The 72,089-nt window shown below is 41.0% G+C and overlaps 2 protein-coding genes across 8 annotated transcripts; both read right to left on the bottom strand.

Moving 5' to 3' along the window:
• Window positions 1–39,025: 39,025 nt before the first annotated feature.
• LOC147884343 (molybdate transporter 2-like) lies at window positions 39,026–42,209 on the bottom strand. Its single transcript, XM_087398653.1, has one exon. The coding sequence runs from the start codon at window positions 42,085–42,087 to the stop codon at window positions 40,639–40,641; it is 1,449 nt and encodes a 482-aa protein (XP_087254779.1). The 5' UTR covers window positions 42,088–42,209; the 3' UTR covers window positions 39,026–40,638.
• An 18,481-nt stretch (window positions 42,210–60,690) lies between these two features.
• On the bottom strand, window positions 60,691–61,786 carry LOC147884342 (thioredoxin H-type-like). Of its 7 annotated transcripts, none has more exons than XM_087398960.1 (4): window positions 61,678–61,783; window positions 61,457–61,560; window positions 61,251–61,373; window positions 60,691–61,141 (listed from the first exon to the last, which is right to left on the bottom strand). In XM_087398960.1, the coding sequence occupies exons 2-4, from the start codon at window positions 61,553–61,555 to the stop codon at window positions 61,004–61,006; spliced, it is 360 nt and encodes a 119-aa protein (XP_087255086.1). In that variant the 5' UTR covers window positions 61,556–61,560; window positions 61,678–61,783; the 3' UTR covers window positions 60,691–61,003. The 7 variants fall into 7 exon arrangements, with proteins under 7 accessions (XP_087255086.1, XP_087255089.1, XP_087255088.1 ...); XM_087398963.1 differs by having other exon boundaries at window positions 61,682–61,775; XM_087398962.1 differs by having other exon boundaries at window positions 60,692–61,141; window positions 61,457–61,557; window positions 61,682–61,786.
• Between the last annotated feature and the right edge of the window lie 10,303 nt (window positions 61,787–72,089).

Here is a 72,089-nt window from a genome sequence, read left to right as displayed (position 1 = left end):
GTTGAGGCTGAGGGGAAGGCTGAGCGGAAGGCTCATGCTCTTGGGGCTTGGGAGTGGGCTCACAAAACTGGGGAGTGGGCTCATGGGACTTGGGAGGAGGAGAAGGCTCACGAGATTGGGGAGTGGGCTCACGAGATTGGGGAGTGGGCTCATGGGACTTGGGGGAGGGCTAATGATAGTTGGAGGAGGGCTCACAAGAGTCTTGGGAGACCTCACGAGAGTTGGGGGAGGTGCCACCAAACCTGGATAGGCTCGTGTGCATATATGCCATGGAGGTGGTGGAGCTAGAGGAGGAAGGGCACAGGCGGCATCCCTTGGGTCAGTAGTGTTCTTCACTCTTGCCATTGAATAATGAGAGTTAGGGTTTTTTTTAATGTTTTATATAGGCCCATCATGTTTTGACACCCCTTTTAATTATGTTTAGGGTTTCATCGTGCCCTTGCCCCTGCCCTAACTGCTCCAACCCCCCCACCCTCGTTGCCCTCCCTCCCATTGCCCTCCCCCTACTTGCCCCACCCACACCCGTTGCCCTCCCCCATACCCCCCATCCCCCCCTCCCCCCACCCTTGCTACCACTCCACCCCTCCCCTTGACCTGTCCCATGCCCCTCCCTTCTCTCCCCCCTCCTTCACCATGTCCCCACTTTCCCCAATGTCGTGTGAGTACAAAAATTGTGGCCAAAATAAGCAAGATATTAAAGAGTGAGTACACAAATTGTGGTCAAAATAAGCAATATATTTATTTCATAATTGTATATAATTACACCATAGCTTCTATTAGTGGTTGGACCCATTTGCTCCCTTCTCTCACTCTAGCTTGCAACCAATGTGTGACTCCTTGACTCCCTATGGATGCTTTCCAAGCACTATGCCTTCTATTCTTTGATATAATTTGAACTACTTTTGCAAGTTTTGATGCCTTTGCCTTTTTAAACTTCAAAGTCCTTCCTAGTAAACGTCTTAAAAACCAGTCGAACATCTCATGCAATGCATTGTTGCGAGTGACACCACCACCATGCCTTGAGTTCTTGAAGTAGGCTGCCTTGGTTCTATAGTGCAACTTCTCCATGCCTTGTGTATTCCAAATGGACAAAGGGCCCCAATTTTGTACAAACCATTTCATGTGCATAGAGAATATGCTGCAAACATGATGAGAATCATTTCAGCAACAAAAACTGTTTATAAAGCAAGTGCTAAATATTATGATGGTGCCAAGATTACCATGTAATGCGTAATGTGCAACTCCCCCCATGCTTTCACCATTAATTGCATAAACTCTTTCACAGCCATCTTGAACCTTTCATAATATATCTCATCGAATTGAACCTAGCAAAGCAATTTTATCAATGCATCTATCTTTGTCCATACTTTAGCTCTCAAAGTCACTACTTGAGGATGAGAAGCCTTATTAGTCGTGCATTCACACAATGCTTTCTAGTATTCCCAACCCAAACTGCTTTGAGACAATGTATGTTTGTCTTTGTCGAGATTGTGGTCTGATAGGAATCTCCTTGCCTTCCCTCCACCCATGGACACTTTTGTAGGAAGATTCTGTGTTGCCCCAGACATTTTCTTATCCTCCTTAAGTTTGACATGTCCTCCATGGAATCCCATCTCTGACAGCAACTTCTTAGCTTTTGCAATGCACTGTGCGGATACTTCTTGCAGAATTAAATTCCAAGCATAAACAAGATGCAAATACAACTTCTTATCAAGTACGCATAGTTTTGTGTGTAAAGTACATATGTGTACTCTCTCAAGTGGGATGGGCAATATGGGATCCCACTTTGGATCCTTCTTGTTGCGATTGGGAGCTTGCATTTGGTTGCAAGATAGAATGCCATTCTCCCATTGTAAGCTAGCCTTTTGCTTTCGTTGCGAACACATGCAATAAAGGCATGTGTTCATTGCATTTGCCCCTGTATCACAACCATGTAAGCACTTGAGGGTTTTCAAATCACCAGCAAGAGGCCATTCAACTTGAAATGTTCCATGGCCATTGATTGTCAATGTTTGCCCTTCCTCTTGTCTTTGGATCGTTGATGGGATTCCTATTCTTTCTAGAACCCACTTCAATGTCTCATGGCACTCTTTCAGAGTCTCAAATGCTGCAAGCCACCATATATCTTTCTCTAATTGCATTGAGAAATCTTGCTCTACTTCTTCGTTCCCTTGAACAAAGGCTAAGGCTTTATTCATAATGCAGATGCTCACTCTCTCTAACTTGTGTTCTTTCACCAATTGAGCTTCATCCATTTTGATGACAAATATGAGCTTTCCATTGCAATCTGTACAACAAAAGAGAGACATTGTTAGGATAAACATGATATAGGAAATGAACTAAGTAAAGTGCAATGCTATAATGGATTTCCTCTTACGATCTTCTCTCATGCCATAGAATTTGATCATTGCTTGTTGTAGTTTCTCAACATCTAAGTAGACATTGTTGAAGGCATTCATCTCAAAGGTTTGCAAGCCAAATTTCTTTTTACTCTTCCAAGTCATTGTGCCCCTTATGCAATGGTACCCTCCAAGCATTTCTCTTGCACATTGGTTTGTTTCTCGCCATGCACGTCTCACAGACCAAGGTGTGGGTAGGGACACTGTAGACTGCTTATACTTTCCCAAAATAGCAGACTTGAAAATTTTGAAAATAGATGTGTAAGATTCATGACTTAAACCGGCAATATCACAAGCTGCAAGCATCTCCTTTGCATCCACAATATCCTTGAAGTCCTTCATCACCTCTCAGTAACTTGCACATGTAGGCGCTTGTGTCTTGGGTCCCTTAGTATCCCAATGACATCGCTTGACTTCAATAAACTAGCTAGAGCATATGAACAGTCAATATCTTCCCCGTCTATTCTTCCCATCACATCTTCCATGAAGTTCCCAAAGAAAAACACAAGAAAAACTTAGTCACAAACAGTGTAGCACAAAAGAGTGTAATTTCATTGGAACATTTGATAACCAACCTCATAGCTCGGACTCTCCTCTTTCTAGCACCACCAGTGGGTGCCAATGCATCCATGTTATGTAAGTACCTTCTTTTCCTCTCCTTCAATCCCAAAGGTGTTTCTTTCATCTTTTGCACTCGTTCTTTTGCCTTATCTCGCTCCTTCTCTATGGCTCGTCGAACTTGATTGTATATAGATCTTTCCAAGACTTTTTTGGACTCCGCTAGCTTACAAAGTGACTCTTTTAATTTATGTCGCTCCAAGTGCAATGCATTTTGCTCCAAGTCCAATGCTTTGGCTTTATCATGAAGATCCTAGTTCTTCCTTTGAAGATCTTGCATAGAGTTATGCATTGTAACAATGGTGCTATTTCCTAAATGTGCTAGCATCTCTGCTTGGGCTCTACACATCTCGCTTGCTTGCATAGCCATTGACTGAGCATTGTTTAACCGATTGCAATAACCAAGCAACCCCGCATGTCCATTTCCAACAAACTGAACTAGCTCATGCATTGTATGAAAAGGAGGGTTCTTTTGGTTGGTAGGATCCTTCTACCCACAGGTCAAGATGCTTCTTTCCTTGCAAACAAAGACTGTGGACTTTGGAAGCTCCCCTCAATCCCAGACTATGTGTGCTTGCATATTCAGCCTCCAACTCTAAGTGAACCTGGTACTTGTTGGAGACGTCCTCAAATGGTGCCATGAGTAAAGGAGTGTAGAGAAGGAGGTGTGGAGATGCAGGCTTGAAGGAGCAACACACAGGAAGAGGGAGGGCGAGGAGGAGGAGGGATGGGGGAGGGAGGACCAGTAGTTGAAGAGGAGGAAAGGGGGCCATGTTAAATTAAACGGTGCAGTGGAACAAAAACTGAACAAAGAATAGAGAGTACATAGCAAACTAGAGAGGAACAAAATTTTCCTTCAATACTAATGTAGTACAGATGATGGCTCCATCCACCCGTGCACTCCCATAGTGGAGCTTAGATGGCAATCTAGATAGATACTAGATGAAGAGCTACTAGCTGGAAGGTCTGATCTGATCTGATCTGATACAATGGACTGGGAAGGTCACCTCTTTATAGCTATGAGGGTGGTAGTCGGATCAACGTAGTCAGTGGAGCCGACCAGTCAACCTAGTCGGTGGAGCTGACCAGTCAACATAGTCGATGGAACCCACTAGTCATCCATGGAATATTCAAGGAATATTCCCTAGACCCCAGCGAGAGTAAGGGGCTCCCACACAATCAAGACAATGTGCCTCGTTGTGCTACCAGCTTACCTACCTTGCCTAGCCCATAGGCTAGACTCACATAGATCACCTTTCTACCATCAACGGTCTCATTGATAGACCTCATCTAACATGCAACTCAGGATCCATCCAGTGTCCCGAGCTCACACATGGCTTCTCCTCATATGGGCACCTTACAACTTGAGCACCTTGGACCACTAGTGGTTACCAGGAGGGTGGGGCATTAAGCATATCTAACAGGGTAGACTAGTAGGTGTGGAGGGTGAGGAGTAGGCATAGAGGAGGAGGGAGGGAGGAGTGGGAGGGAGGGGGGACGAGGAGCAATGATGGAGGAAGAGGGAGGGGAAGGGGAGGAGGAGCAGGCGTGGAGGAGGGAGGGATGGGGAGGGTAGGAGGAATAGGCGTGGAGGAGGGAGGGAGGGAGGGGGAGGAGGAGGAAGGGGGAGGAGGGAGGAGTGAGGAGGCACAGGGGGAGGAGGGGGGAGGGGGAGGAGGAAGGGAGGGAGGGGGAGGAGGAGGGAGGGGGAGGAGGGGGGGAGTGAGAGAGGGGGAGGGAGGAGGGGGAGGGACGGAGGGAGGAGAGAGGAGGGAGGGAATTCAAAATTCAAATTTTGAAATTTGAATTTTTTGGTTCCAACCTAGGAGTAAGAGTTGTGTAAAAGGTGTAAGAGGTGGGGTCACTTTTGGACTTAACCCACCTAGGTGAGGGGGGTAAGGACTTTTTAAGACCTACCTTGGCCCTTTCATTAGGACTAATCCATTCCTTATGAGGCCCTTTTGAGACCCCAATTCTCCCCTAATGCAAGTATGCTAGCAAGGAGAGTGGAGGGCCAAAGGAAATGAATATGAAGGAGTTTGATACCAACTTACACAATCAACAATTGAGCCAACCATGGAAGACAGGGGTGGGGAAGGAGATGCCCTCAAACCATCATCTATTTCCTCAAAGAGATTTGGTATGGTGTGCCATAAGTAGACAATATCATGCTAGTATGGAATACCCACAACTGTGGCCTCAACCAAAACCGCTATTGTGTACATTGTGCAAAGTGGGAAATCATGAAATGTATCAATGTCATTATCCAAAGAACCCCAACATTGTCACATACCCATCAATGCAACCTCTTCCTTAACAATAGCATCAACTACTTCAAACCAGGCACAAGATTCACATCAAAACCACAATTTGGGTCTAATTTTTTACAACATTTTGAAGGACAATCATTGCTCCATTTTGAGGCACATTTCAATTAAAAAATAATCATAACTTCACCAAACATATCCAAATTGCTTGCAATCTTCACCAATGATTAGCAATTTGCAAGCAATATATTTGCATAAATTATGAGGATTACTAGGCAACTTTGTCAAAGTATTACTTCAAGGGTAGCACATCATCAACACATTAGCATTGTTTAAAAAGGACATCATCAATTGGTGCAATTCAACATCCCACAATGGAATCCATATGGATCAACTTCCATTGGACTACCTTGAATACATAGAAATGTGTACCAACAATACAATGGACTAGTTGGAGTCAATTCCATAAGAACTTGACACACAACAAGATCACACTTGTATACCTACATATATTCTCAGGCAGAGGTAATCCCAAAGAATTCATTGCTTTGTTTGAGTGAAAATGGTTAGGTGATACCTCATTGGCAAGAGGAAGATTATTTGAACATATTCCTGCAAGCTCTCATAGGAAAACCATTTGATAGGTATTGCAAAATGGATGTGGAAATACAAAGCTCATGGCCCATTCTATAATAATATTTTATACAACAATTTGCAGTCACTCATGGAGAAATGATGGATCTCCATCAAAGTGTGTCGTCCACAAATTTTGGGAATCATGAAAGATCAAACAAAGGGATTCAGAAATTGACATTGCCAAGGGTAGTTCAAAAGAATCAGAATATTGTGGACATATTATTTCTACAAGCTAAAAAATACTATCCTAGAGAGAATATGCCACTAACAGAGCACCAGTTATGCAAAAGCTTTGTCAAGGTCTTGCATGAAGAAATTAAAGAGCAATTGGATCACTATAACCGCAAAACTATAATAGAGGTATATGATTCCACAATGATGATTGAATAGTCAATTGAGAAGGAACGGGAAAGGATTAAAGCAATATTAGAAAGATAGGTTTCCAAATCAAATAATGACACAAGTGAAGTTGCCTCTAACTGCACTAATGCACATAGTGCAAAGCTTATAGAATCATCAAACACACTAGACAATAATGAGGGTAATTTGGCAATGGTTTCAATAGAAACCCCTATCACTAACACGTGCACAATGGAAAGTCAACCAACAAGAAACAATTTAAAGAAAAAGAGAAAAGCTAAGATAGGTAGTGTGAATGTGCAATCAACTGATGTCCTAGAACCAACCCTCACAAAAGCAGATTGCACAAAGGGGGAAGAAATCCAAAGCATTACACCAAAAGGTTGTAACACATGTCACTTGGGTGATGCAAACCCAAAGTGTGGCATTCAAGAACATATCGATCACCAAGTCTCTTCAAGTATAACACTTCTAAATGAAAAGGATGCAGAAAGCATCCTTTGTGATAAATCTCAAATATGGGTGCAAACCATTGAAGTAGAACTACGTGAGGGCCATGCACCAAAGGATTCCCCAAAGACAACTACTAAGGTACAATAGTCGGATTGACTCTCTTATCAAAACCCTCAAAGTCCTATTCTTGATGCATTCAAGAGGGGAGAATAGAGAGAATAGGCCCACCACAAGATCTACAACAACTTAAGATTTTTTTCCAAGAGCATGTTTAACTAATGCACGAATTTCAGAATACTTGGCAACAACAATTGACACAACTCGGGCAACAACTACAAATAGGATCAAAAGAACAAACTTGCTTCATGCTTGCAAAGAAAAACAATGACATACAAGACTTGAAAGAGGAACTCACTCAACTTAAACAAATGCTAGCAATGATATTGGCCCCTCTTGAATATCTACACCAATTGTCAAAATTCAAAAGGAGGAGTCAACAATATCAAGATGACAGAAAGACTCTAGATAGGATTTGTTCACCAATAAAGATCAAAGAGGAATCCAAAACAAATCACTCAATCAATGTCTACCCAACAAAATGTCAACATGGAACCATTAATAGAAAAGGCACTGGACCTTTAGCAACAATGAATAATGGATTCCCAAAAGATGTGTCGAGAAAGTGGAGAATTCCCCTATCCCAATAACAATTTCAACTATTGATAGACCTTTCAGTGTGCTAAAGGAAGTATGGGTACCTTGACAGGAGTGTGTAGAGCCTACAAAGAGTGAGTTTATATCCACAAAAATGGGACACATGCTAAGCATGGAGTCATCATTTACAAATGTTCCTCAACATGAAGATCTCCAACCCATCGCAGCCACAAATGGAATGCTTTCAACACATAAAAAGAATCAAACCCAAGAAACATAGATATAGATCTACATGCATCACCAAAGATAGACAAACCAATAGAGGCATGCATCATTAAACGATGGAACACAATCCAACCATCCATCTTACAAAATGAAGAGCTTGCAATTTTGCCAAAAGCATATCAGATATGAACTTAAGTGTCAACTCCCTATACTAGTCCATCTTGCCAACATGCATATTGACTCATGTACAAGACTAGAAAAGCTTCAACAAAATCCAAAGATGAACATGATAGAACTTTCTCCAAGAAACCTATTCCCAATGATGATTTTGGTCTTTAAAAGAAAGAAGGATAAAAACAAAATAAAGGTGTGGCATTTGGTAAAACTCCATTTGGGGGCCAAACCATGAATAATAACATGGTTTCTCAACCATGGAATCAATGAATAAAATTTATAAATATGATTCTCTCGAGCCCTACAACTTTGTGCACCTTGACACATATGTTAGGTCCATAGACACATCCAACCCCATTGAATAGGAAATGTGCCAACATGTCAAGCACTCAATCTCAAAATCAAGGCATAGTCCTCAAGAGTCCTTAGATGAATAGGTGTTCATATTGAATATCTGCTTTAGGTAGCACAAGACACCCAAGCTCCAAGCGTGCACTTTCACAATCCTTAGGTGAAAATAGGAAGTTGATAGGAGAACATCATATGATATGAATGCAAATCAATACAAAAATACATACACTCAACTCAAGGTTATTGACATGATCAATACCAAAAGAGCACTCATGGGCCCCAAATCCATACATGCAAGTCCTAAACGTCATCATCGAACACCTCATCATTTTCTATCTTACAAGAATTCCTCTTGAAATAAAATAAATCGACTTCCGATATCCAAGGAGAATACATTCTATACAAAAAGAATGCATCAAGTAAAAGAGTATGTTTTTGTGAGCTAAATTTGATGCCAGACACGGTAATCAAGCCCAAGCCCTCTCAACATGTGCATCTACTTACCACATCAAGACAAAGATGAGAAATTCCAAGCATTATCAAAAGGAAAAATTAGCTACACATACAATCTACAAGAGAAGAGAAACTTTGCACACACTCAACAATAAGGCAATGATAAAATCAGACCAACCTCGACGACTAAAATCTACATGGAAGAAACAAAGTTCAAAAATATCCCCCCTCAAACTAGTACATACCCAAGGATGAGTAATCAAATTGGTCTTACGGAATGTTCACTCAACGATAACAAGGGACAGAAGTATAGTCTAGAGCAATGAAGATGAGATCATTGTGTGTGTAGAGTAGTGGCAAAGTTTCGCTTGTAATATCTTGAGCCTAGAGGATGGTATGATGAATCTTAAAGGATGAGGATAGCCAAAATACCTCTAGAAAAGATCCAACAATGCTTGCAAAATCAGGATCTAGAGAGAGAAAGGCAAAAACTAGAGAGAGAAAGACTAAAAGTTTGAGGTCCCCCCACTTTGTGGATGTTGAGATATCGAGCTCCACTCATGATATGCCAGGGTGACCATTGTGCATTTATGTCACCGACTTGTTAGCTACAGATGCAGTTGGTACACCGCCCATGAATAATAGCTAGATGACAGCTATCTTTATGTACTCTAGTTAGTGGCTCAGTTAGTATGCCACCTTAGTTAGTTGAGTTTGGTTTGAGACCCACATATAGGGTTCACCTATTCTTTTGTACTTCGACTTCTTTTGGCTTTCACAACTAAGAAGAGGAAAACCGTTTTCAACCTCCACCTTTGTGTATATTCCCCCATTGTGTATGTGAGAAAGATGCAAGTGAGACTCCTTCCTTCTCTCCCACTCTCTTCACATGGTATCAGAGCTCAGTTTGTGGTAAGGAGCTCAAGAAAGCAAACCAAGTTCGCGGTGTCCTAGTAAGAGGATCAGTGTTGCTTTTATTTTTTTTTGAGTTTGGCAGTAAATCTCTGCAGGTAGCATAGCCGAAAAGTGCAAGAGTGCACTGTCTCAGATTGGGATGCCTTTCGTGGTGTGACGAGAGGGCAGTATATGCTATGAGAAAGGGCAAAGCCGTTAGTGAAATTATTCTTTTGATTTGAGGCCATTTTGGGGCCCATTTTGGTGGTGGAAGTTTTCCGTAGGCACTTAGGAAAGTGCCCTGTTTTTGCTGTGCGACCACTATTCTGCAAGTCGGTGAAAAGTTATTGCAGAAATTACATTGTATGCATGTGAGCAGAGATATTGGGAGTGACAAAATCATTCTTATTGCTTGTTGATGCATAATCATAACTAGGAAGTGACTGTGTGGTCAAATATGACTCTCGTCAGTTTTGCAGATTTGCCCTTGGGAGGCAGAAGTTTTGTTTTTTTACAGTGATAGAATATTTTGCATTGTTTTGTAATGGCATTTGATGCGCTTTCACAGATTGTCACTCAAAAGCTTGACAAGAACAACTTCCAAGCATGGAAGTTTTTTACTGTTTTAGGCCAATGTAGCCCAATGGCTTTACACTTTATTAGTCCTAGTGGAGGAAAAAAGCTACATGGCTCACTTGATCCATGATATTACATTTATTTTTCTATAAATCATAAAATATTACATTTATTTTCCTATAAGTCATAAGATATTTTGGCAAGTATTTCCACACATATTTGCTAAAGCGCATACAGTTAACCAAATCAGTTAACAAGCCCCCCTTCTGATTCTTGATCCAGATTCATCTATCATTTAAAGGTAACTACTCCACTAGTACTAATGCCACTAGGATCTTACATCAACCCCAATGTCTTATATTTCCCCCCTTTTTCTTCTACTTTCTCAAAGCGTTCACAATTACTCAGTTTTGATCATTTAGCCACTAGAATTTCTCATGCCATGCAGTCGAATCCTGCACTGGAAGAAACACTTCACCAAAAGAAATATCAATACTACCAGTAAAAATTCCACAACAAAGAATAGACCTCTAAAGAAATGCAATTGTTCATGCCATGCAGTGCTAGTTGTAGTAGAATCCTGTACTCCAAGAAACACTTCACGAAAAGAAATACTCCCAGTAACAATCCCACAACAAAGGATAGACCTTTGAAGAAATTTTAACCAAGAAAGGTTCAAAGAAGTTCACAAAAGGAAAAAATTTCACCACATGACCTTCATTAACATCACTCCAACAACCATGACCTTTACACGATCCATGGCACTAGATTAAGAACTAGAAGGGGGGCATGTTATTCAATTTGGTTCACCACATGTCCTTTGGAAAATATGTGTAGAAATACTTGTAATATCTTTAAAAAAATGTAATATCATTGATTTGATGACCCATGTAACTTGTTTCTTCTAGTAGGGCTAGTAGAGAATAGATCCATTTGGTCACATTGACCTAAAAGAGTGAGAATAGAGGCTAGTGGAGAATTAGATTAGAATTCAGGTTTGGACAAGGGTCATGTACAAAAGCCAACTTTTTGGCTTTGGAGCTCATTATGCATCGTGGAGAATACAAGCTATCTTGCTTCCAAGATTTGGTGTCTTGTATGTACTCCTTCCTTGTTGCTTCCATGCCTATACTCCTTCCCCATTTACCATGCTTATGCTCTCACCTCTCTTCTCTCTCTTTCCCATATTCTTTTTTTGTGAGAAACCTTGTGAGATGCAGTTTGAGAGCTACAGAGGTGAAATCCATGGGATGGCATTGTGAAGTTAACCTCTCAAGCAAAGGTTAAGAGAAGGTGAGCTCTTCTTCGGTGCATGGATGATACGTTCAAGTTAGTTTCATTAAGAAATGAAACTTTTATATTGGTATCGAAAGTTCATATGCCCTAATAAAAATAAACTTTTGAAACATTCATGAGGATTTGAAACTTTTATGTGAAAAAATTTAAAGTATCATCAGGATTTATATATTTTACTTCAAACTCCAAAAGAAAATACAAAAAACTATACTATGTCCTCTCAATACTGTGAAACTAATGTTAGAATTATTGGTATATTCTAGGAAGTGGCCAATGTAATGTAATAAGTAGGTTAGGGGCACTTTTCCCTCATTGACATTTTTCCCCGTAACCACAATTAGATCCCTAACTATGGTTAGTGGATAGGATAAGGTTTTGTCACTTAGACAAAACCTCTCACTCTTCTATTCAAATGTTTTGCTCACTCTTGCATTCTGCTCCCTCTTCTTGCACATTTGGTATTAGAGCGGGTTCTTCTCGCCCATGCTTTTACTGCTCCCACATTTTGCCTATGCAGCTCTTGTTGCAGCTCAGCTTCCATACAGCCCATTCATATGTGCTCCCATATAGTCCATACACATTTCATACCATCTTCCATCACCAGCCTATCCCTACAAGCTAACTGTACAGCTCATCGTACATCTGTTGCAACTGCACCACATCGTACTATTATAGGTTATTCCATACAATAGGTGCCATCCGTACCAACTCATCATACATCTATCAATAGTTCCATACTATCATACAATCTCATCTGTACATTGTACGAATTTTGTACATAGATTGCTCTTCATTTTCGTACATCAGCATCGTACATTTTTGTAGTACGAGTGTACGGATTTTGTTCATACAAGTTGTATAGGCCGTACAATTGTACCTGCCTGTACTGATAGTTTTGTACTTTCAGTTCTGTACAGTTTGAAGGTGTTTGTACTTTGAGTAGCTTTTCTTTGCAGGTAATCTTTGGAAGGCGCATTCTTATAGATAGCCATTGCTTGGCTTAGCTTTTTGGGAGCACATTGGGGCATCTTGTTTATTGCAGGCATTACAGTCAGGTTGCAGAACCTGCCCTAGAAATTTGGGGCTTTTTGGTTTTGCTTATAATCTTGCAAAACAAGATTTGGGGCTTTTGCAGATAATTGCAAAATTTGGGGCTTTTGCATTTTGGATGCAATTTGGTAGTTGAAAGATCATTTGGGAGCTTTGCAGGAAGTTTTGGACTCGGTTTGAGTCATATTGTAGACATTTGCCACTTTTGGCATACACTTTGCAGATTTTTGGGCATTTGCATAGCATTGTCGAGCATTTCAATCCTTTGATACGCTGTGAAGCAATTGTCATTGTGGGCAGACTCTGCTTGTGCATTTTACATCCCAAAAAGGGATTTCACTTGTCTAGTTTGCTACAATTTTTAGTTTTCTAGTAGAAATGGCTCAGAACAATCCCAATGAGGTGTTTGGAGTCCTCACATAGAAGGATAAGTTGGATGGCACCAACTACTCCTTGTGGAGTTTTATGGTTCGCAACATCTTGGTTGGCAGACATCTCTGAGATTATGTCAATGGAGATGAGGCAAGGCCAAAGACTATGGCCACACCTGTCACTCCTACAGCTAGAGGCAAGGGTAGAGGTCAAAATGCAGGACAAGTGATTGGAGTAGCTGCTGCTACTCCAGTGGCTCCCATAGTAGAACAAAAAAGATTGGATTCTAGGGATGCACAAGCTCTTTTAGTTATTTCTCTTTCTGTCAAGAGGTTTATTATTCCTCACATTCAGTCATGCAAGACCTCGAAGGCAACTTGGGAGGTTTTAGAGAGGATGTTTGCAGCAAGAAACGTTGCCAGAATTTCCTTCCCGAAGAGACAACTATCTCATACACATAAGGATGAGGGAGAGTTTATGAATGCTCATCTCATAGAACTTCAAGATTTGAGGGAGCAGTTGTTGAATATAGATGAGGTTATTCCAGATTCAAAGATGATTACCAGTGCTTTGAATTCTCTTCCTGAGTCTTATCTCAATTTCCACACCTCGTTGAATTTGTCATTAAGGGGGTGAAGAAATCCTCTCTCTTTTCACGAGTTGGTAGGACTCTTGTTGTAGGAAGAGTAGACAAGAAAGAACATGGCAACAAGGACTGGCGAGCATGCCATGCTTTCTAGGTTCAAGCCCAAAGGAAAAGGGCAGCAAAAGAAACATGGAAATCAGCCCACACATTAGCATAAAGCTGATTCAAGATAGCCCTCTTATAAGGCTAAAGGTGATGTAGATAAGCCTAAGAGGAAGGGCATTTGTCACTACTGCAAGAAGCCAGTCATTACATTGGTGAATGCAAGAAGCGAATAGATAATAAGGAAAAGAAAAGGGATTTAGGTATGGCTGTCTCAGATGCATCAGCTCCTAATGCACATGATGGAGGGGATGTTATAGCCAACTCTATGGAAGAGCACTATGCTTTTTTGTCTTGCATTTTAGATTTTCTAGTGGCTAGTCCTAGATACTACAACCACTCTTGAGGATGACCCGTATGCTTTCTTGACTTGTAGCTATGACCCTTCAAAGGATGCATGCTCTTTTAGTGTCAATGAGACATTGAACACTTGGTATTTTGATAGTGGTGCTTCTAAGCACATCACTTCTAGGAAGAGCCTTTTTGCATCTCTGCATGCACCACCCGCTAAAAAGGTGACATGTGCAAACAATTCTTCTGTGGAGTGGGTGACATCATACTCACATCCACGAATGGCATTTATAAGGCTAAAGGTGATGCAGATAAGCCTAAGAGGAAGGGCATTTGTCACTACTGCAAGAAGCCAGTCATTACATTGGTGAATGCAAGAAGTGAATAGATAATAAGGAAAAGAAAAGGGATTCAGGTATGGCTGTCTCAGATGCATCAGCTCCTAATGCACATGATGGAGGGGATGTTATAGCCAACTCTATGGAAGAGCACTATGCTTTTTTGTCTTGCATTTTAGATTTTCTAGTGGCTAGTCCTAGATACTACAACCACTATTGAGGATGACCCGTATGCTTTCTTTACTTGTAGCTATGACCCTTCAAAGGATGCATGCTCTTTTAGTGTCAATGAGACATTGAACACTTGGTATTTTGATAGTGGTGCTTCTAAGCACATCACTTCTAGGAAGAGCCTTTTTGCATCTCTGCATGCACCACCCACTAAAAAGGTGACATGTGCAAACAATTCTTCTGTGGAGTGGGTGACATCATACTCACATCCACGAATGGCACAGATTTCAAAATTATAGATGTTCTTTATGTGCTAGGTATAAAGAAGAATTTTCTTTCAGTCTCCTCTCTCAATTGAGGAGGATTCAGGTCATATTTGATGATGCTAAGTGTGCAGTTTGAGACAAAGAGAATGACTATGATTTGATGTTGTCTGGCACTTTGTATCGGGGTCTTTTTCAGCTTGACATTTATGAGAAAAGATGCGATCTTGCACTTTCAGTGAGCACTCCCACTGTTGTGATGAAGAATTCAGAGTTTAGGCATGCCAGATATGGGCACTTGAGCTATGGCAGCTTGATGACAATTCAGAAGCATGCTATGGTTGATGCATTTCCTCCTTTGGAGTCACCTCCCCCTCATGCATGTGAGGGATGCATCCTTGGCAAGATGCATAGATTTCCTTTTAAGAAGGATGGTGCAGTAAGAGCTACTCTCGTAAATTACAGCTCATACACAGTGATGTTTGTGGTTCCATGAGGACACCTGCTTTTGGTGGTTATCTCTATTATGTTACATTCATAAATGACTACAAAAATTATACTTGGGTCTATGTTCTGAAGAAAAAATCAGATGTGTTTATGCATTTCAAACACTTTGTGGCCATGTTTGAAAATGAGACAGGACTCAAGGTGCAGACACTTCACACTAACAGAGGGGGGGAGTATATGTCTCATGAATTTGAGGCATTTTTGAAGGAGAAGGGCATCATGAATCAGCTACATTCATAGGTGACTACAAAAATTATACTTGGGTCTATGGTCTGAAGAAAAAATCAGATGTGTTTATGCATTTCAAACACTTTGTGGCCATGGTTGAAAATGAGACAGGACTCAAGGTGCAGACACTTCACACTGATAGAGGGGGGGAGTATATGTCTCATGAATTTGAGGCATTTTTGAAGGAGAAGGGCATCATGAATCAGCTTACAGTGAGGCTTATGCCTCAACAAAATGGCAAATCTGAGCGCAGGAATATTGTGGACTTGCCACCAGGGAAACATGCCATTGGTACCAAATGGGTTTTCAAAGTGAAAAGGAAGCCAGATGGGTCCATTGATAGGTACAAGGCAAGGCTGGTTGCCAAAGGCTATGCTTAGAAAAAGGGCATAGATTCTGAGGAGACTTTTGCTCCTATATCCCAAATGACCACCATAAGGTCAATTATTGCCATGGCTGCAAATTTTGTTGGAATGTCCATCAATTGGACATAAAAACAACTTTCCTTAATGGGGACTTGTAAAAGGAAGAGGTTTATGTCAAACAACCTCTTGGATTTGAACTTTCTAGTAATGTACTTCAAGTTTGCAAGCTAAATAAGGCTTTATATGGGCTGAGACAAAGCGCCACGTGCATGGTATGCCAAGATTGGTGCCATCCTGGCAAGTAAGGGGTTACACAATAGTCCCACGGAAAACACCCTCTGCATCAAGAAGGATGGGGGGGATATTTTGGTCATCATTCTTTATGTAGATGGCATGCTGCTCACAGGGTTAAATGAGGAAATAATTGCAGATTTCAAAGCTGAGTTGAAAGCTGAATTTGACATGACAGACTATCTGAGGATCCAGTTCATACAAGACAAGCATGGTATCGTTATGTCAAGTCAATCCAAGTATGTGCAAAAGCTCTTGGGTAGGTTCAACATGCAAGATTGTAAGCCTATAGCCACTCCCATGGAGCCGGGGCTGAAAGCTTCCTTGATGCAGGTGAATTAGTGGATGTCACACTTTATAGCCAGGCTGTTGGATGCCTCATCTACTTATGCAATACACGGCCCGATATTCAGTATGCAGTATCTCAAGTGAGCATAGTATATGCACAGCCCCAAGACGACACATTGGTAGGCTGTAAAACACATCTTCCATTATTTGCAAGGCATAAAGTCTTATGGCTTGATGTTTCCCAGGGGGGGTGACTTGCAGATGCATGCTTACAGTGACTCATATTGGGCTAGAGACTATGATACCAGGCAGTCCATTAGTGGTAATTGTTTCTTTTTTGTCAAAGCTTGCATTTCTTGGCTGAGCAAGAAACAATCTATAGTGGCTACTTCCTCATGTGAAGCTGAGTACACTGGGCAGCTTTCAGAATGACAATTGAATGTGTTTGGATGCATCTTTTGTTTGCTGATCTTCATCTCTTATTGGAGGGTCCTTCATTAATTCTCACTGATTGTCAGAGTGCTATAGTAGTGGCAAAGAATCCTGTGTTTCATGCTCGCATGAAGCACATTGAGGTTCATTATCATTATGTCAGAGAGAAGTTGCATGCAGGGGAGATCAGTATGATCTATGTGTCAACACATGACAATGTTGCAGACATCTTCACTAAAGCACTTACATGTGAGAAGTTTGAGGCATTTTAGAGTGCCTTGAACTTATCTGCTTTTGGTGATTGATCACTTCCTTGTACACCACATTGTCACTATAGAGCAGTGTTAGAATTATTGGTATATTCTAGGTAGTGGCTAATGTAATGTAATAAGTACTTTAGGGGCACTTTTCCCTCATTGAGGTTTTCCCCCTAACCCTAGTTATATACCTAACTATGATTAGTGGATAGGATAAGGTTTTGTCACTTAGATAAAACCTCTCACTCTCTTGTACTTTCACACTCTTCTATTCAGATGTTTTGCTCACTCTTGCTCTCACTCTTGCATTCTGCTTCCTCTTCTCTCACAACTAAAACAACTAGCTCGATAAACTTTTGCCAAGATTTTATATCAATATATAAGTGTAGATTCGATAAAGACATCCATGCTTTGGTGATACCTCGAAGTCCCCACAACATAATGAGAGGTTGGTGGTTGTCCCTTAACACTAGTTTTGAGGTTCCTCTTCACTCTATGGTCTATGTGGAGAACCTACTTGAATTTTTATAGATGAGAATCATTATAGAGGGTCTTGACGTTTCATACCTAGTCCCCATTCCTGTTGGGCTATCTGAAATGAAGAAGGTCTAATCTTAATGCTCCGTTGAGTCTATTAAAGTTTGTCTATTTTTGTAAATGAAAAAAATCCACTATAGTGTGACTCTAGTCGTTTGAGTCAGAGTTGTCCCTTTAAGTTTTTTTAATGCAAAGTCATTTTGGGTTTTTACTCTATGTCACCTCTATGGAAGTTTGTCCTTATTTCATGTTAAAGTCATTTCATACTTCGATCTTCAATTATATGAGTTGGGTAAGGCTTCTTTGCTGTGGGATATTTGAGAGAATTGTAATTTTGTAATTTACCATTTGTATCAGAGCCAGGTTACCTCCAATCTATGAGAACTTGATCCAAGAGGGATTTTGAAAGGTTGTCCTTCAAGTAATGTCATGAGGATTTGTTAGTGATTGTAGAGGATTTGTCCTGTCTATTTTTTGAGAACTTGACTTGTGGCAAAATTTTGTCATGAAGGTCTGAGCATCCATGGAGAAATTTTTGTTTATTGTTGCTAAGAGAAGCTTGGGTTACTTGGTTGATGCTTTTGCAGGGGACTTAGTCAAAGATAACATGAATATGTGGATGCAATCTAAAAAGTCCATGGTGCAAATGATGTTAAAGTTTTGCACCCTAGCAGCTATCTACATGCTTGTATTTAACACAAAATGGTTTTTGGGCCCTCTATCGAACAAAAAGGCTAAAGAACCTATAGGATGTGCAATGTGGGAATTTAAAAAAGAAAAGGCAATTGATATGCTTGGAAATCTACTCAATTCAATTACAATCCATGAGAAAATAAATGAGAAGGTGATTGGTATTGTGGGGACATGCACCTAGGTCCCCTTACTTCCATCACCTCAACTCCACAGAATCTATTGAAGACAACTGGGTAATACTCGAGTCTATTTTAGGAACTAGGATCATTCTAAAGCATCTTTGAAGTAGGAACTTTTTATTCTCCACATGGGAGAGGATGAAAATTTAGGCAACTATTTGAATCGTGTGCAAGTGCTTTTGGAGAACCTAAGCTTTCTCTATTTGAAGGTCGATGAAGATGACGCCATAGCTATTTTACTCGCACGATACCTCCCTAGTATTATGATATCATTTCCATATTAAGAATGGACGATGGTCTAGATTTCTTAGATGTTATCTCTATGTTATTGAGTGAAGAGAGGATATCAGAGTGTGTTGCTACCAATATGTTGGATATCTTCATTGCTACCAATGTGTTGGATATTAGACGTCAAAAGATAAAGCTAAATTTATTGCTACCAATGTGTTGGATGAGGGTTGGGAATTTTTAAACCTTATGCTACTTGTTCTTTTTTGAGTTGGCTTGGAAGATTATGCCAACACTTGTCTAGGTTCTTTCCCATGGCTTTCGCAGGAAGAACAGGGTATTCTCAATATGTAGGGTTCCGAGGCTTTTTGTCACCTATGGATATGTCAGTGTGGTCGTTTGTAGTATAAGTGTATCTTAGGACCTCGGGTCATATTTCAGTGAGAGATGTAGGCTTAAGTGTGCTAAGCAAACATAGTGCATGCATGTGTGAAAGGGACATCGATTATCATGATTGGGGTAATGAAGGCTTTCACCTTCATTGGGGGTTGAAGGGTTTAAGAGGAGTTTGAGGGTTAGAGGGAGGTTCAGGGTCCAGAAGGAGATTCCATGGTTTAGAAGGAGGTTCTAGGGTTTAGAAGAGGTTCAATGTTCAGAAGGAGGATCCAAGGTTCATGGTAGAGTACATGGCAGAGAACTTGTCTCCCTCATAGATCATGGAGGTCAAGGGTTGAGGGACTAAGGGTTTAGAAGGAGCAGAGGAGTGAGAGAGGAAGAAGGTGTAAGAGCAGAAGGGAGGAGGAGGAAAACGGAGGAGGGAGGAGGAGGAGGAGAAGGAGGAGGGAGGAGGAGTTGCAAGGTTAGGACATGCTTTTGAATGTGGAGTGCAAGGGAGCATGGACACTTGGAGACAAATGCTTGGAATACCAAATTAGAACTCAACACAATGCCCCAAAGCATGTGGGCTTCATTCCATTATGGGTTATTTATACAACTTGGAGAGCTTCTCTCTCTGCATGTAGGAATTGTAAGACATTCTCTCTCTACATGTAGAACTTGCATCTAGAAGTTGCATGTAGGAGTTGCATATAGAACTCGCATCATGTAGAACATGCATGTAGGAATCACATGTAGGAGTTGCATGTAGGACATGCATGTAGGAGTTGCATGTAGGACTTGCATGTAGAACATGCATGTAGGAATCATATGTATAGCTTGCATGTAGAACATGCAAGTTGGATTCCTAAGAGGGATTATCCTAGCCTTATGCAAGTACAAGCAGAGCTTTGCTGCTACTCTACACACACATTCTGTGCTACCTAAGTCCATGTTGGCACAGAGACGACACTAGGGATGTCGGGTCGTATTCCAGTGAGAGACGTAGGCTTAAGTGTGGTAAGCAAACATAGTGCATGCATGTGTGAAAGGGACATGCATCATCATGATTGGGGTAATGAGGGCTTTCACCTTCATTCAAGGTTGAAGGGTTTACGAGGAGTTTGAGGGTTAGAGGGAGGTTCAGGTTTCAAAAGGAGGTTCTAAGGTTTAGAAGGAAATTCTAGGGTTTAGAAGAGGTTCATGGTTCAGAAGGAGGATCCAAAGTTCGGGGTAGAGTACATGGCGGAGAACTCATCTCCCTCATAGATCATGGAGGTCAAGGGTTGAGGGATTAGGGGTTTAGGGGGAGAGTAGGAGTGGGAGAGGAAGAAGGTGTAAGAGCAGAAGGGAGGAGGAGGAGGGAGGAGGATGGAGGAGGAGGAGGGGGGAGGAGGAGTGAGGAGGAGGAGGAGGAGGGAGGAGGGAGGAGGGAGGAGGAGGAGGAGTTGCAAGGTTAGGACATGCTTTTAGACATGGAGTGCAACAGAGCATGGACACTTGGAGACAATTGCTTGGAATACCAAAGTAGAACTCAACACAATGCCCCAAAGAGTGTGGTCTTCATTCCATTATGGGGTATCTATACAAGTTAGAGAGCTTCTCTCTCTACATGTAGGAATTGTAAGACATTCTCTCTCTACATGTAGAACTTGCATTTAGAAGTTGCATGTAGGAGTTGCAAGTTGCATGTTGCATGTAGGAGTTGCATATAGAACTTGCATGTGTAACATGCATGTAGGAATCGCATGTAGGACTTGCATGTAGGACATGCATGTAGGAATCACATGTAGGAGTTGCATGTGTAGGACTTGCATGTAGAACATGCATGTAGGAATCGTATGTAGAACTTGCATGTAGAACATGCATATAGGAATCGTATGTAGAACTTGCATGTAGAACATGCAAGTTGGATTCCTAAGAGGGATTTATTCCTGGCCTTATGCAAGTACAAGCAGAGCTTTGCCACTACTCTACACACACATTCTGTGCTATCTAAGCCCATGTGGCATAGAGACAACATACTCCCAAATCCATTTTATTACCCATCCTTGGGTTATGGCTTATTTTGATTTTGAAGTTGGGATGCTATGTTGAGAGTTGTGGTGCCATGAGCACTTGTAGAGCAAAGGTATGAGCAAAGGACAAGCTGCCACATGGCATGGAGGAGATATCCCACATGTGAGCAAGCAAATGGATGTAAGTACCCTCACCTATAAAAGGGAGGTTCATTTGAAGGAATATCAATCAAGCACTTTGCACTATCTCAAGATTCTCTTTATGAGTCCAAGCTAATCTATCTTGGAACCTAATTGACTTGAGATACATGTCATGAGCACTCTCTTCATCATGTCTCCACATAGGTTCCATCCACCTTAGAGTGCTCCATAGATCCTGAGGCACACATGTTTTGTCATGGTATCAGAGCATAGGTTTAGCTCTCCTAGTTTAGCTCATTAGTAGTTCACTAGGATTGCTTCCATTCCTAGATTAGTTGTAGGCATTCCTTAGGAGCTCATGTTTTCCTCCTAGGTTAGTTTTAGTTTTAGATGAAGAACAAATTTTCCGTCCATCCATTTCATGAGAGATTCATGAGAGTTCTCATCATTCCGTTCTTGTGAGAAAGAAATGTGGGAGTCCATTTTTTTTCCTTAAGGGGAGAGAGAGAGAGAGAGAGACAAGTCTATCCTATCCTAGTTTGAGAGAGAAAGGTTTGCATTGAGAGTAAGAGCTAGTTCTCAAAGAGAAAGGGATCATGAAGTCTCTATTAAGCGACAGTCGAGAGAGATTTCTGTATCAAGAGAGTTTCAGTGGGGAAAAGAGAGATCTTTAGAGCCTACAACCCATGAGGCACCTCCTACAAGCAACGACATGCAAGCACAAAGGCCACGAGCTCATCTCAACAAGCTGACTCCTACACGGCTCCTTCAATAGGCTGCAGCAATCCTTCACAGCCTAAGGCACTGATGCTTCAAAGAGCCTCTTCTAGCACCTCAAAAGACGACCCTACAGCCCACGCACGGCTCATTCGGTGATGCCTTCAGCCTGCTGGATTTCCAATCCTTGCGACTTAACACAACCGACTCTCAGCAGCGCCATAGTTCGTTAGCAAGCAACTCTACAAACTACATCAACGCATCGAACGGCAAACTTCACCACAATGCAGCTCTCCATTCGACGCCTAGCAAGCAAGGCAACTGACTTCTATGACTAGCCCACGGGCTACTCCACCGGCAACAAGTATACACCACTGCCTTGCACACAGCAATGACTACTACTCCAGCGCCCTATCTCCTCCAAGCTCCCGCAGCTTCTCACAACAGCGTCTGCCTAGTGCTGACAAACTACAAGTAGTACAAATACATAGCCTTCAACGAAAGCAGTAGCGAGCAGACAGGCTAGCGACAGTAGAGGAGAAGGGGGACGGCAGAGAAAGACGAGGAGATGTAGGAGCACGGACTTCATCAGACAGCCGTAGCTTCATCCCGATCTTCCCATTTCACAAGAACTGGAGCAGCCGTCGAACCCGCAGAAATGAAGCTCAGGGAACTCTTGCAAAGAGTTGCAACTCCCATGCCATTCCGCAGCTTGCAGCTCCTGAGCTCCTCCGTCGCCCTCGTCGCAGAAGGCTCCACGCTCTTCTTTCTTCCTTCTCCAAGGTTTAGTAACCTTAAGACACGTGGCAGATAAGAGAACTAACCATAGTTAACCAACTTAACCAAAGGTTCTTTCAACTAACCTAGATCAATGGTTAAGTGAACCCACACTAAACCATGGTTAGATTTAAGTTCAGGTTTAGTTAAGTGCCACCTAAGCACAGAGCCCCTGCTAAGCACAGTATGGAATTCAACATGTGAATCCCTGTGCCACATCATCAAAGGCCCTCTTCTTCATAGAATCTTTGACAAGCCATAACTTGCAATCCAAGAAGAATTTGGACACGCTCCAAAAAGGAAAAGTGATCGTCTTTTCAAGCTCTACGCGCCTGTCATGTCAGAATCATTGTATGCAATTAGACACTGCCAATATTGAAAGAAATCAATTGGTAAGACCTTTGCAACAAATGGAAAAGCAAAGCATGAATGCACACATCATTGTCAGAAGCATGCCAAAAGCACAAGTGCATGAGATGACCATAGCAGAAAGCATGGCATCCACACATAAAGCATCAAGGCACATGGAAGAACAAAGCATCATGCATCCAGCTACGTCAAGCGAAGAAGCAAACGCCATCGACATGAAGCATTGAAAAGCAAAAACCTTGCCAACCTTGCTTATGTTTTGTAAATCAAACCTGACCACCTGAGAGTAGCTATGAAAGCACCCAGGGGAGGTATTGAAATGTAAAAGCCACACTTGACCACCTTAAGTAGCAATGCATGCACTAAGGGGAGGTGATGGAATGTAACTCACATCTGACCACCTTGCAGTAGCCAAAGGATTATGGCACCAAGGGGAGGTGTTGAGAGTTGTGGTGCCATGAGCACTTGTAGAGCAAAGGTATGAGCAAAGGACAAGCTGCCACATGGCATGGAGGAGATATCCCACATGTGAGCAAGCAAATGGATGTAAGTACCCTCACCTATAAAAGGGAGGTTCATTTGAAGGAATATCAATCAAGCACTTTGCACTATCTCAAGATTCTCTTTATGAGTCCAAGCTAATCTATCTTGGAACCTAATTGACTTGAGATACATGTCATGAGCACTCTCTTCATCATGTCTCCACATAGGTTCCATCCACCTTAGAGTGCTCCATAGATCCTGAGGCACACATGTTTTGTCATGCTATGCGTGTAACCCAATGGTTATTGAGCTTATGGCATGTGAGTCACTCCTACTATAATGCTTTTGCACCATACAATTTTTGTCTGTAGTCAGTAGGAAGCTTATCTCCACTTGAGGAGAGGTAGACGACAGTGAATTTTAGAGGGCATCTTGTTGCTAAGACTATCGATTTTGTCATCGAATCTTTATGGGAAGAGGTTTGACAGGGGTCTCGTTGTTGCTGAGGCTGGCATTTCTTACTATCTTGCATTCATGTTGGATGCAATTGCACTCGGATCATTGAACTTGTAGATTAGATTGTATGCAAGTGTGATATTTGTACATTTAGGAGATGGCTGTGATGTTTGGCGAGGGTCTCATTGTTGACTCTTTTACCGATTCATCTTGAGTTTTGGCATAGCTTCTTGGCCTACTTGTGAATTCATTGCATGCATAAGGATGCATTTAGTTTCTTTGCCCACCAATGAGAACGCTGTGGTTCTACTACCTTGGTGAGGATAATGCATGATATTTTGTTGGTGGATTCGGCCTGTCCATTCCCTTGGGGGTAGTAGGGTGTGATTTTTCTATGGATTACCATAAAGCTAGGCAAGAGTTCTTGGATAACCTCATTGACAAAATGCGTGCCTCTATCCGACAGAATTTCAATGGGGCATCCAAATTGGGTGATCACATTCTTGTATAAGAATCTTGCTGTGCTTCTGGCATTTGTCTTTCTATCTGCTTTAGCTTCAGCCCATTTGGTAAAGTAACCACAATGATATAACCTTCCTGTTTTCCCTTTGCTACTCGATGGATGGGACTCACATAATCAATCCTTCATTTTTCAAATGGTTTTTTTGCAATGACTGTTGTTAGGGGATTGAAGTCCTTGTATTGTGGTTTAGTAGTCCGTTGGAATACATCATAGCTTTTGACATATTCATAGGCATATGTCCAAAGTGTTGGCCACTAGTAGCTTGCAAGGAGGACTTTTTTTGCTATCATTTCCCCTTGGAAGTGTCCTCCTACAATGCCTTCATGGACTTCACTAAGGATTGGCATGATCTCATGAAGCATTACACATCTTCTTAAAACCTAGTCCTTGCCCATCTTATATAGTTGTCCTGCAATGAGTTGATATAGTGTAGCTTTTAAAATTAGTTTTCTGGCATCCAGTACTTTTATTTCAGGGGGTGGTCTTCCTACCATTAAGTACCCAATGATATCTGCACACCAACCTGGAACAACATCTATCTGAAATAGTGTGGCATCTGGCAAGTCATCTTCTACTCTAGATGCTTCTTCTCCCGACTTGACACGAGACATGTGATCGGCAATGTAGTGTTCGGCACCTTTGTGGACCCTATTTTGAAGTTGAATTCTTTTAGCGAGAGGAGCCATCTGGTTATTCTTCGTATTGTACATGGACGGTTCACAAGATAAAGCAATGCTTGATGGTCAATGTAGAAGACAAAGACATTTGCCAATAGATAGTGTCAAATTTTCTTAACAATACACACCATTGCTAGGGCTTCTCTTTCTGTGGTGGTATAGCATAATAGTCGGCATGTCCCATAAAGACCTGTACGCCTTTCGAATTTCTAGGAGGAGGCAATTCCATGATGATTTTGATTTTGTACATGTCAGTTGCAATCCCATGTTGAGAAACAATGTGTCCCAAAAACAACTTCATGGGTGACCATGAACTGGCATTTTGTTGGATTTAGGGAGATGCCATACTCCCTGCATTTGATTATAACTGCTTCAAGACATTTGAAGTGGTCTTTTTTGTTCAAGTGGATGCACAAATCATCAAAGAATACCTATAGAAACTTATTGAGAAATGACTTGTAAGCTGTGAACATGACTCTCTAAAATGTGGCCGGGGCATTACAAAGACCGAATGGCATGATTCTATAGGCAAATATACCCCATTCTATAGAAAATGCTATTTTTGATTAGTCAAGAGGAGAAATTTGTACTTGGTTATAGCCACTAAAGCCATCCAAGAAGCTATATATCTCTCATCCTACCACCTTTTCCAACACTATTTCTATTAAGGATAGGGGATAGTGACCCGTGATTGTGGCAGCATTCAAATTCTTTAAGTTAATGCATATTCTTAGCTTCTTGTTCCATTTAGGCACGATGACGATGGGTGAAACCCAATCAGTGTGCTCGATCTCATAGATGAATCCAGCATCTAAGTGTTTTTCCAAATTGTCATAAACCATGATGCCATACTTTGGATTTGTTCAATAAGGTCCACATACATTAGGGTGGTCACCTTCACTTATCGATATCATGTGTGCTACCACTTCTAGTGAAATTCCTTTCATTTTCTTGTATGACCATGCTAGGTAGTCTCGGTATTCCATTAGGAGTGGTTTGAGATTTGTTTCATCTTCCTGTGTAAGTTGTTTCCCAATAAATACCAAATTTTCTTCCTCCCCCTCAAGCGCGAGGTTTATTGTGCGAGTTTTGGCCGGTCCCTCATAGATTAGAGTCTCTCCAATGCTATCAATTTCTTGAACTTTAGATTCTCTTAGTGGCCTTGGCATTGCTATGGGGACACTACCACGTGTAGTTCTTGAAGAACTCCGACACTTCTCGAAGATCATCCTTTGATGGTGTTGAACTAGCCTGACATGTGCTATGGGTACTGGGTGGCATAGTATTATTAACCAATTTTTAGGCTCTTGTGGACTTTCTTTTTTTAAAGTCTCATTATCAAGCTTCATTTGCACATGTGGCTTATACTTTTGAAACTTCTTACGTTGGGAACTATGGGGTAACTTTTCCATTGTCAAAGTATTCCCAAGTAGTGGTTCATTTGTTGTGCATACTCCTTCAACTCCATTAGGGGACCATTCAAGAGGAGGTGGCTCAAATTTTGAGGGAGCCAGCTTGGAAAGATACAATTCGACGATCCTAGTTTGGACTCATTCGAACTCATTGAACTGTTCAGCCTTGGCTTTGTGGAGATATCCTCCTTTAGCTTTCTTGCGGGATCTTCTGCTATTATTCAACTTTGGAGCTTCAACTTTGGGAAGTTTGACCACCATTAGGGCATGGAGAATAGCTAAGTCATTGTCAAAGACATGATCTTCAAATTGAGCATTCTTAGCCTCAGTTGCAACGTCCCAAGGAAAATCTAAGTCCTTATTAGAATGGATAGCTTCTTTAGGTTTCCTGTTCCATTCAAAATCCACCATAAAGAATGGCACCTCTAGATCAATTGGTTCTTCATGTGTGAGTGGAGGGATTTACCTGCATGACCTTAGCTTCAATTTGCAAGAAGATGGGATCTAGTGAATGACAGTTGTCAATGGTCACCAATTCTTGGATCCAATTGTTGACATTGCTTTGTGTATCAGCCGCTATGGCATACTGTTGTAGGGGGGCTGATTTGCTTGAGATTGTTGTTGAAGCGGTTTCATCCAATGCTCTAGGAACGATTGGTTTTATTGCTCCTGTCCCCCCACATTGACCCTTACTTCTGTGTCGCAATTTTGGATTGTTGTTAGTCTATCAGCCCCCAATCACTGATGCTTCATGCAACCAAGGACGTCCAAGCAAGATTTGATAGGATTTCTTGGGGAGATCCAAGATTGTGAATTGAAGAGAAAAGCGTACTCCTGTGACTTTTGTTGACACGCTATTCACTATTCTCAAGGGCTTTGCACATGAATCATCAGTAAGGCATATGTTAAAATTAGCCTTTTGCATTGGTGGGAGACCCCATTCATCATAGAGCATTTACATTTGCTCCACCATCCACTATGGCTTGGACTTCATCATAAGCTTTATGGATCAAAGGCATAGTGATGTTGCATATGTCATCTCTCTCACCCATCCGCACAGGGATATCTTCTATGTCTTCCATAGGTGGAGGGGGATTTGCTAGTTCAATCTAGCCTTTGAAGCTCTCCCACAGATTGGGACAATTCTATAAGAGGATTCGAATGGGAATTGACACAGTGCAACTTAGAATGCTAGAGAGTGTGGTTGGCATGGAGGTACATTATGTTGTGGATTTTGTTGCTGGAACAAAGGCTCAAGTACAATGTCAATACTCGGTGGGGCCAAGTTAGGGATTGGATCTTTTGCTTGCTTCTCAGCCTCGAATTGAGCTTTTTCTTTTGCACCCATTGTTGAAGCGCCTGAAATCAAGCCTTCTCTACTTCTGCACTAGGGTATGGAGCTTCTTTTATTTGAGTCTCGGGAGCTGATGTGGATGATCTTGGTTGCTCATTGCTTAGTGGAGGTAGAGGCACTTGTTATTCCTTTTAAAGAGGTCATCTTGATGGAATTGGAATATTAGGGCCCTTGGTGGCCTCTTTTTGCTGGCGTGTAATTACATTCACAGGTTGTGATAATATGCTTGCTGGCCCTAGACTTTGATGGTCCACCCCAATAATGTCGATTGGGATGTCAGGCTTAGCCTCATTTTGTTGTGGGATCTTATTTTTCATTAGACAATCCATACAGGCATGGCCTATGCCACAATCTCTGCATGAGTGATTGGAAAGTAGTGGGGCTACTACGATGAGAGCACTCTATGATTCGATGATTCTCTCCACAACTATAGCACTTGATTGGCGCTCGATATGTGTTGGGCTAAACTTGATTCGCATAGATTGGTATTAAACCTTATGCTCCTTCCACATAGTACACTGGGTACTCAGTTTCATACTCAAATGGCAAATCCACTTCTTTGACTTGAAGTTGTTGTATTGGAACTGTCGGAGGAGCTGGATTTGGCGCTCTTGGATATGGTCGTGGATTTGGATTCCTAAGTAATTGTGGAACTTGGGTCCAGACAGCAACAAGATTTAGCCTTGGAGAGTTAGGGGTGCTTGTGCAAGTGCCAGTTGCATGTACATTGGGATGGGTGATGGTTGGTATTGTTGAGGTCGAGGTGGGTTGTTGTGCATGTTGAAGATGCAACTATTTTCATCACAACCTTGGCGGTGGATTTGCTTGTGCAGTGATCCTGGTTCTTAGGACTGGGCATTTATTTTCTATCTGATTGGCGATGCTGTGTGGACACCATACATTTTCTCACTGTGGATAAGTCTGAGGTGGCAAGGTTGAGACATCTGAAGCTTTTTTTCCATGGTATGCATCATTTCTTCTCTTAGCTTCATGGTCATGGCCTCTATGCGATCTTCATTAGACGTTTCGGCAATGGACTTGGATTTTTCCTTTTTAAAGCACTTATCTCGTACACTGGCTCTTTCATCATCACTGCTGGTGTCAGAGTTGTCATGCCATCCTCGATGTCAATGATTACCACATGAGCAGTACTGAATGTTTTATAACTGCTAATCTTTTTCATGTCTTTGCAGATTTTCTTCCTTAGGCCTGCAACAATGAACCGGGCCATGAGGTACTTAGCATCAAGTCATGGGTCACATTTGGAAATTAAGCGTTTCATATTGCCCAAGTACGTGCATACATCTTCTCGGCGACCTTGTTTGAGCTTGCTTAGTTGGAGAGGGGGATCGTATTGTAGTCTCTCCATTTGAAAGCTCCTCTTGAATTCAGTTTGTAGCAGGTCCCATGTGGCTCGTTCTTCCACTAGGAGGTCTAGGTACCATTCTGAGGCTTCATCGATTAAGGCCATGGGGAACCATGTGACCTTGGTTTCATTGGATTGATCTCTATCAGCTCGGCATGCGGCATCAAAATGTTGGAGGAATCGGGCTTGATCGTCCCTACCATTGTAATTGGGAAGTTTGAGTTTGCCCAGGGGGCTTGGCGCCTGGCTTGATTGTTATTGTTGTTGCCAAATTTGTTGAGAGGGTTAAAGAAATTGTTCCCATCTGCTTTGAGTTCAAGGTCACCATCATCGCGACGATGCTCTGCCATGTTGTGTCATGGAGGAGTCAAAGGGATTTGTTGAATTTCAGGGGTGGATCTACATCACATCCCTCACCATAGTCATGACAGTCATGCCTAAGACATATAACAGTCCCATCCCTAGAAGAGCCACTAACATAGTACCCGGGGATGTAGCACTCTAACTCTAGTACTCTCAAGATTCCAAACTGATTGAGAAAACACAAGCATGAATAAGAAATGTAGTTCTATTACCAAAGAAAGGGAATGGAGGGAAGAAACCCTCAATATAAGCTAGAAGTCCAATGTGGGCAACATGCTAGCTAAATAAGGAAGAGTGCATACAGCAAAAGAACTGATCTGCTATAGTAGGATCTCAACTTCCTTTCTGAGCCCTCCTATCAAAGTGAGGGATCAATGATATAGGTTCTCTAATGTGGTTGGGTAGGAGCCTCCTCCATAAGCTATTACCATTTGTCTCACCAAACCCGAAAATCTAATCGTTGGGGTTAGGTGAATATCCACAGATCCTAAAAGTGTTGTGGTTATGATGGTCAAATTCCATAGTAGGTACCCTCCAATAAGGTAGGTTTGTGGAATCTCCTGCAATCAAGGAACTAACTCCTACAATGCAGAGTAGTTAAGCTCCCAAAGGGGGAAGTCTTTGATGTCAAGTAATTGAGCTCAATTGAGGAGCACATCTAGATGCACCTGAGAAAGTTATGGCATGATGGTGGTTTTGCATGATTCATCATGCTGGCCATGTAGCAATGCCTCCATTACAAGGTGCTTCTTGGAAGATCCTTAGTCAGACAACCAAGCGTTCTAACTTGGATTAACATTTTATGGTTGGTCAAGTCATTAAATTAATAATCCAATGAAATGGATTGTGGGTCCTTCTTTGATGAAATCCCTATTAATGTGATAGATCAGCCATCTATAGCCGTATATCATGTATACAAGCTGGTCAAAGATGGACATAGCTATTCCTTGCAACTTGCAACATGTTCTGTCCAATATTTTCTTATTTTATCTCATTAATGCTAAAACCTCATCAACAAAGAAAGAAAGAAGAAAAGATCTATTAATTGTTGAGATATCGAGCTCCACTCATGATATGCCAGGGTGACCGTTGTGCATTTATGTCACCGACTTGTTAGCTGCAGATGCGGTTGGTACACCGCCCATGAATAATAGCTGGATGACAGCTATCTTTGTGTACTCTAGTTAGTGGCTCATTTAGTATGCCACCTAGGTTAGCTGAGTTTGGTTTGAGACCCACATATAGGGTTCACCTATTCCTTTTGTACTTTGAGAAAGTTCTTTTGGCTTACACAACTAAGAAGAGGAAAATTGTTTTCAGCCTCCACCTTTGTGTGTATTCCCCCATTGTGTATGTGAGAAAGCTGCAAGTGAGACTCCTTACTTCTCTCCCACTCTCTTTACATGGTATCAGAGCTCGATTCGTGGTAAGGAGCTCAAGAAAGCAAACCAAGTTTGGGGTATCTTGGTAAGAGGATCAGTATTGCTATCCTTTTTCGAGTTTGGGAGCAAATCTCTGCAGGTAGCACAGTCGGAAAGTGCAAGAGTGCACTATCTCAGATTGGGACGCCCTTCGCGGTGCGGCGAGAGGGCAGTATATGCTGCGGGACATTATTTTTTTGATTCGAGGCCATTTTGGGGCCCGTTTTGGTGACGAAAGTTTTCCGTAGGCACTCAGGAAAGTGCCCTATTTTTGTTGTGTGACCACTGTTCTGCAGGTCGGTGAAAAGTTGTCGCAGAAATTGCATCATATGCCTGTGTGCAGAGATATTGGGAATGACAGAATCATTCTTATTGCCTGTTGATGCAAAATCATCACTAGGAAGTGACTGTGTGGTCAAATACCACTTTCGTCAGTTTTGTAGATTTGCCCTTGTGAGGCAGTTGTGTTTTTTATAGTGACATAATATTTTTGCAGTGTTCTGTAATGGCGTCTAATGCTCTTTCACAGATTGTCACTGAAAAGCTTGACAAGAACAACTTCCAAGCATGGAAGTTTAGAATGAGGAATTTCCTTAAGGGAAAAGGCTATTGGGAGTTCATTACTGGAGCTAAACAAGAACCAGTTATTCCTAATGTTCCCAATCAACAGGAGTTGCAAGCATTTAAAGGATGGCATGAGAGAGCCAGAAAAGTTATGGTACTGGCTGTCTATCAATATTTCAGATTCTATGATTGTGCATATTCAAGATGCAAGCACGCCGAAGGAGGCATGGGATACTTTGACAAAAATGTATAGCACAAATACGTAAGCCAAGAAAATGCAGCTCAAGTAGGAGTTGCATAATGTGCAGAGAGAAAATATGAGCATCAATGGCTACCACATGAAGGTGAAGAAGATTGCAAATGCACTTGCTTCCATTGGGTCGCCAGTGGAAGATAATGATTTAGTATTTGTGACCTTGAATGGTGGTCTAGGAAAGGATAATGCACAATTCCGAACATCCATTGCCATCCGTGAAAAATTTCTTGATTTTGAGGAGTTGATTGCTCTTCTAATTTATGAAGAGTAGAGAAATGGTGGAGCATCTTCTTTAGGAGGAACTTCAAAAGAAATTGTCTTCTACACAAATGCTGGAAGAGGTAGAGGCAGAGGTAGAGCAGGCCGATCTGGAGGCCGTGGCAAAAATTAGAATATGCAGCAAATTCAAGAAAACCAGTCCTATGAAGGAGGACGTGGTAACCTTAGAGGCAGGGGGAGCCAAAGAGGTCGTGGTGGATGGCAAAGAGGCCAAAATGCAAACAGCAATGTTGAATGCTACTAGTGTGGTAAAATGGGTCATATGGTTAAAGACTGCTATAAAAAGCAGAATGACATCATGACTAGAAAATTGCAGTAAGGCAATCATGCATCCTCTAGTAGACAGGGTGATGACAGAAATGAGCATTTGTTTATGGTGCAGCACATGATCAATTCTGTGACACGTGCAGAAGAAAGCAATGATGTGTGGTATGTTGATTCAGGTGCGTTAAACCACATGACAGGTCATGCAGAATGGATGCAGGATGCAAGGAAAATGGTAAGACCAGGATTCGTGGAGACTGGTGATGATACTGCACATCTTGTTGTGCAGATTGGTAAAATTCCTTTGTCTATGCAGGATGGGAAAAAGAAATACCTGTTTGATGTATTTCATGTCCCGAATATCACCAAGAACCTGGTTTCTGTTGGTCAAATGGTTGAGCAGGGCTTGCAAGTCAAATTTAATCCTCATGGATGCTTTGTTGAGGATATGAAAAATAAAGGCTGCTTGATAGCAAAAGGGAAAAAGAAGGGCAAGATGTTTACGTTGGATGCGGACATGCCTGAATCGAGTGCAACAATGTTTGCACATGGGACTGGTGTAGTTGTAGATATTGATATCTGGCATAACGCATTGGTCATGTTAATGTACAATGACTTAAATTAATGTAGGCCCAAAATATTGTTGCAGGATTGCCTAAGTTCAAGGTTGCAGAAATGCATAAGGTATGTGAAGCTTGTCAATTTGGAAAACAGGCAAGGAAACCATTTCCTAGACATGTTCAAGAGAGTAAGAGGCCATTGGAATTAATCCACTTTGATGTGTGGACTACTAAAGATGCATCTATTCGAGGCTCTCAGTATTTTGTCACTTTTATTGATGACTACAGCAGAAATGTTTGGGTGTATTTTATGGAAAAGAAAAGTGAAGTGTTTGCGCATTTCAAAGCTTTCAAAGCTATGGTTGAAAAAGAAACAGGCCTACAAATAAAATGCCTAAGGTCAGATGGAGGGGGAGAGTACCTCTCAAATGAGTTTGAAAGGTTCTTGCAGGAGCATGGCATAAAGCAGCAATATTCATGCAGTCATACTGCACAGCAAAATGGACTTGCAGAAAGGAAAAACAGGCATATTGGAGAGGTATCTCGTGCCATGCTCAACGAAAAAGACCTGCCAGATTATTATTGGGTTGAAGCAGTTGCTACAGCAGTCTACATAATACAGGACTCCCACTGCAGCAATACATGGCATAGGAAACTAGATATTTCTCATTTGAAAGTTTTTGGTTGCATTGCCTATGTTCATGTGCCAGATGAGTTGAGATCCAAGTTGGATCCAAAAGTTGAGAAGTGCATCTTTATTGCTTATTCTCTGCAGCAGAAAGGGTATAGATGCTATAATCCTTCTACTCGTAAGTTTACAATGAGTAGAGATGTTGTTTTTCATGAGATGAGCAGCTGGTATAAACTAGTAAATGTGATTGACGATGTAGATGCACAAAATGGTAATGCTGCACAGAATTCACAGCAGCAATCACAAAATATTAGTGGACCTATAGTGTCCTCTAGCACTGGTTCACATACTTCACCATGGACAGGCAGATTGAGATCAGGAGGATCTCCTCAAAGCAACGCAGATAGTGGTATGCAAGTATCACGAAAAGGAAAAGAGGAAGTAGATTAGCCCATGGTTGATGTGAATGCAGGTCACTCTTATGTGAATGGTGAATCCAGTGGCTCAGAACTAAGCCTTGATGATGAGTTGGGTATTCCTTCTGTTGTTACACTTGGAGTAAGGAAGATAAGGGATGTTTTGAGAGCACCTCGTAGTGAGCCTATTTTGCGCAGGTCTACCTGAGCTAGGTATCCTGTGGATAGGCTGAAATATGATGGATTTATAGCCATTCACTATGCCTATATGGTCAAAGTGATACATGAACCAGAATCCACTTCTTTTGAGCAAGCCATGGGAAAATAAAAATGGGAGAAAGCCATGGATGAAGAAATGGATGCCTTGGAAGCAAATGCTACATGGGAATTGGTGCCTTTGCCTAAAGACAAGAATGCAATTGGCTGCAAGTGGGTTTATAAGGTGAAGCACAATGCAGATGGTTCTGTGAATGGATACAAGGCAAGATTAGTTGTCAAGGGGTATGTACAGACATATGGCATTGATTATGAAGAAACATTTAGTCTGGTTGCAAGGATGGCAATCGTAAGAACAGTCATTGCTATGGCTGCATCAAAGGGATGGTCTTTACATCAGCTGGATGTAAAGAATGCTTTCTTGCATGGTGATTTGCAAGAAGAGGTCTATATGGAGCAGCCACTAGGTTATGTTCATGCTGTTCATCCTGAGTTTGTTTGCAGGTTGAAGAAAGCCTTGTATGGCTTGAAGCAAGCACCCAGAGCATGGTCTGACAAGATAGGACAATATCTTGTCACTATTGGCTTTCAGATTTCCAAGGTAGATTTCTCACTTTATGTGATAAAAACAGAGGAAGGCATTATGCTGCTTGTCATTTATGTTGATGATTTGATCATCACAGGTGATAGTGATGAAGATATCCTTCATGTGAAAATGCTATTGAAGCAAAAGTTTGGGATGAAGGATTTGGGAGAGCTACGTTACTTCTTGGGCATTGAGGTGATTAGATCCACAAGTGGGATATGGCTCTTGCAGAGGCAGTATGGATTGGACATGCATTCCAAATATGGGATGACAGGCTGTAAGCCTATTTCAGTTCCTTTGGAGCAGAATGTGAAGTTGAGCAAAGATGCAGGTGAGCTTCTGGAAGACCCTACTATGTACATACACATAGTAGGAAGTTTGATTTATATGACTATTACTAGGCCAGATTTGAGTTATGTTGTTGCGTTGGTAAGTCAGTTTATGCAGGCTCCAAGGAAATCGCATTTGGATGCAGCTAGACGCATACTGAGGTATGTGAAGTCCACATTGCACTATGGACTATTTTATGAGATTGGGGTTCAGATGCAGTTGCATGGACACACTGATGCTGATTGGGTTGGTAGTATTTCTGATCGATGATCTACCAGTGGATATGTGTTCTCTTTTGGGAGTGCTGCAATCACTTGGAGCAGCAAGAAACAGCCTACAGTTGCCTTGTCGAGCACAGAGGCTCAGTACAGGGGTGCAACAATGGCTGCATGTGAGGTAGCTTGGTTGCATAAGCTACTTTATGATATGCATCAGTCTACAGATGGACTAGTTGTCATTTATTGTGACAACATGAGTAGTATACACTTGCCAAATAACCCAGTCTATCATGCTAGAACAAAGCACATTCAAGTGCATTATCACTATGTGCGGGAGAAGGTTCTAGTAGGTTTTATTGATCTAGTTTATGTCAGCACAGAGGATCAGGTAGCTGACATATTCACGAAGGCATTGGGCGCACAGAAGTTGTGCAAGTTCAGAGACCTAGTTGGTGTGCAGGAATTGGGATTGAGCTCGAGGGGGAGTATTGAGATATTGAGCTCCACTCATGATATGCCAGGGTGACTGTTGTGCATTTATGTCACCAACTTGTTAGCTGCAGATGCGGTTGGTACACCGCCCATGAATAATAGCTGGATGACAGCTATCTTTATGTACTCTAGTTAGTGGCTCAGTTAGTATGCCACCTAGGTTAGCTAAGTTTGGTTTGAGACCCACATATAGGGTTCACCTATTCCTTTTGTACTTAGAGAGAGTTCTTTTGGCTTACACAACTAAGAAGAGGAAAATTGTTTTCAGCCTCCACCTTTGTGTGTATTCCCCCATTGTGTATGTGAGAAAGCTGCAAGTGAGACTCCTTACTTCTCTCCCACTCTCTTTACATTAATGACTATGGAAGACCTCGTGGGTCTATAAGACGAAGTACAAACACCAAAAAGTGACTTACCACATCTGGATAACTAGAGAGTCTGAGGAGTACACAAGGCCAGTCCCTCCTGAGTGATTATAGGACAAAGATACATTGTAGTACTATCATAAGGTGGCCTTTGTAACATCAATTTCAGATTGAGGGTCTTTAGGTTTCCAAAGATCCACTCTTTTGACTTTGTTGCTCGCATTAGTAGCTATTGCTTGCTTGATTGAGCTCACTTCATTGGGGATCATATGCCGGTGGGTTACATTTGTTATGACCTCTACAATAATTTCTTGCTTTCCATCACTTTGCATATCCTGCACATGAGAGTGAGAGAGAGAGAGAGAGAGGGGTTGGGGGGGGGGGGGCAAGGGAAAGAGCATGCGGGCTAGTTATTTCTCCATCATTCTTCTTCGAGAAGCCCCTGAAGCTTCACCTGTAGCCCCTCCTCTCCTCTTCCCTCCCAAGTTGAGAACATCCTGTCCAAATATCCTCTTTTGATGCAAGCTCCACAGGACTTGAGACTCTATGCCATAAAACAAACCTTACAAAGCAAAGATAATTAATTAAAATGAATCGTCAACAATCCATTATACGTATAACAACACTGCTATTAGTTGTAGGATGACATTTAACATCAACACAAGGTCTTTTATGGGTGGTGCTCCCTTACTACTGCACTTACTGACAGTTATACAACAACTACCACCAATTATTTTATTGCTCTTTTTACCGATGATACTTATGCTAGTACCATTGATAGCGGACATAGTAATGCTAATAAGTATAATAGTACCATCAATGGTAGTAAGCTCGATACCAGTGGTAATAAGTCTTGTAGGAATGATATTTCTCGATTTCCAAGTAATTGTTACTGGGATGGGCTTATGCCTGTTTTCATGCATCATTGTGTGAACAAGATGCATTCATGTAAATCACGTAAAAAGGACACCTACATAGGTGAATGTACAATCCTTGACTAGGAGGAGGGAAAAAATTAAGGGTGAATTTTTCCCCAATGGTGAATTTAGAGGCTTCTCCTAGTTGGCTTGGCTACTTTTTAGAGATTCACTTTCGATAAACTCCCCCAAAAATACACATGGGCTAATATGTAGAGCTCCAACTTTGCCTTGAAAATGGTAGCAAGGCTAATATTTGTAATTCTACATTGGGAAAGATTCACCCATTGACCTACACTTCCATAACTGTGTTCCCTTCATATTTCTTTCTAGTGAGAGATATCTTTCGAAAGTGCCCAAGGGAAATATGCCCCTTTCTATAATATTCTTCTCCTATAGAAACGAAGAGGTGTTTAAACAATTAATCAATTGGAATCACAAATTTGCTTCCAATAGAGTATATTTTAAGTTACATAATATAAACTCAATCCTCAAAAACAAAGGCGAGCAACAAGAAATGGGGATTGAATGTAAAGAATAAGGTAGGTGCTATACAAAGAAAGGATGAAGATACAAGCAAAGGTCCAATTCTTCTTTTTTGCATATACTATTTGCATTGGACAGTACAAAATGCTTTCATGCAAGTCTCTTCAAGTATTTATTTGCTTCATGCAACATTAACAAAAGATGAGCAACCCAACGTCGTCGACCTCTAGTGCACCTTTGACCACATGGTGCACTAGAGTAGAAAGCATTTGAGGTATGCTCAAGTTTTCATATTATTAAATCATAGTTACATTGCACGTTAATAAAAACTTAATGCCATCATTTCAAGTGTAAGATGCTTAAGTCCAATAGTGTGACCTCTTCTTTCTCACCTTCAAATACTTGTGAGATTGTATATCAGTGCCACCTGTCTAACCCTAGGGCAGCCACAAGGGTTGCCAAAACCCCAGCAGGCAGACCCCAATAGCAACAGACAGACCTGCAACAGGAGCCACTTCTTCCATGGCAGCCCAGCTCGCTGAGCAGCAACCGGAGCAGGCTCAGCAGCCTTGTAAAAAAAACAGCTGGCATTAGAACTGCCATGTGAGCAGTCCACAATACGGGGACTCGGGAGCCTTCAGAGGACTCATGGGGCCCGGGGGTCTACACATAGAAACCTGCAACACCAGCCATGTCAGCCACACCCGGGGCAGGCTATAAACAGCAGCAGCAGTTCGTAGGGGAAGCCTTCAGAGGCCAAAATTTCCCATCGACTGGTTGGCCAGTCTGTAGCATGTCGGTCAGTGGTAAGGGCCAGTCAGCCATCCAGAAGGGGCCTATAGAAGAACCCCCCGCTCCCCTTATTTCTTCATCAGCCCCAGCAGCCTCAGCAGTAGCTCCAGCAACAGCTCCTTTAGCCACGTCAGCTAGCAACAGTCCCTGCAGGTCTCTCAGCCTTTACAGCATCCGTCAGTCTTTCCTCAGCAGCCCCTACAGTCAGCATAACCCCCCTTATGGGCACAATTCCCTACAAGTTAGCTATAGGCCAGAGCGGCCAGCCTAGCCTCAGCCCCACTGATCCCACTCTTCAATGAGATCAAGATGAAGCAGTTCAGCCCCTTTCATTGAGGGTAACCAACAGTTGACAACAGGTATCTGGTGATTGCAAGGGAAATGCCAGTTTTGAGAACATTTATAATATTTCTTTCTTGTAGGAAGGAAGAGGTGTTTAAACACAACTAATTAATTTGCCATCACAAAATCCCCTTATGGAAGAGTAAAGTTACATCATCCAAAGTACTCATCACAAAAAGTGGCAAGCAATAAGCAATGGGGGCGATAGAATATAAAGAGGGTGATTAGGTGCTCAAAAGGATAAAGATACAAGGAAATGCATGATTCTAGATGTTTAATTATTCTCTGCATATCAGATTGCATTCGACTTTAAATAATGCTTTTATCCAAGCCCTTTAAGTATATATATGTGCCTCATGCCACTTTGACAAAGGACGAGCAACCTCAAATAGGATGCAACGAGGAGAAGTCTTGGGCAGTGGGTGAAAGGATTTGATATCATCAAGTCTGCAGCCTGCTCAAGTTTTAACATTATCAAACCATAGTTGCAAGCAGGTTGAGAAAAGCTTATTACATGGGATCCATTTAAATGCGTCTCACAATGCATACAAGGAGGATTCATTTCGGTGTTTGAAATGATAATCACGAGTACGCTGCAGTGACCTCTCTCTTACTTCCGCACCTTGGAACTGGAGCTTCAACACCTTGGAACAGGAGAACCTACAACAGGACTCCAAATGATCTATATGCGATTTTATCAGATTGGTTAGGATCTGAAAGTCTTGAAGCGTTTTGCATGTAAGGTTGGAAACATGGGTAGCTAACATAATGTAAAAGTGCAGGTCCTGCACTAGGTGAAGTATTATAGACGCCACATTATAAATTGCCAACATGCACAGGCAGATGGTCTTGCCCACGTAATTAGAGGCTGCAAGACTAGCAAGTTCAGATGCACTCAGTTAAGGAGCTTACTTCCCATGTTAGAGGCTTCATTTTATGGACAGCTTGCTAGGTCACACAGAGGTATATTTTGGAGAGGAGGTGGAGGACATGGAGATTGGTTTTGATCTGCTTAGAGGCTGTTAAGAACCAGGCCTGCCTGGACATGCTGAAGAAATTCACTGATGCTAGTTACTGATGGGTGATTGTCCGGAACAAGTCTCTAGCTTTGCTATACTCATGCCTTTCAGACAATATAAAGAACTGTCCATGCAATGGCTGGGCTGCTGGTGTAACTGCTCCTGTATGCAAGTCTCGAGATTTTGCAAACGTAAAGGAGCTGACCAGTCTGCTCAGGTTCAATCCAAGCCAACCAATTGCACCATTTCCCGGAAGAGACTGTCCTCCCACCGCCCTTAAATTGTTTATTATCATTACTCAGGAAAACATCACATCGACCTTAGGTACAGCCTCCCCTTGGACACTTCACATGGGGAAATGAACCATGGTAAATGGCTCCAGGGATCCCAAAAAAGCCCCGTCCCCTCTCTAAAATATGATACATCTAGAGTAATCGTCGAAAGGAATGATACACACCAAAGCCTGCAATATTTAGGCATATGGGAGCCGGGGCCCAAGCTAGTACTTCCCAGTGTAACATAGGTAAGTATCCATAGCGGACATCCACAATGTTGCACACGAGATCTCCATATCCCTTATTGATAGAATGCATTTTGGGTTAAGTGGCATTCTTTTAACTCTTCCAAATACTTGACGATTGAAATGACATGCTGGGGTAACATGGATGAGTATCCACAGCGGACATCCACAATGTTGCACACGAGAGCTCCATATCCCTGATTGATAGAATGCATTTTGGGTTAAGTGGTATCCTTTTAACTCTTCCAACTACTTAACCATTGAAATGACTTACTATTAGTCTGCATCTCTCGCCCAAGGAGCATCTATTTCAAAACCTCCACTCGGCACTCGACAATTCTATGGGCATGGCTGATAGCCTGCAGACGTTTGAGAGCTTCTTCCCATTAAAGTTTCTCTGAATTCGCTCCACCAAGAAGTATAGTGTAACTCTCTCAGCTTCAACAGCACATACAGGACAAGCCCACATCCAAATCCCAGTGCTGCGTTGTAGGCCAGAGACACTACGGTGCAAACAATCATCACAAATGCATCTAGCCGACTGTTCTGATCCCTGCATGCCATTGCCAGTTCTACTCCCGAAAACAATAGCAGTACTCCCAACAGCCCAATGGGGAATTCTGAAAGTATCTCGACCAGTGAACTGCCCACCAACAAACTCAGAATCACCTTCCCTGTTCCCAGGAGCACCACAGCTGCGCCACTCCTTGCCCCAAATCTGCACTGTCCAGCCAAACCTCCAGCTCCATGGCAGACTGGCATAGCTCCGAACCAACAACCCACGAGATTCATCATCCCGACACTCGTCGACACGGCCGTAGGCGTCACGATTTTATCTGGAAACAGGTCAGACGATAGCTTACAAACGGCTATCACGGAATTTAGTAAGGTGAGAGGAATTTGGGGTACAGCCCCTTTTACAAAACCCGTCTTCCAATCATCCCAGGAGATGTCAACAATCTGGGGTACGGAAGGCCCCAGGGTCAGTGCGCTCCAAATGCTAGGCTTTCGGACGAAAGCAAGGACGACGCCCAGTAAGAACACGATCAAGGCCGTGGGAATGGCTTCCATTCTACTCCGGAACGAGCTGACCTGAGAATCCTTGCTCCTCTGCTGCGCTTCGTCGTCTGGGTTCTCTACGTCCTCTGGGTTTTCGTCGACAGAACGCTCAACAAAACTGTTCCCCGATCCGGTGACAAGAACGATGAAGCAGAGGGCAACAAGGGCCAGAAGAATTCCGTCTAGGCCCAGCCAAGGGCGGCTCCCACTACTCGTACCGGTGGAAAAATCCTGCTCCTTGAGGACATACTTCACAGCTGTCTGACCAAAGCTGATTCCCTGAGAAAGCTGGATGCCACGGACGACAGGCAGGGGCAAGACACGCTGGACGAAGCCCATAAGGCGGGTGATGCCGAGGAAGAACATGAGGCCAGAGGTGCAAAGCCCGGCAGCCATGATTTGGGCGATGGAGAGGGGGTCGGTTTGGGAGATGGCAACGGCAGCGATGGACTTCATGGGCTGGACAGGCATGGGGACGCCGAAGAGCAGGCCAGTGATGATGTTGTAGGCACCGGTGAAGAGGAGGGTGGTGCCGAGGTCGAGGCCATTGACGAGGGTGAGGGCGATGGCGATGGGGACGAAGGTGCCGAGGTCGCCAAGGGCACCACTGACCTCAGTCCAGAAGAGCTTGTAGTGGAGGCTGGATCGGAGATGGGAGGCGAAGGAGGCATAGCTCCATCCTTGTCCTCGCCAAGGCCAAACCGACGTGGTGGTGCTGCTGCTCGCCATAGCTAGCTGGCTTGTTTGCTTGTTTCTTGAGTTGACTGTGGAGCAGCTGATGCCGCTGCTTCTTCTTCTTCAATGCGCGTAGATTGCTTCTCTTCAATGCACGCAACTCTCGTGTATTCTGCAAAGGGGAAACGAGAAAGGCCAACTTGAAAAAGGGTCGGGAATCTATCAGTGCGAAGAGAGGCCAACTCCACGAGGGAATCCGGAGGAAAACCGGGCAAGCCCGGCAACCGGCGATTAGGGTGGTAGCCAATTGTCTCGGTTTTTCTCTCGACATTGGCGACTAGTACCAGACCAACCATTGTGCAGGCGATTGACGGGCCCTTTTCTGGCCATCTGCGCCCATTCCCAGCATCCTTCTGACAGCCTGCCTCTGCCCCGTCTTTCCCGGCCCTGTGCAGTGTTTCTTGCCAAGTCTGACCGCCTGCTTCACAGTTCTCATCGTGATTCTCGGAATCATCCAGGTCAAATTTTTGCACAATGATTAGACCGTTGGAGATCGGACGGCCAGGATCTCTCCTCTATTTACCCCCGCCATTGACGATTTAACTTTGTGCACAGAGATCCGAAACAGAGAAGACAGCTAGGCCATGTGCTCAAATAAAACGTTTTTTCAAGCCCTTAATATATAAGGGAATGGGTTGGGGAAGGCCTTTCCTACAAGGAAAGTGCCCGCGGGGCCGACGGCCACGAGCCAGTGGTCAGGAAACGCCGATTCTGGCCCCATTCCCTAGGGTAACTCAATCTCTAAATGAACTAAGACACTAATTGTGAGCTGGTTAAATTAATCGTGCACTAGTTAGTCATTGGGAGGGGAGATTCCCATTCCTAATTTGCCAAGATCCTATGGCTGCTATCAAATCTTGGCCAATCGGTAGATCTAAAATTTCCCAAAATTTGTATGGAACTTACCTCATGCTGCTAGAATACATTGCATATGGAAAACTAGGAATAGTGTGGTCTTTCGGAAGGCCTCTATGCCGGTAGACTTCCATCTAAGGATTTGTAAAGAGATCTTAGATGTTTTGTTTTTCTTTGGGATGCGAAATGCAAGGCTGCCAAGGCTTTGGGCCAAGCATTGTAATATGTGAACAGCTTCTGTAGTTGGCCTTGTTTTCTTTTTGTCTTTCCTTTAATATCGATTCTTATTCCACAAAAAAAACCAAAAAATGATTTCAATGCCGGGATTTTCAAATAAAACACGCACATTTTATCCCTTAAAATTAAAGGCAACCTTGAATCCCAACCAAGATTATTAATTTCAGCTGAGAAAAATACACAGCAAGCTGATTTTTGTGAGCACTTTCCCATGTGCACCTACCACGTTTTGCTGTGTGCTGCCCACCAAATTTTGAATCGCTACACAGATCAATAGGGACTAATCCCATGACCACTTATGCCCCTCTTAAGAGCCTTGACCACTTGGGTAACAAGCCAATAGTGATACTTTTCTTTGCCACGTAAGCTATAATCCAAGACTATTCTTTCATTTTGTACATCCTTCACCACTTGCCAAGAAGTTCAATCATGTTGTGTCATCACAATGCACGAGTGTCCTACTAGGCTGTCCAATACGGAGAACAATCTATGGTAGTTTCATAGCCTTCTAGGATAATGTGAGCAATATGGGTTGATAGCAAATACCAAGCTATGGGATAGTGTGACAACGCGTATGGCCACATATCAATTGGTCAAGTCCATGAACAATTTGTGTGTAGCACAAAAGTCACTCCATGAGACACATTGGCAATTCATGTAGTGACTACATCCACTTTGGAAAACCCAAAAATACATATATGTGAGAGTTTGTAGTTTTTGCTCACTAAAGCTTGGAAATCCAACGATTCGTATTTAGTCTTTGGCAACCTTACCTTTGATGCAAACATGTTTCCCATCCCATCCTCCCTCTATCCTAGCAATTAGATGCCCTCCTCTACTCACAAAGCTTTAGAAAATTGTGTGTTTTGTTTTGATGAAATTGACATGGTAGTCCCTATTCTCCCACTAACACTCATTTCACTAATTTTGGACTAGTGTGCTCTCCAAAATAATTTTATATTGCTTTTGGGATTTAGAACCCTCTAACTTGAAAAAACTCCTCTATATAATAGAAAAACTCTTGATTTAAATAAATCTTAAAGCTTTTCTTAAAATTGCAAGTGAAGTTTTAATGATATTTCTCTAGGAATTTCAAGTAAAATTATAAAAGGACTTATGACATTACAAAATTCCCAAGGCAATTTATAAAAGGAGTAAAGACACAAGGATGAAATTGCAAGTTACATGACCAAATCTCTAAGTAAAGTTACAACAAAGATTTTTTCATTACCTCAAAAGCAGCTTACTAAAATCTCAAAGTACTCCAAATACCTTTCAATAGTTACAAGAACAAAGCATCTTAGAGCAAGGGAGCCGATATGTTTTCATTACATTAAAAGCAACTGCTAAAATATCAAAGTACTTATGATGCTAACAAATACCTTTTAATATTTATAAGAATACATATATAAGAGTACTCAATATCTGAGAAGCAATGGAATCCTTTGCTTCTATTTTCTCTTCTTCGTCCATATAATCATAATAATAGAAGAGGACCAATAAGAGATTCTTTGATGCAAAGCTTTTCATCTGTTTCTAATGACTTATGGTTCATCTATTGGATATAGCACATACCAAGTGCTTCTATAAGACATCTCAATCAATAATTTTACTAGCTCTTCTCTAGTTGAACACAATTGTCGTAGTTGTTGTTTGCTATCTCTTACTTTCTCAAGATCTTGTCACCTCTCTAAACCAAACTCTTCTTTCTCACCCTATGTTAATGGTTCTCTTTTGCTCGTCTCGATGACTTTGGTCCTCAACAATCCAATATTGGAATTAGTGCTTATTGCTTGCTCCACTTGAGATATTTTGTGAAAAGAGTCATTTAGAATGAGCTAGAAATGAATGAGATGGAAATAGGAAAGAGTGGCGAGGGTGAGGGAAAGGAAGTGCTTTCACAACGATGATGAGAGAAGAAGCAAGTTACAACGAAGAGACGAGAAATGAAGTGCACAACTACAAGGCAAGATGGAAGCAAGAAGAGAGAAAGAGGATGATCGAAAGTAAGGGCTTTTAAAGATTTGAAATAAAGTAATTGCAGATAGGATATAAAATAATTGTTGTATTCTTATCATGACACATTCAATCAATAAAGTGGAGTGAAAAGCATCTAGATTGGGACTATGATGACACCTTTGATGCTTTGTCTCACTAGTTCTTACAGGTTGATATATTCAACTTGTCTGGTTCTTTTCCTTACTATCCCCTTTGGGGCTGTTTCTATTGTTGATCATGTACCTCTAGAGGCATGCCTATGCACCTTTGTGGTTTTAAGGTGGATTATGTGCAAAGATTAGACTGTTGAATCTAATATGACGTAAAACATTTTCTCTGCTTTAAAAAAGAAAGCACCATGAGACATTTAATATGACTAATAAACATTATGAAGCCACTTTATGAAATAAACATCATGAGCACATGCATTGAGACATTTAATTTAATTACAAAACAACATCATCATGAGACATTTCATATAATTTAAAAAGAGCACAAGACATAAACATTAGAGCACATAAGATACAGTTGTGACTTGGACTGGTATAGTGGCAACTGAAGAAGAAGGGACTACTTCTGGAGTTGTTCCCTCCATTGGTGTAGTAGGAATGGAAGCAGCGATGAGCCTTCATTGATTCTGCATGCTTCGAAATGGTGATGCTCCTACAACAGAACATTAAATGCTTAAGCCTTGAGTGTTAGAGAAAAAACTAACACACATGACACATGTTACACGAAAGCAATTTAAGTCTTGCTAGAGACTTCAAATCTATGATAATTGCTTCTTCAAGACACTCTATTATAATTTTATGACGAGTGACTACATACCACTTGTAATGGAGTACTATAGGATGGAATCTCTTTTTGCACTTGTTCCAGTGCAATCATTTCTGCCTCTTCCTCCTCATTTGACTTAACACTTCATCAGAATGAATATAATGTGGGGGTCAAAGGCCATTGTACCTTAACCCCGGTTATGTACAATACTCAAACACATATATATATGGATGAAATAGAAAATTAGGGTGTTCCGCACCCACCAAAACTTGTGTCTCTCAAGCTCCCTCTCACCCTCTCAGCTTCCGTTGTGTCCTCACAACTGGTATTAGAGCTTGGCAGTAGAGCCTGGCGGTAGCGTGAGCAGCCCGGTGTAACCTCTAGCTTGGAGAGATAGTGGTGCATCCCAAAGATCCTTGTTTAGCAGGAGGAGCTACAAATTTTGGAGCTGCTATAGAAGCTGGAGAGAAAGGGGCAAAATCCTCTTGGGCATTTGTTTTGCTGGGTTGCAAAGTTGAAGGCACAAGATATAAGCAAATCTCCTCAGACACACATATGTAGTGGTACAAATATCCGGAGTTAGAGATAGAATTTCTACTTAAAGTCTTCAAGGAAGTTGTAGATCAGATTGAGAGCTACATTTTCACTTTTAACATCTCTGTCATCCGAGTTTTTAGTGAAAAGTTACAGCTCCTGCAAAAAGTGACGAAATTCATTTCCGACGAGGATTTCGTGTGTTGGATCTCATATTTAGGCCACCATTTGTAGTTCTGACACTCTCAGTGGATCCAGAGTGGTGGTCCAAAACTTCTACTTGAGAAGCTGCTTCCGGTTTAGTGAACTTTTGAAGTTGTGTTGAATCTCTGTCTACTCTGACGTCTTCATTTTGCCATTTCCTGTGTGAGTGGGATCTCAACATCTGGGCCTCCATTTGCAAAGCCATCTATCCTGTTGGATTCGGGACTACCTAAAACATATGTCTACAAAGTTGCTTGCCATTTCGTGAAGAATCGAGGGAGTTGTGATTCTCTATGTTTTTCCATCATCTCTTTGAAGGAAATTTCTCAAAGTTTCCAAGACCTTCTCCTTGATTGCCATGTGGCATTTTGGCTAAAGTTAAGTTTCCTAAGGTTCATTTTTGCAAGTAAATGCAAGGGTTGACTGGCTCTTACTCCATCCTTGGATGAGATTTTGGAGTTGTGGCAAAAGAGAGATATTTGCAGATTGTCTTGCTGAGTTCGATTATGCATTGACACCCATGTTTTGAGACATCCCAAGTTCTACTTTCACTAGCGATCATTGTTGTAAGGACGCCATTTCTTGGATATACTTTATACAGATCAATGTGGTTGTAGTTTGAGTCATGTGCGCTCATTTGTGGTTTGCATACCTTATGCAAATCACTCTGGTTGTAGTCTGAGCCATGTGCGCTCAGTTGTGATTTGCATTGGGTTGCAGTGGATGCTTTACAGGCCCATTTGGATGCATTGTGATCCTTGTTGGATGCGCTGATAGGCCCAGGTTGCCTTGTGGGATGCTTTATTGATGGACGTTTAGCACACAGATCATATTTTATGCTGAGGGACAGCTTTGACATATTGCAGTGGATGCACAGGTTGTGCAATGATCTTTTGGATGAGACATTATTGATGCTTATGCCCATGGATGGTCTTTATGCTTGAGGCATTTGGCTCTTATTGGCATTATATTTGCCATTGTTTTGTCATTGTGGGTTGACATTTTCTTTTGGGCTAGATTTGCTCATATGGATGCATAGTATATGCACATGAGTTAGATGCATTTTGATGCTTTGAGCCTTGAGTTTTGGTGACACTATCCTTTATTAATATAGACATATTGGGTGCACCTGGTATTCGGTGTGATTTCTCTTTTGCAAGTACTATCATTTGGGATTTTGTTTCATTTGCATCATGGCATCCTCTCCCATGTCTGAAAAGGAGTTTTCAGCATTAAAAAGTTTGATGGGACAAAATTTTCTTTGTGGAAAGAATAGATAAGGGATGTGCTTATTCAAAAGAAGCAGATTAAACCCTTGGCAAGGATTGAAGCTAAGCCTGCAGATATGTTTGAGGATGATTGGAATGAGTTGGATGCATTAGCAAAGTCTACTATCTGACTTCATCTTGCAGAGCCAGTTTATTTTTCACAGTAGTAAATGAGTAGACTACGGAAGATTTGTGGAAGAAATTGTGTGCCACTTATGAGAAGGAAACTGCCTCTAATAAAGTTTACCTCATGAAGACGTTGTTTGAGCTACAAATGAAGAAAGGGGTCTCTATTGCTTCTCACTTGAATGAATTCAATATTATTTTCAGCCCAGCGTTAGGCTCAGAAGATGAATTTTGATGGGGAGACTAATGCAATATTTCTCTTATGTTCATTGCTATCCTCATGGGATACCTTCCGTACAGTTATCAGTAACTCTGCACCTAGTGGAGTACTGAAGTTTGATGATGTTGTGGGTAGCTTGTTGGCCGAGGAGATTAGACAGAAGTCTATGGATGGCAACAAGCAGGATGCAGCCTTAAATGTGCAAAGGGGCAGATCACAATTCAAGGGGAAGTCCTAAGAAAGAGGGAAGTCTCGTAGCAAATCTAGGGCACGGAACATTGAGTGTTACCATTGTGGCAAGTAGGGCCATATGAAAAAGGATTGCTACAAGCTGAAAAGAGAGCAAAAGGATAAGAAAAAGAATGCAAATTGGGGTGCAAATAAGAAGAAAGAGAGTCCAAGGGAGGACAAAGGAAAAATGAAGATCGAGGAGATTAATGCAGTCACTGATGATAGTGACAATGACATTCTCTTCATGTCTAGTCTACCTGCAAACTTGCTTACCACTTCAGATGATGCATATTCCTAGGATTGGATTTTGGATTCTGGTGCTTCATTCCATGTTACTCCCCATAGGGAATGGTTCTCCACTAATGACAATGAAAAGACAGGTTGTGTGCATCTTGGAAATAACTATCCATGTGACAGTGGGAGCAAGTGGCATAAAGTTTTCATTTGCAAATGGGTCTGCATTTGTTTTAAAAAATGTGACATGTGCCTAAGTTGACCAAGAGTCTTATTTCAACGGGTCAGCTAGATGATGCTGGTTTTTAGACCATTTGGCTTTCAGAGTTGGAAAATTCAGAAGGGCTCTATGGTTTTGGCTAGGGGTGACAAGTGTGGGACATTGTATCCCTTACATGTATCAGGGGTGTCTGATCATGTTGTTGCAATAACCAAGCAGCCAAGTACTTTGTGGCATTGCAAGTTGGGGCACATGAGCTAGAATGGAATTAAACTCTTATGCCGTTTGGGTTATGTACTACATTTGAGTTTTTCTGATTTTGAATTTTGTGAGCACTGTCTCTATGGGAAGCAGACTAAATCAGCCCATAAAAGAAGGGGAAAGAAAGAGCTTGAAAGGCTTGATTTGGTGCATTTAGAAGTATGTGGTCCCATGCCTACACGGTCATTAGGCGGGGCTGAATACTATGTGACATTCATTGATGATGCAACTAGGAAAGTGTGGCCTTATGCTATAGCTCGAAAGAGCGATGTGTTCCAGGTATTTCAAAAATGGTTGTCTTTGGCTAAAAATCAGTCAAGTAGAACACTCAAATGCCTATGGACTGATAATGGTAGAGAGTATATCTCTCATGACTTTCGGCAATTCTGTGATACACATGGTATTAAGAGGGAGCTCACATCCCCTCGTACTCCAGAGCAGAATCCAGTTGCAGAACAGATGAACCACACCATTGAGGAAAGGTTGCAACGTATGCTTTCCAATGCAAGTCTTTTTGGTGGTTTTTGGGTTGAGGCAATGAAGATTACAGTGCATGTGATCAATAGATCACCTAGCAGGAGTTTGGATGGTGGTATTCCTAAAGAGGCATGGAGTGGCAAGAAGCCCTCTTACTCTCATTTGCGTATATTTGGGTGTGAGGCATATCACAGGTACACAATCAAGGGCAGATGATGGATCATCTATTGGTGGCAATGATGAGCCAAATGTGGCTGATATGCAAGCAAGACAGCAAGCTGAAATTCCCTTGAGAAGAACATCTAGAGTGTCTAGACCGCCTGAGAGATTTGTTCTAGGGGTAGACTATGTGATGCTTACTGATTGTGGGGAGACTTCTTGCTACAGAGAGGCTATGATGCGCGAGGATCAGTGCAAGTGGGAGTATGCTATGCAATCAGAGATTGAGTTCACTCATAAAGAATAAGACTTGGGACTTGGTTTCTTTGCCACATGGAAAGAAAGCATTGCCATGTAAATGGGTCTACAAGATGAAGGTTATAGGTGATGATGTGCCTAAGTACAAGGCCCGTTTGGTTGCTAAAGGGTTCAAGCAAGAGAAGGGTGTGTACTTTGATGAGAGATTCTCTCCAGTTGTGAAGATGACCACACTTAGATTTGTACTTGATCTTGTGGCAATAGAGGATATGGAGCTTATGCAGATGGATGTCAAGACAGTTTTCTTGCATGATGGGGATTCGCATGAGGAAATTTACATGATACAACCGGAAGGCTTTGAAGAAAAGGGCAAAGTGCATTTGGTTTGCAAGCTGAAAAAGAGTCTCTATGGCCTTAAGCAAGTGCCTAGAGAATGGTATCACAAGTTTGATGCTTTCATTCGGTCCTAGGGTTTCAGATCACTAAAAGGGCTTAGGATAATAGCCTGATACTCCTGGCACTTTATGTGGATGATATGTTATTGGCTAGCAAGAACACTTATGAGCTTGATGCATTAAAGGCCAAGTTGCATGAGGCCTCTGACATGAAGGATTTGGGACCTACAGGTCATATTCTTGGTATGCGCATCACGCGTGACTGAAGTAGGAAACTCCTTTGGCTTTCATAGAAGGAGTATGTTACAAAAGTGTTGCAGCGTTTCAATATGGAGGGGGGGAAGGAAGTAAGTACTCCATTGCCTCCATATGTGAAACTGACTCAAGCAAATAGTCCCAAATCAAATGAGGAGATGGCCATGATGGCCAAGGTTCCTTATGTGTTAGCAGTTGGGAGTCTTATGTATGCTATGATAGCTACTAGACCGCACATTGCATATGCAGTAGGAGTTGTTGGCTGGTATATCGCTAATCCAGGAAAGAGGCATTAGGAGGCAGTTAAGTGCATCATGAGGTACATGAAGGGTACCAAGGAGGTGTGTATCTGCTTTGGTAGAGGAGAGATGCGTGTATTTGGGTACATAGATTCCGACTATGCAAGGCATGTGAATAGTAGGAGATCCACTTCTGGTTATGCATTCACCTTTGCAGGTGGTGTAGTGTCGTGGATGTCTTGTGCACAGAAGTGCATTTCTTTGTCTACCAGAGAGGCCGAGTATGTTGCAGCCACAGAGGGTTGCAAGGAGGCTATATGGCTTGATCGGCTAGTGAGAGAATTGGGGATTCATACAAGTGTACCGACATTGCATAGTGATTCCATGAGTGATATTCAGCTAGCACACGGAATCCGGTCTTTCATGCAAAGACCAAACACATTGAGATCAGGTACCATTTTATTAGGGAGGTACTTGAGGACAAGCGCATAGAGCTTATCAAGGTTCATACAGATGATAACCCTGCAGATATGTTGACAAAGAGTCTACCTAGTCAGCGGTTTGAGTATTGTCATGTATTGATGGGCATTGGATAGTATGCTCATTGGTTGTTCTCCCTTAAAGGCACATTGGCCTTTAAGTGGGAGGTTGTGGGGGTTAAAGGCCACTGTACCTTAACCCCAGTTATATACAATACTCAAACACATATATATATGGATGAAATAGAAGAATAGGGTGTTTCACACCCACCAAAACTTGTGTCTCTCAAGCTCCCTCTCACCCTCTCAACTTCTATTGTGTCCTCATATATAATTCTTGTATAATCATTAATACCTGTCCCTCACTACCTTTAAACTTTTAATCACTTCTACTCATTATAGGATAATCATTGATACTTGTCTATCCCTATCTTGAAACTTGTAATCAATTCTACTCATTCTTGGATAATCATTGATACTTGTCAGTCTCACTACTCATTCTTGTTTTGTGCTTGGTGCACTTCACGTGTAGAAATCTATGAGCTTTTTAGTGTTTGCTTTATAGCATTTCTCTTTAAAGTGGTGATTCGACCACCAAATGTTTTCCATAGATAACTTGCTTTCAATAACATCTCAAATGTTGAGGTAATCTTACACATTGCAAAAATATCATAATTTAGTCTTTCAAACCCAATTAAAGCCTTGGTTTGATGCTTAAATATACCTATATTTGCAAGGTATGTTTGAAAAGTTGTCTGAAGTAATTCTTCTAGTAGCATGTAGAAATCTACAAGCTTTTCTGCATTTGCTTTATAGTAGTTCTATTTAAAGTGGTGATTGGATCACCAAATGTTTTCCATAGATATCTCGCTTTCAATAACATCTCAAATGTCGAGATAATCTTACACATTGCAAAAATATCATAATTAAGTCTTTGAGACCTGATCAAAGATTTGGGTTGATGCTTAAATATACATATATTTGCAGCTTCAAAGTGGATCTAAGGTATGTTTGAAAAGGTATATGAAATAATTCTTCTAGTAGTGTGTGCTTCTCTAGCAAAATAATTACAAGCTATGTGGTAGCCTCATTAAGATGGAGATTTAGGTTTTTCATTAATGTATATTAATATTACTCTTTTTCCACGTCCTGATCTTTCTATTCTTCTTTCTCTTTGGCTTTTTTTTGGAGAAACCATGCCTTTTCTTGGTACTTGGAAGTGTGGCTCTTGAAGTACTAGCCTTTTGCATTTGACATTAGGGTTTGCTTTTAAGGTGTTGTACCATGGTAGCTTTGTACCATCCTTGCTCTTCCTCTACATCTATACTTCCAATGCAGTTAAGGCTTGTACTTCTAGTTCATCCTATCCTTCAAGTCGCCTCATTCATTTAATTCCTCTAGGAATGCGTGTGATTGTCTTGACTCGTTTGTATGCACCTAAAGAAAAGGTGTGTGTCCTGCACGTCTTTGAACAAAAGCTGCATGTCCTACCTATCCATGAATCAAAGCTGCATGTCCTACCTATCCATGAATCAAAGCTGCATGTCCTATCTATTCATGAATCAAAGCTACATGACTTCCTTGTCCATAAACCAAATCTGGATGTCTTACCTATCCCTGCTAGAATATGCAGTGCATGGTGTGCAAAAAGGAGAGATAGAACCTCATCGTTGAAGGACAAGTGGCAAAATGTTCAAAGGGAATAACTCCATAAGGCAAAATGGGATGCCTAATTCCAAGATATATGAAGCCTTGGTGATAGGGACAATAAGGTATAAGGCAAAATGGGATTCCTAATTCCAAGATATATGAAGCCTTGGTGATAGGGACAATAAGGTATAAGGCAAAATGGGATGCCTAATTCCAAGGTACATGAAGCCTTGGTGATAGGGACCTCCAATACCCGGATCCATTTTGAGGGGTGAGGTCCATGACGTGGCTAGGTGACTTAGGGTTGGGGCCCTTGAGCACATGTCTCCACCTTAATGCTACATGTTGAAAGGTTTACATGGCATCATGGATGTAGGAGCCTTTGATTGCTCATGAGCAATGGTGCTAGTTGGTGCATCTACCATGTTATAGCAGGACAAGGTATGGGATTAATAAGGCACTTTGAAAAAAAATCATCGCAAACTAAAGCCACAGGCAAGGGTTAAAAGCACAACGTGATGGGAGTAGAGAAACTAGCTAGTCAAAGCTGTGACACATGTGGTGGCTCCATAGAGAGATATAAAGTTGATGTGGCACAACCTGCTCTAGCAAAAATGGACAAATTGCAACAAGGTGGCATAATATTGCAATGTGGCCAAGAAACTTGACAAGAAGCCTTGCATGTGTAAGGAGTAGACTTTGAAAGCATAGCCAATCAAAGTCGCATGACAAAATAATTGGAGAAAAAGTTAGTGGGCAAAAGCTGTGACAGAGAGCTGAGCTAAGCTTGCAAATCAATAACAGAGACTACAAGAGTTTGACGTGTAGTAGGACAGGAAGAGCAGCTACATCATCAAAAGGACAGCTAGTGAGGAACTGACACAACACCAATAGAGCATACCAACTAGATAGAAGTCAGCACAGAAGCTGCGTTTAAAATTGGATAAGGGGCTACATTCTGACATGGGTGATTGTGCAAAGCAGAGTCAGCACAGAAGCTGGGTTTAAAATTGGATAAGGGGCTACAGTCTGACATGGGTGATTGTGCAAAGCACAGTCCCATACATGGCACGGACTAGCACAGAGTCTGCTTAGTGGGCATAGAATCAGTGCAACAAATAGTTGGCTTAGTCAGCATAGAATCAGTGGGCTTAGTTGTCATAGAATCAATGCACCAAAAAATTGATACGATAAACTGGCACACTGGGGGCAAATTGAACAATGCATGACTTATAGAGATCCACCTTCCTAAGGTTACAATTCGCACAAATCAAAGTGTGAAGAACAATTGAAATCCCTCTAAAGAAGTCACATAATAAAGCCATAAGAGTGCCAGATAAAAATGAAAAGATGCACATATAGTGAAAGATGAATGATAGATTGAACCCATAGATTGCAAAGGAAGCACGTGAGGATGAAGTCAAAGGCAGTTGAAATATAAGTTGCATTAATTCACTCAAATATTTTTTAATTCAAAAAAAGGAAAAATTTTATGAATTTCTCGATTTAAAATGAATCCCAAAAGTATTCCTATTTTATTCATACAAATAAGCTTTATATTTTAAAAAAAGATGAAATTGTAAATCATTTTTTATTCTGATGAATACAGCTACCGATCGTCCTACCTACCATCCTACCTACCAACCTACTTGTGCGGTTTTTGTTTTTTGGAAATCCCCCCCCCCCTTTGTGTGGCATTCATCTCTCTCTAAGAGTTGTGTGTTGAGGTCTGAGTTGTTTGTTTAATATAGAAGTTTTTTTTTAAGCTTTTTTTTCCTTACCTTGGCACTCATCTCTCTCTGAGAGTTGTGTGTTGCAGTCTGAGTTGTCTATTTAATATAAATGCATGTTTAGATAGGCTTACTCTCAGTCTAGCACTCATCTCTCTCTGAGAGTTGTGTATTGCAGTTTGAGTTGTATGTTTGTATGCATAATATGTTTGCATGTTTAGATGGTTTACTCTTAGTCTAGCACTCACTCTCTACCAAGAGTTATATGATCTAGCCTATGCTATATGTTCCTACTGTGTAATATGTTTGCTTTGTTTAAATAGGTCTACATCTCAGTCAGGCACTCACCTCTCTAATGAGAGTTGTGTGATGCAGTCTGAGTTGTATTTTAATATGTTTGCATGTTTAGATAGGTTTTCATCTCAATCTAGCACTCATCTCTCTAATGAGGGTTGTGTGCTGCAGTCTAAGTCTTATGTTTGAATATTGTTTTCATCTCAATCTGGCACTCATCTCTCTTATGAGAGTTGTGTGATGCACTCTAAGTTGTGTGCTTTGGGTTGCTTCTAGTCTCAAGATGGCACTCATCTCTCTATTGAGAGTTGTATGATGATGTAGCTTACATCTACACAAATGCTTAGTCTAGCACTCATCTCTCTCTTGAGAGTTGTATGATGCAGTCTAAGTTTAGGGTTATTTGCATAAGAGTTTAATCTGACACTCAGAGAGGCATTCATGATACAATCTGAGTTTATGATATAGAGATATTTGCACAAACTTCTAGTGTACCACTTGTCTCCTGCAATAGTTGTCAATTGTAGTATGGGTTTAGTGTTTTTTGTTTGTGTTTGCATACATGGTCAATTGTTGGAACTAAATCCAATTTGACTTCTATGTTGTAGCTTGCTTACATATTAGATGACTCACACTGGTGAGAAGAGGAGGATTGATCACCCTAATCTTAGTAAACCCTAGAGGAAGGTCCTCAAGAATGAGAACAGTAAATTCTTGATGGTTGTCAATCAGGACATCATCGAGACCACTTTTAACAATGGCAAAAGCGACGTGCAAGATCTCGTGACCTCCATGGAGGAGCGTGAAGTATGAACCTTGTGTGAAATTTTCATAGATGTATTCAACCAAGAATCTGTGGACCAATACATGCATCACTTCATCTTGGAGAGTCAACGATGTCTTGCTCAAACAGATCAAGACATCATTGGTTACGACAAGAAGTTGGAGGGTCCTACTATAAACACACAAGTTATGTACGTTGCATACATAAAGAACGCATGACATTTCTTAAAAGGAAAAGGAGATGTGTGTTCCTTGATTCCACCTATTCATACACGGCCTCACCCATCACAAGAACAAGTGTAACCACCACAACCCATCCTTCCATGTCCACCTTTCCATCCTACTTTCGATGCTCCATGTCCACTAGTCCTCCCTTTTGTTGCACATGCTCCCCCACATCTTCAGCCACATTCACAACCCCCATACCATGCAAGTCCACCATTGCACACTCTAGCATGTCCTCTCCCACCTTCCATTCCTCCCAGGTTTGTATCGTCACTTGCAAAATCGTTGTACCCCTTGCCCCCTGTCCAGATTATTTTCCCTCCCACACACACTCACCCACTCTTGCACCTGTTGTTGCCTCGCCTTCACCACTTGTAGAACTAGAGAAACCCTAAAGCTACCATTCCATCACACCCTAGAAAGGCTTGGACTCTAGCTTCTCCAACAATAAGATGTGCATTTCACACCACATGTAGTAGTGGGCACAAGCCAGTGCACGAATGTAAGCATGTGCAACACCATGGTGTTGTCATTTGACCGTAGGAAGTTTTATGCTTGCAAAGTGTTGAGGGGGGAGGAAAGACATCCACTGAGTTGCAAGTGAGTGCTACAGAGGATGCCACATGTATGCCTATAGAGGATGCCACATGCCATAGTTGCAAGCGAGTGCTATACAGGATGCCACATGTCTTCCTATAGTCCAACATCAAGGCATCATCCAAGCCATTAGTCTGATGCAAGACAAGGAACTGATGCTTATATTTCTGAAGGGGAACCATTTGGAAAAATGGTTGATGTACCTCAAGCATGATGGGAAGAGACCGTCTCTCTCTAAGCTTAGTCCTCACCAGGGGCTCAGACCTATGGATGAGTGTATAGTCATTGTATATTGCCAACATGCACCTTAATAATTTTGAAACATGTCTCTTGTATATTTATGCCAAATGGCTCTTATATATATTTGAATCTTTCTATCCATGACAAGCAATTTGTCGAATCTTAAATTTTAATTTATTTTTGAAATAGTATTCTAAATTTTAATTGCAAAGCTCTATTTAAATTGAAAATGTCAATTTCACAAAATTTTAATTTTTAATTTAATTGCAACGTCCTATTTAAATTGTTAATTTCAATTTATCAATTTGAAATTAACAATTTAAATAGAACGTTCTATATAAATTGATAACGAAAGTGTTCCCTTGCTTAAAAGATTAATCAAACTATTTTTGTGAGCATGCCTAAATGATATTATTAGATTGTTTCTATCATCAATGTCTTGTCACATGGTATTTTGTTACAAGTGTCCTAATGCAATAAAGTGTTACATGTTTTCTAGGTTCTAGCATGAGTGGAAAGAAAGACATTGCACACATGAATGAAGAGCCCCCAGGGACATGCCAAATGTGCCCATGGGTTTTGTGCTCAAGAGGTAGATTTAGATGACCAACTGGATCATGCAGAGGTGCAAGCGATCCTCAATGAGTAGAGAGAGCTTCTTGGAAAGGAGCCTCTTGGACGGTTCATGGCCGAACTCGTAGACAATGACAACATGATAGGGGAACCTTCACGACATGGCCAAGCTTACCCATCCGAGTTCATAAGAAACACATTTTTCTTTGATCCGAACAACAAAGGCCATACCCTATGAGTCCCAACTACACCACCATCATGAAGGAAGAAATTAAAAAATTAATCAATGTAGGATTAATTTATGAGATTGAACATATGGAGTGGTGTCTTTGATAGTGATTGTAATTAAAAAGGATGCCAAGACCAAAGCATGTGTGGACCTTAAAAAGGTTAATGCCACCACTCATCACAATTACTACCCACTATATTTATTGAGCACATATTGGAAAGAGTAGATGGCAAGGAAGCATATAGTTTCCTTGATGGATTTGCCGGCTATATAATCAAGTATATATTGTGATTGAAGACTACAAAATGGAATTTTCCACCAAATGGGGCATATTTGCATTCAAAATGATGCCTTTTGGGCCATTCACTGATTGATGAGTACAACATTTAAAGAATATCAAAGGGACTTCTTATAAGTTTTCCAGGATAACCTGTGCATAATTCAAAGTCGTACAAGCATCTACGGTACTCGAGACTAGTTTTGCAAGGTGTCAACTATACTGAATATCCCTAAATGCTCTCAAATTCCAAATCTAGGTGAAGCATGGAGTAATCTTAGGACATGTATGCAAGAACAAAGTCTACATAGGCTACAACAAGATCAAGATCATTGTGGAGCTACCATCTCCACAAGGGTGTACAATGCTTTATAGGGACATTGGACTATTATAGGATATTTATATTCTGCAATGCAGAAACCACTCGACCTTTGTATAAGCTTTTACGATCTAGATAAAAGAGTGCCAGATTACCTTTGAATCCTTAAAACTTGTATTGGCATAACCACTAACCTTAAGGGCGCAAAACTGGGACTTGATCTTTCTCATGTCCACATTGATGCCTCAAATTTTGCAATAGGGTGCACATTGGCATAGCCAAGCGAGTATAATCTAGACTACCGGGTTTATTTTGCAAGTCATTAACTCAACAAAATTGAAATGAATTATACAACCATGGAACGAGAAGGCCTATTGATGGTTTACACTATCAAGACGTTTTTCCACTGCTGGTTGGCCAAAAATTTTGTAATTTTTGTGTCTATATTTTAGTGAACAAGATAGATGATCTAAAAATGGTTTCACATTCTCTCTTGGTTCTCTTGCTATTTCATGGCAAAGTAAGAAATAGCCCATAGTGGCCTTATCATATACAAAAGTAAAGTATCATGCTACAACAAGCATAGCTTGTGAAGCTATATGGTTCCAAAGGCTATTGTAAGTATTGGACTTGTTTGATAGGAATCTACATCCCATATATTCAAACAATATGAGTAGCATGATACGGCAAGAAACCCTACTTTCATGCCTACACCAAGCACATTGAAGAGTATCATCACTTCATTTGAGAAAAGATACTTTTTGGAGAAGTTACATTGGTGTATTGCCCCACCAATGAGCTAGTGGAAAACATCTTCACCAAGCCCTTGAGCTTTAACTAGTTATCCTACTTCCAAACTTCACTTGGCATTTATCAAAAGTCTTGCAAATTAAGAGGGGGTGTAACTCATTTGCTCTAGCTTTTTGCAATCCTTGCTCACATCAACATCAAAGTTTGGAGCTTTTTGTTCTTGTACCAATTTTTCCTTTCACATTCCTTTCTCATCTCATAAGTGCAATTTAAGAGGCAGTGTTGAGGATGGAAATGTTCAAGAAGGAGAGAGAGAGAGAGAGAGAGAGGGAGAGAGAGAGAGAGAGAGAGAGAGAGAGGTTATATTTTTTATGCTAAGAATCTTGTCTTCACACAAGACATAAGACCACTTATGAGTTTGGGGGGTGAGAGAGAGAGAGAGAGAGAGAGAGAGAGAGAGAGAGAGAGAGAGAGAGAGAGATGTATTCACAAATAAAGAGGTTGAGAGCTAAACGTGGCACTTTATAAAATCAAATTACATCTAAAACATATATACAAAGCAAGTCAACTTTTTTTGCATAGCTTTAAGCAAGAGGTTGACTAGCCAATATATCATCTTTATCAAGTAAGAAAAAGTAGTCTTCCATAGGTATGCAAAATGTTGTAAAAGAGCGAAGCTTTGTTCTTCTCCATGTAACTATCTTGTCATATTGTTTGTGATGCCAAATCTCTTAATTGACATAGGTGATTCATGCTCAATTTTATCTATATTTGCTACCTCCCTAAATTTGGGCTACATGTCCATCCTCTTTAATGTTTCTACATGGGCAATTCGCATCTTATTCACTCCTAATTAGTGAATTGGTAATAGGCCCTTGTAGAGAACCCATAAGAGGAAAGAAGGTATGCCAAGTCTTCTAGTTTGTGTATATCCTCTAAGATGAGCAAATATCTTGAACTAATTCTCACCCGAGTGGAGTGAGGGTTCAAACTAGTAACTACCTCTAGATACAATGTTGGAGTCTTCAAAATGGGAGCAAATCCAAAAATAATAGATAAGTTAATAGAACAATTCCTTTTTTTTTTTTGGCCTCAAGGACGAGGCAGAAAAAGGGGGGGATCTCGGGAAGACCCATGCCATGTGAAGACCTTCACAAATGTGGCCAATGTAAAGGTGCAATGAAGGCCTCAAAAGGATCAAAGTAGACAAGAACTATGATGTAAATGAGAGCCTTAAAAAGAGAGAACTTTGAAGGGAGGACTTGCTTTGTTTAGGAGAAGTCTCTACCCAAACCTCAAAGAAGAAGCCTCTACCCAAAGCGCCTTTGTTTGAAAGAAGCCTCTACTCAAAGCTCAATAGAGAAGAGAATCACATATGCAACCTATATTGGCCTTGGACATGCGATACACTAGAGCAGCCTTCCATCTTAACAGAAAAAACATATGCATTCCACTGAACAAACGAGTAGTCCAACACATGCTTTATCCTCTCCTCCCTTTATTTGCCAAACACACAGAGTTACGGTGAGACCTTCGAGTTCCACCTTTAAACAAATTTCTCTATTACCAAAGTATTATTTGAATAATAGCTGAGCATGGAAGGAATAGGTAAGCTGTAGCTTTACACATATTTCTGTATCTAAATTGCCTGGTGTGATAGATGTAACTAATCTAGTCTCAGCCTGGTTATTTTACAAAGTGCATCGGAGCAAAATGAAAGGCACAATCACTGCCTTTGGTATTTAGTAGCAATCTGCAACGCCCAAACGCAACCGAGAAGTTCCTCAGAGCTGGAGATCCCTTCGTACCTTCCTAATTAGACCTGCAGCAGCGATAAAATCTTCTGTTCCAAAACGTCTGTGCCTTCCGCACCCTTCATCCTATCTGCTTCCTTGCCTTCCTTCACAAGAATTGTGGTCGGAATCATGCGCACGGCCATTTGCCTCGAGATCTCCTGCGCGCAGCTAAAGCCCCATCAATCGTGCCCAAAACTTCTAACTAAGCGAAAGGTCCTTCCGTTCACCGACACGAGGCGTGCTGCGCTTGGAAGAGAGAAAGGTTACCTTGGACTCTTCTGTGTCCACTTTGAGAAACATCACGCCCGGGTAAGATTTAGCAAGCTTCACCATAGACTCGTACACTACATTGGAAGCGTCGTTCCAAGCTGCATAGAACATTGTAACCACCTGCCAAGGAAGGTGAGAGGAGTTGAAGAAAGTTGCAAAAAGAGGAGACCAAAGCGGCGTCCAATGTAAGAGAGAGAACTTACAAGCTTGTGCTCTTTGATGGACTCTTCAAGCATGGCCATCCAGGCTCCGCCGCTGTGGCAATGGATGATGTTGTGCTCGTCACGGGTAGTGGGATCCATGGCTGCTGATACACAGAAGAGCTTGTTCGGAATCTCTGATTCTTGCAAAAAAATATTGAGCTTCACTCTCTCAAACATACAAGGAAAAAGACAACTGAGAGCAAATCTCGAGACGAACTCACCTACCTCCTACCGACACGATGAAGACGGGACACCGAACCTACTACCAAGTTACAACGCCATAAATGACAAGCACCTTGTGCCGTTTGAACTTCGGAAACAATTGTACTTAAGAGCTTGTTCATCCGAGAGGAGTCTTTATTAGATATTTGTATCGTTACTTGGCCAGCACTAAAGCGTTTTATGAAACTCTAAAATCCTGCGAAGCCATGTGGCACAATCGAAGCCGTTAGATTAACTGAACTACTATTAGCTACTTACAATAGCCCATATAGTTAGCAACAACTGGCCCATATACTTAGCAATTGGCCAAGCATTCTCGTTAGAACTTCAAAAACAAGATGAATTATATTCGTTGGGCTTGCCCTTTGAATTCTTTTATCTATTGAATTTGTGGAATGATTGTGTAAATTATTGAATGGTCTGTCCAGTAAGCGTAGTTACTTCCGTAAATTTGTTTTTTCGATTCTATGTCAGTCCAAATGTGATCAATTGTGGTTCCATTTATTGTTGTTGGTTTTCTAATGATCTCTTGCAGTCCGTATTCGTTCATGAATTGTTGCAGTTCTTGGTTTTTATGATTATGTTTTTGGAAGTTGATATTAAAGTCACCCACAATGAACGGCGATTTGTTCACTTCTATATTTTGAAGTATTTTTTCTAAGTTTTTGCATGTTTTTGTTTTTGGTGGGTCATAGATGTTAATCAAGTTGAATGTTTTAAGTTCTTCCTCGTTGAAGATGGCAACCAAACACTGATTTCCTTGTTCTTTTGTGTAGTGCATTTCTTGAAGTTTGATTATGGTTTTGTAGTATGTTGCGATCCCTAGTCCTTCATTCTGGTTAATGCAATTGGATCCTGTAAGTTGTGGTTTGTATTGTTGTGTTGCATGTGTTTCTTGGAGGCATATAATCATGGCTGTAGCAGCCCGGCTTTCACATGCAATTACATCTTCCTTGTGTGGTCTGAAGTGTGCTGTGTATAATGATTATATATTAAGTTTTATTTGCTTTACAGTGGAAGTTCTTCACAAAGTCTTTTTATTTCTTGTAGGACCGCTGAGTTTATTTTTATGTGTTTGTTTTCTATTGCATTTAGTAAGAATAGATTTTTAGGGTCACGTACTCTAGATAGTTCTCTGTATATGAACCCATGTGTCCTTATGTTTGAGGGATGGAATGCTAAGTAGTCTACTATTGTTCTAGCAGCTGCTGGTTGAATAGGGAATTGTGTTGTAGTTATGGTATTTAAATTTCAACCATGTTCCTAGAAATCGTATTGGATTTGTGATATTAGAGTCCAATTCTATGGTATGTTCTTTGCATATATTTTTTTGTTGTTGTGTCTTGTTTTCATGCCAATCTTTTTGTCATTGAATTTTATCCAAATTATTGGGTGGTTGTTTTCATTTGTTGAGTCCATCAATAATCCGTCTGCTCCCTTCACCACACCATCCATGATCTCCAAATTACCAGAACAAATCTCAGATCATGCCTTCCTTTAAACGTAGTTCTCCGTGCAGACCTGCCATGAGTTTTGGGTCGTCTGGTATGCATAGTTTTTTGTTGCACGATTTGTGCCTTCCATCTATTGCTTTTAGGAGATGTGCTTCCCCATTGAGTTTATTGAATACGTAGTTGTTATATTTGTCCTTCAATGTGTTTGTGTAGAAAAGATGAGGAATTGATTCCTTTGCCTCAGGCTTTTGTAGATAAAGTTTGTTTATTGTGTCGAGGTCCTCTTGCAATTGTTTTCCCACCCTTATGTTGTTAAGTTTTCGTAAGAATTCGTGGTTGTCTTGATGCATCGGCTTTTGTAGTTCATAGTACTTGAAAGCTGTCACCATTTTTCTTGTGTGAAGGATATATTGTTTGTTTTGTCTGAAATCCATGCGTCTTTTGTAATATATAGTGTATCCCCCTATGTTGAAAGCTGCTCTTCCAATGTACACTAGCAGTAATGCTTTAGGTTTCTCATGTGAAGATGTTTCCTTGTGTGAGTAGTGTCTAAGCAACACTTGAACCGTTAAAAGTAGTGCAAATGTTTTTCTTGTTCTTGCATTGCCTGATAAGAAAATATGTATCTTTGTACTCGATTCGTTTTGTTTATGATGTGACTTTGTTCATTGTTTAGCTCTCTAAAAAGTGCATGGTATTGATCATTGGTCATTCTTCATACGTATTTATTGTTTCTATTCCCAATGTTTTATGCTTTGAAGCACATCGAATGTCTAATGCAACGTCCTATTGCTCTCTGCGTACCACATCTTTTGTATTCTTTGAAGATGTATCATGCAACGGTATTATTGTCTTGTTAAAAGCTTCTTTTTTGGCATCTATAGCTTCTTTATTGTCCATGTAGATGTCGTGCCATGTTATGTTGTCCTTGTTTAGATTCTCCTCATTTTTGTGGAATGGGAGATAGAGCAAGCACAACTCTCAATAGTGATTCTCAAGGTCTTTTGCTATACTATAATTGTTGAAACGTATTCTTTTTACTTTTTTACTTTTTTTGGTTTTGTTTCATATGTGACTGTAATGGCTTATGTACTCTCCGAGGCATACGCTATGCAGTTCTTGAGGTCATTCTTTATATTTATTGATTATGTCATCAAAGTAGATGTCTAGCTTTGTGGGAGATGGCTTGGTGAACATTGTGGAAGGCATTCATTTGTGCAAAGTTGTTCTCCGTTGAGTGCTCGCCCATGGAGCGTGGCTCGCTGGAGGTCGATTATGGCTGGCTGTGGAGTTGCACATCCTTATACACTGTAGAGAGCTAGGAGTCGAATGCTCAAATTGTCAAAGTCTTTTATTGTGTCCAAGTCAGCACTACAAGCTGTGGAGCTTAGACCGTAGGAGGAGCTCTTCAAAAGAAAAGTTCTATCTTCTAGAGGACTTGTGTTAATGTATGCAAACTTGTGTGTGCTACAAGGGTCTTTCTAAAGTAGGGCTTTCAATGCCTTGAATCTATGCACATAATATTGTGCAATAGTCATGGGATTGGAATGGATTAGCCCTTGCACACGTGTTTTTTTTGGCCTCGTGCATTCTATGGTCATTGGGTTTCACAACTCTTCCAAACATTGGATTAGCGGCTCCCATAGTCTTTCAACAGATGAAAGTGTAATGAAGAAGGTTAGTGGACTGAGTTGTCATAGCATTGCAAACAAATGCTAAACAAATTCTTCTTTAACTTCATCTTGTAATTGTTGGATGTTCTTAGGCAGACGAAGTCTTTGTAACCTATGTTTGACTGCAACATTCTCTCTATGTTCGTGTCGGTGACAACATCCTGCACTATTATTGTTCAACTTTTCAGCTACTCCTTACGCATTCGTACCCATGTTGATGAGAGCACTTGTTGCACCATTATTTTCATTGTCTTAAAAAATGTGTTTTCAATTGACATTGCAAATCTCCAATCATTATTAGTGAGTTCCCACTGTGCCATATTTTGGTATGAAATGGTCGTGGGTGTTTTGTATTGTCTAGGGTAGTCATAGAAAACAGTTGGGAATGCTAAATCTTTGCAATGCTTGTCTCTGAAGATGCTTAGTGGCGAGAAACCTTCTGAAGGCGCAACGTTAATCACTTTGTCCTCAAAGTCGACCACTAATTGTGCATGTGTATATGCCATGTACTAGGATGTCTGTGTCTAGGTCTTCATCAGAATTTTGTTCAAAATGGAACTTGTTCATTCCCAAATCCTTTGAAAGATTTTTTTGTAGCAATTGGATGTGCTTTGGCCGGTGGCGAAATTCAAGAAAACATGTGCCACCATCCTCACACTTGGTCACACAATGTGCTAAGTCAATATGCATGTGCCATCATCATCCCACCAATGTAGTGGAATCGGTCTACTATGAAGGGCTATATAAGGAGGCTACTTCTCAAGCCTCAACATTGAATGCCAATACACCTACCTCAAGTCCTTCTCCATCGAGAGTTTGTCTAGATTGCCAATGAAGATTTACTGGAGAGTGCATGGGTGGACAACACCATCAGTTGTATCTTATTTGGTGATATGAAAATTTATTCTGCTCTATTATGTCTAGTCTTTGGTTATTGTACTATCGTTGTTGTCAAACGATCTCTCCGCTGCATCGCATTTCAATAAGGGGGAGGGCTAATGCCCCTCCTTACCCCTTAGGCCCCCATTAACCACCCCCCCTTAGACCCTCCTTAACCACCCCCCTTAAGCACTCTCCCTTAACCACCTCCTTAGACCCCCTTAATGACCTCTCCTTAACCATCCCTTTAGGAACTCCCTTAACCACCCTTGCTTAACCACTCCCCTTTAACCACCCCCTTAGACCCCTCCTTAACCACTCCCCCTTAACCACCCCCTTAGACCCCTCCTTAACCACTCAACCACCCCCTTAGACCCCTCTTTAACCATCCCCTCCTTAACCACCCCTTAGGCCCCCCTTAACCACCCCTCCTTAACCACTCCCTTAGGCTCCCCTTAACCCCCTTAGTTCCCTAATTAAATTAAGGTTAATTAGAAATAAACTCACATTTAAATTTAATTAAATTTAAATTTAAAAATAATTAAAATCACATTTAATCTAATGTAATTTTTTTTAAGTAGTTAAATTTTATAATTAATTAAATAATTAAAATTTTATGTTCTTATTATTTAATTTTTAATTAATAATAATTTATTTTAATCAATATTAATTAAAATTTAATAATATAGTTTAAATTAAAATTAATCTAGTTTTTTATTAATTTAAAATATAAATTATGAAATAGTTAAATTAAAATTAGTAAACCAAAACATTTTAGTTAAAGTTACTTAATTTAATTTTAAACTAAATGATTTTTAAATATCTAATTAAATTAATTGGATTGAAATTTAATTAAACATTTTATTTGTTTAATTGTAGAGAATCATGGCTCCCAAAGTTGCTTCCAAGGCTCCCAAGATGATTGAGAAATTCCTTAAACATGGTTGGTATTTGCTAGAGTGGAATTCAAAGTGTTTCTTGGTGATCACTAACAAGGATATGTCAAGCTCCAATTATAGTAAAGAGGCAATAAGAGATAGTGGAGTAGTTTCAATGATAAATACTAAAGACAATGGTTCGATTGAGGTTGCATGCAAAAGTAAGAATGAAGATGTTGTATATAAGTTACGGGTGATGGACAAGAAGTACATGTTGAAGCTTATACCAGATTTAGTGGAAGGACCTGCAGAACTACTTGATGCCTTGAGATTGCTCAAGATAAATTGGGATGGTTTGCAGAGTGTGTCAGCAGTAGTACCTAAAGTTAGTGTGCCAGCAGTAGTACCTGCAGTAAGTGTGCTAGCAATAGTACCTATAGTAAGTGTGCCACCAATAGCAAGTGTGCCATTAGTAGCATCTAGTTCTAAGGTTGTACACCTCGCAACCACCATGGCGTTAAGTACTGGTACTCCATCTCCAGCTAAAACTACAAGAATGCAAGTGAGTCATCCCAGGGAAGGATCAACTTCCATAACTATTCCAAGAAAGAGAGGAAAAAGAACTCCAGCTCCATGGGCAAACCGAGTGAGTGCATGTTATTTAGTACCAGGCGAGCAATTGGATAGTGACAGTGAGGCTATAGAGTTTGAGGAAGAAGATGTATTTGCTGATTTTTCTATAAGTAGCTTGCAAGCATATGTACTTTGTTAGTGGCCTTGGGTCTTGACATAACACATGTATCCATCAACCATAACTCTCTCCGACAAGACTCTTCCATATTTTTTCTTGTTTTAGGAACCACAATGTTTTTTGAGTTGTGGTGGGAAGTTGGTGAATTAGTTCTTTGGGGTGGAGATAGCTTGATCCGTTTTTCTCTTATTAAGCAACATTTAGTTCATGTGATAGAAAACATTGCAAATCTAAAATTTTGGCTATTTTGACATTACATTTGTGGTAGCTCTTGGCTCTAAAAGTATGAAATGTTGTTTATGTTCTAAGTCTCCTTTCAATATGTTTGGACAGATTCAATCAATTTTTTGATCTAAGGAGAGCATGGTTTTATGAGAGTTAGAATTCATCTTTGCAAATGTTTTGCTTTTGACATGTCCTAATGTGGGTTGGAAATAATTAATACAAGAGTCACAACAAACATTTACGAAATCCTACTATTTGTTGAGCTAATGAGGGAGCAAGGGTAGGTTACATCTAGGGTGAATGTATAGCTAGCCACTAGCTATATACTTATAGGGTTCAAAACTCGCAAAACTCACAGAAGAAAAACTTGCAAAGTGCCAAGGCCCATGGTTAGTGTGACTAGGTTAGGTGGTAGAAGGTTCTATTAGGTGCGATTGAGAGATTCATGGACATGATTGAGAGATCAGTGGAGAAGTTAGTGGATCTGGAGATTCTCTCCCTTGGGCACATGCATTGTATCAGTTGCCTACACAAGGGCACTTCTACTCATGAATAAACAAGTCTTTCCTTTGTTTGTTGGTACTCTCCATGCTTCCATTGCTACTCCATCAGCTATGCCCACCATGTCTATTTTTATAGGTGCTAGTTGCAAATCTTTGTATTCTCATTTCTGACTAGGATTATCAAAATCTGTGAGGTGAGTGGACATTGGAGCCTACTCTTCTTTGTTCGCTAGTGTGTATTCCTCCTCAATAGGGACCACTTGGATGTCTTCTCTTATTAGCACATTGATGTCAACTTGCACACTATAATCCTTCTCTGTGGCCAAGTCAATCTCCTCATGTCTTTTAGGAGCTCATCCTCTACTCTTGGAGTTTCATCTTCTCAGAATTGCTACTGCAAATAAGGCCATAGTGATAGCTCACAAAGTTTTAAAATTTGATGTTGTAATTTGGGCACCTATTCATCATCATCTTTTGATCCTCTTGCACCTTTCCAATGGTATCTTGGCTCTTCTAGCACGACCCTTGGGAAACAATTCCCTATGTTGTTTCCCATAAAGGCATCATTCACACAAATCACCCTCTTTGATTGAGGGGGTCCTTTAACCTGTTCTTGCATATGCAAGCAAGTGCATGGCTCTGAAGTTAAGATGCCCATACCTTTGGTGCCATAAATGAGAATCTATGGAGCACCCATACAAGGCCCCTATAAAGCCTCATTTAATTGCCGATGAGGTCAAAATAGCTTGTATGTATATGTAACAAAAATTCTTGAGTAGTTCCAACATTGTTCATTGTCATCTCTTGGAATTGCTTCTCTTTCTCCTCTATAAGCAACCTTGTAGAAACAACCAACTCTTCCACAAAAATACTTGAGTTAGCTTGAGAGGGCGATGGTGCTATGCAACTCTATATAGAAGTCAAAAAACTTTTTCTGTAGCATCTCCTCCACTATATCATGGTATTCCACTTCAATCTTGACACTATTTAGGAAAACACAAGCACTCGATTAATTAAAAGAATCCAAGTCAATATTACTCATCAAAATGCAAACTAGGCAGGAATACCACTCCTTGTGTTGTAATGATGTGTACCCAGACATAAAATTTATGCATATTAATATGATTGATTTACCATATTAATATTATTGATGGATTTTGTTATGTGTCTAAGGACAAAGTAGGAATTATTCTTTACAATGCACGACGGGCCTTTGTTGGTCAGTTCTAACTTATCTTATATTGTAATTATTTATCCAATAAATATGTAATTTACCCACATTCATATGATTAATTGACTTTCCAACATGTATTAGAAAAACCTACAAATTATTCTCTAAAAAAAGGTCAAAATCATTAAATTGAGAGGAGGGCATGAGCATCATACATATTGCATAGTGGGGATTTCCCCCCATTGTCAAGTTATTACATATCCATGCAAGGCTCACTTTTGAAGCCTTCATATCCCTTGTAGAGGCATTACCCTTTAGATAAGGTCACCCCAAAAAATTCCCTTCAAAAGGAGGGTGAAATTTTGAACTTCCTTAATAGCCCTTCTTACATATAAGTAAAATAAGGGCGTAGTGAAATTTACACTTCAAATAAAGTTTTAGGATCACCCCTAAAAACTAGCCCTATATCCATGTGTTATTACGAGCCACCATCCATTTAATCATGGTTACCATGGTTTCCATATCATTGCCAAGAATTCCAAGCAAAGAAATGTACTTTTTAAAATGGGCTGTGTAGAGTTTTACTTGTTTAGCTAGCACAACTTGCTCCACCCTTTGTTTGTTCCGTGCAAAGACACACATAGTGGGGTAGAAATCTTGTAAACTTGCATCTCACAATGGAAGATACTCATGGATCAAGGAAATAAAGTAGACTCCAGATATTACTTGGAGATTCCTATTAAGGTTATGCATTTGCATATGATATGCAATGTACATTACATAACAAACACGTAGCATGGTCCATGGTATCTTGAATACATATCATCACTTGTACTTGCAAATGATGTGCAAGATACATTGTGTGCCACATCATGGCATGCTACAACGTGATGGTTCATAGGAACTTAGATTATCTCTATGCTATATTGAGTTTCATAGCATCAAAATCATTGGAATCTGAGGGGGTGGGATGAACCTGAGCCAAAGGTCCATATCACGTTGTGGTGCATTCTTTCAAATTCAATGCTTTCCCTATTATATTCACCATTTTAATCAAGAGTGTAGTTATTTCATGCCTTTTCTACTTTATTAGAGCTTTTGCAACTTAGAGACCTGGGTCATTTTTTGCTTGGCCAAGTGTAGCCATTTTTGGTGAGGTTCAGGGACTTTTATGTGTATCAGTATCTTGCATGACCCATAACTTATGCATTGCTCGATGGAATTCGGCAAACTTTGCCTTCAAAGTTGTAGTACACATTCCAAGCTTGAACATGAGAGCAAAAAATTATGGAATAAGGATTTGGAATGAGACCATCAAAGCATTACAAGTGCTATGTTGCATGTGAAGAATGCATCCTGAAGACTATAGGATATAGCAATTTATTCAAAAACATCAAAATTTTATTCTATACATACATGCAACCAAGTAATCATTCTAAAGTACACTACGTTAGATTCTCCTCAACCCAAGGACACACCTAAATGAAATCATTATGCATGGGTTAATGGGCCTCCAATGTTGTGCTAAAGTGATGCATACCCATTTGAGGGCACACTCCATAACTTTTTTTTAATTTGTTGAAAACCAAAATGAATTGAAAATTTGGAATCCAAACTATTGGGACTACTGCATGGTGGTCTTAAAACATTGATAGTTATTGGTATTGGTATCTAGATTCACCCTAAAATGGAAGGAGTTGGAAAACTGCAATTTGTGCATGTGAAAATATATTTTAATAAATCCAACACTATTTACAATTTGCTTTCTTTTTCCATGCACCTACTTTATATATGGCTCATAAGCATGCCAAAGGTCATTGCATTTAATAATACACAGCACCAAACTCGATAGCATGCCCTTTAGCCTATTTGTGTTTTAAAGCATTTTAGGCCACATTGCACTTGTTTGGGATATCCAATTCTGCTGACATGTATCACCGGAGGGGGGGGGAAATCGGTAGCTGAAATTTTGCTACTCCCGTGAATTTTGAATTTTTACACCTCCCGCCCATCAAATCTTAGAAGATTAAGTACCTGCAACCTGCCCCCGCCTTGCAAATACCTTGCAACCTGCATGCACCTTGATGTGACCTTGCACAAGCTTTGGTTTGCCATTGTCTTCTTTTGAGTAAGTTGTCTTCTATTCTTTTCTTGCCTCACCAGCTAGCTTCTCTCTGTTTTGGTTTGGCATTGTCATCTTTCATTGATCATCGTTGCCATGGCAACATACAGCTTGCCATGAATTACAAGAGAAGCAAACAGAGGTTGTGAGATAGAAAAGCTGAAAAGCTTGGTCAGTTCACAAGGAACAGAAGACTCCTTGCAAAGCAGTAGGAAGCAGTTGCTGCAGATGCACGCATTCGATCATTGCCATTAGAGCGAAGAAAACGAGTTGTGATGTCATGATTGGTGGTAGCATTCGAGGAAGAAACATCAAGCCATTCAGGTAAATACCATTCTCGAGTCTTCACAAGCTTTAGCCCGCACTCTAAAGTTCATAGAGTGACAACCCTACCAACACCTTGTATTTTCATGCCAAAATGTCTCCACTATTGTAATGACTTCTACACTTAGTCTGTCTCTCCTTTTCTTGCATTCTGTTGAACTATACAGTTAGTTTCATTGTGATTATTATGGAACAACATGCTTACCCAATCTTATTGGGAAGACCTTAACTGAAGAGGGCAAAAGGCCCATAGACTACTCGAATCGGGATGATCAAGCATTGCTTCCACTCTTCGTGCATCTCTCGAGAGTTTCTCCAAATAACAAGGACATCTATAGAAAGTAGACAAGATACAAGATGTTTGACGAGCACATCATATGCATACTTGATACAAGTCAGTGGTTGCCTAAACCATCCCGGTGGTTGCTTGT

The sequence above is a fragment of the Dipteris shenzhenensis genome, chromosome 27 (assembly GCF_047967505.1).
Source record: "Dipteris shenzhenensis isolate YYH24624 ecotype China chromosome 27, Dip_SZ_1.0, whole genome shotgun sequence".
In the NCBI taxonomy this organism is placed as follows: domain Eukaryota; kingdom Viridiplantae; phylum Streptophyta; class Polypodiopsida; order Gleicheniales; family Dipteridaceae; genus Dipteris; species Dipteris shenzhenensis.
Note: the sequence above shows the minus strand (reverse complement) of the source record. Positions and strands in the feature narration are given on the sequence as shown.

Excerpts from the sequence above, each read along its gene's own strand:
- LOC147884342 (XM_087398957.1), bottom strand. The coding sequence starts at position 61,633 with ATGTTTGAGAGAGTGAAGCTCAATATTTTTTTGCAAGAATCAGAGATT. Across the intron at positions 61,374-61,456 it reads CCATCAAAGAGCACAAGCTT|GTGGTTACAATGTTCTATGC; the intron begins GTAAGTTCTCTC and ends CTTCCTTGGCAG. Across the intron at positions 61,142-61,250 it reads TGGACACAGAAGAGTCCAAG|GAGATCTCGAGGCAAATGGC; the intron begins GTAACCTTTCTC and ends AGCTGCGCGCAG.
- LOC147884343 (XM_087398653.1), bottom strand. The coding sequence starts at position 42,087 with ATGGCGAGCAGCAGCACCACCACGTCGGTTTGGCCTTGGCGAGGACAA.